Source organism: Pecten maximus, chromosome 12 (assembly GCF_902652985.1).
Source record: "Pecten maximus chromosome 12, xPecMax1.1, whole genome shotgun sequence".
NCBI classification, from domain to species: domain Eukaryota; kingdom Metazoa; phylum Mollusca; class Bivalvia; order Pectinida; family Pectinidae; genus Pecten; species Pecten maximus.
In genome coordinates, this window is record NC_047026.1 from 18,686,326 (window position 1) to 18,747,273 (window position 60,948).

At 34.8% G+C, this 60,948-nt stretch overlaps 5 protein-coding genes and 1 long non-coding RNA gene across 7 annotated transcripts in view; 3 read left to right on the plus strand and 3 right to left on the minus strand.

The window, feature by feature from the left end:
• LOC117339664 overlaps positions 1 to 361 on the plus strand; it is a 7,553-nt gene extending 7,192 nt beyond the window's left edge. Inside the window, exon 4 of the mRNA XM_033901378.1 lies at positions 1 to 361. This exon is cut by the window's left edge and continues 296 nt beyond it. The gene's annotated coding sequence lies outside the window, so the exon portion shown is untranslated.
• A 10,317-nt stretch (positions 362 to 10,678) lies between these two features.
• Positions 10,679 to 19,892, plus strand: LOC117339665. Its single transcript, XM_033901379.1, has 4 exons — positions 10,679 to 10,788; positions 16,887 to 17,163; positions 17,783 to 17,937; positions 18,510 to 19,892. Exons 1-4 carry the CDS (start codon positions 10,734 to 10,736, stop codon positions 18,602 to 18,604), a joined length of 582 nt encoding a protein of 193 aa, XP_033757270.1. The 5' UTR covers positions 10,679 to 10,733; the 3' UTR covers positions 18,605 to 19,892.
• Positions 19,893 to 21,216: 1,324 nt separating this feature from the next.
• LOC117339666 lies at positions 21,217 to 27,928 on the plus strand. Of its 2 annotated transcripts, none has more exons than XM_033901380.1 (4): positions 21,217 to 21,326; positions 24,727 to 24,982; positions 26,217 to 26,371; positions 26,917 to 27,928. In XM_033901380.1, the coding sequence occupies exons 1-4, from the start codon at positions 21,272 to 21,274 to the stop codon at positions 27,009 to 27,011; spliced, it is 561 nt and encodes a 186-aa protein (XP_033757271.1). In that variant the 5' UTR covers positions 21,217 to 21,271; the 3' UTR covers positions 27,012 to 27,928. The 2 variants fall into 2 exon arrangements, 1 of the variants encoding a protein (XP_033757271.1); XR_004535287.1 differs by lacking the exon at positions 21,217 to 21,326 and adding an exon at positions 21,832 to 22,146.
• Positions 27,929 to 36,384: 8,456 nt separating this feature from the next.
• On the minus strand, positions 36,385 to 45,137 carry LOC117339413 (cysteine and tyrosine-rich protein 1-like). The gene is made up of 4 exons (XM_033900984.1): positions 45,005 to 45,137; positions 41,652 to 41,781; positions 39,042 to 39,187; positions 36,385 to 38,392 (listed from the first exon to the last, which is right to left on the minus strand). The coding sequence occupies exons 1-4, from the start codon at positions 45,057 to 45,059 to the stop codon at positions 38,217 to 38,219; spliced, it is 507 nt and encodes a 168-aa protein (XP_033756875.1). The 5' UTR covers positions 45,060 to 45,137; the 3' UTR covers positions 36,385 to 38,216.
• Positions 45,138 to 50,184: 5,047 nt separating this feature from the next.
• LOC117339964 (TM2 domain-containing protein DDB_G0277895-like) lies at positions 50,185 to 55,259 on the minus strand. Its single transcript, XM_033901686.1, has 4 exons — positions 55,073 to 55,259; positions 52,068 to 52,179; positions 51,447 to 51,595; positions 50,185 to 51,081 (listed from the first exon to the last, which is right to left on the minus strand). The coding sequence occupies exons 1-4, from the start codon at positions 55,125 to 55,127 to the stop codon at positions 50,900 to 50,902; spliced, it is 498 nt and encodes a 165-aa protein (XP_033757577.1). The 5' UTR covers positions 55,128 to 55,259; the 3' UTR covers positions 50,185 to 50,899.
• Positions 55,260 to 56,892: 1,633 nt separating this feature from the next.
• LOC117339738 lies at positions 56,893 to 59,869 on the minus strand. Its single transcript, XR_004535305.1, has 3 exons — positions 59,747 to 59,869; positions 58,998 to 59,146; positions 56,893 to 57,494 (listed from the first exon to the last, which is right to left on the minus strand). It is a non-coding gene; the product is annotated as an uncharacterized LOC117339738 (long non-coding RNA).
• Positions 59,870 to 60,948: the final 1,079 nt, after the last annotated feature.

Genomic DNA, 60,948 nt, shown 5'->3' on the forward strand with positions numbered 1-60,948 from the left:
ATAATATAGTCATAGCTTCAGTAAGTCCTCGTTCTAATCTATGAGAGTTACTTCCCTTCATTTGGCTTTGTCCGTATAGTGGTAACATACATGTAACTGCCGACGTAGCCCGAGAAGGCTAGGTGCTGTACCCAACATATTTTATCAGACTGTGGTCATCATGACTAGACCTGGTATGACATACATTTGGATGGTATGCCCTAAGGCTGTTGATATCATTGTACATTTAAAAAAAACATTACTCTATGTGTACACTTTGAAATCTTTTTCGGCATAGCCGTCTAATTTTGTTTTGGCCCCGGATATGACGCGACAAGTGGCGTTACTGGTCAAGATGGAGTATGTGATTGGTCAATGTAGCGGTCAATGCAAAATGCAGATATGCAGTTAAAAACGGAACAAAGTTAAGATTGAATGCAAGCGAAATAAGTGGATGTATCTTTTCAAATGACATATTAATAAAATCATATTCCTGATTCAAATGCAGTCTTATTATTACCAAAAATGATTTAAACTGATCTAATTTTGTTATCCGTGCTGAAACGCATTTTTCACTTGCGGTATTATAACCACCAGCATTAAAACTATGCCGTTTATCTTTTTTTTTTAAAGATATTTCTTGTTACATAGTTATATGATCACCTTAATAAATTCAAATTAAAATCTTTCCCGTTTTCTTTCATTTCCATTTGAAAAATAATGTCCGAAGAAATGATATTCACAATATAATCTCTTCGAGGACACTTATAATTACCACCCATCAAAATGAAGAGAGGAGTGGAATTTAACGATAGCAACGACAGTACTAATATAGGCTACATTTTAAAATCGCTAAATGCCGCCATCTAAAAATTAAGAAAATATTTATTCGGTATATGTCAAAAACCTTTTGTAATAAGTATTCCGTTCTGATATTTTAATTCAACCTTTTTTATATGCATCTCCAAGTGTAAGTACTATTTTGAAGAACGAATGATGAATTACGTAACAGTGGGTGCCTTTGTCCTTAAATGTATGTATATTATTTATCCAATTTCAATTTCAAACAATTTTATTGACAAAAATACAATTGTCAAAGGGATTAGACATCAGGCATTGCCTATATAAGTCTTCTCCCTAAGAACAACACAGTGGTACAAAATACAGACATTCATTAACAGTACATACACAAAACATAACAAAACAAAAATAGTCATCTAAATTAAAATGTATTCAATTGAAGGGAGATAACTCCAATATGATTATCATACTTAAATGAAATTTAAATGGTGTAAGAAAATAAATATATAATTCAAATTTTTCATTAACATAATAACTTGAATAAATGATTCTATTTTTTAGTTGGTGATTATATTTTGCAAATATTTAGTGAAATTGTGGGCCCCTCCACATACAGATACAGGCCAAGGACTGTCCATTTCACATTAAGTAGGCCATCCACTGATGAGGAAGGAGACACAACTACACAAAACAGTTTGCTTTTTTAAAAGGAATCAGGGTTTATTTAGTATTTTCGTTTCAATGGGACGTTGTTTTAAAAATTCATATTGGAGTTTCACTTCATGAGAGTAAAAAAAAAGAAAAAAAGACAACATGTAAATAATAAGTTGAAATGAATAATTCATAACAATATGTATTATATTATTCAGTCTATTATAGAATTATGAAAATATTGAAATATTTAAATAATGAATAAATATACCCATTCGAAATCTCGAAATAGAATTCATGTACATGTGTATTGTTTAAATTTATAAATTTAATTGTATCAAAAAAGTGATTGTTTTTGATTAGATGAATCTTTTTGAGCTTGAGATAAAGTTAGAGACAGCAGATAGAATATTCATATTTTCATTAACAGTACACAATTCACATCCATTCAAAAGGATATTTAATGAGAAGTGGTTATGATTTTCATTTTCATACATTATATTACTTATAGTATTATGTAAAGTGACACGACAATTAGTGAAGTTAACACAATTAAAGAAGAAATGCGATGATGTTTCAGGACCATGACCACACGAGCATACAGCAGATTCAGCAAGGTGATCTTTATATAGATCATAGTTTAGATTACTACAACTATTCCTCAGTTGACAAAGAATAATATTAATATGACGGTTACCACTGTATTTGAAAACTTCAGTAGTTTTAGACTTAATCAGCTGTCTGGAAGAAATGAATTTTTTAAACTGAGAAAGAGATTGAATATTTTCAAGATTTGAAGCAATATTATTGAATTCATTAAGCATTGATGGGAAAAAAGAATTAAAGAAGTTAACTGTCCGACATAGTGGAGGATCAAATATTCTAGAACAACGTAAAGTATATCTGTCTAAAGAGGGGTCATGGATAAATGGTTCAATTATCTCTCGAAGATAATACGGAGTTTGATTGTTAAAAAATTTGTACATCATAATTAACTTGTGTTGTTTTCGTCTCTGTTCAAGTGGAACCCATTCTAATTCAGTATACAACAAATGATGTGAGGCACCTCTGCGCAGTCCAGATACTATTCATGCAGCTTCAAGCTGTACAGACTCGAGTAATTTTTTAAGTACATGTATAACGAACAATTGTCCCAAACAACATCGGCATATTCGAGAATTGGCCTAATGTAAGAAATATAAATTGTTGTTAATGTTTTTCTATCAAGTTTATTTCTCATTAATTTTAAAATATTAAGTCTTTGGTGAGCCTTTTGATAAATATTATGAATATGGTCATTCCATTTGGCTTCATCACTGAATGTTAGGCCAAGATGTTTATGTATTCTTTCAGTCTTCACAGGTTCATTATAAAAATAAATATTAGGATGATTGATATTATGTTTATTAGAGAAAATTACAGATTCTGTTTTATTTGGATTGAATTTTATATCCCATTTATTAGCCCATTTCTCAATATTATTCAAGTCTCCATTTAATTTTTGTGCCAATTCAACAGGATTATCATTATTTACTGCATACAAAGATGTATCATCAGCATATAATTTAATAAAATTGGTTACACAATCAACGATGTCATTTATATATAGTAAAAACATCATTGGACCGAGAACTGAGCCCGGTGGTACTCCTGCTTTCATAGATCTAAATGTTGAAACATATCCTTCTGTTAAAACTCTTTGCTTTCTACTTTCTAAGAAATTTTTAAACCAGTTGAAAATTCTCCCTTTAATACCATATAATTGTAATTTATGTAAAAGACCTATATGCCAAACTCTATCAAACGCCTTGCTTATATCACAAAATACAAATCGTAAATCTTTACACTGATCAAGGCATTGAACTATATTATGATAAATTGATAAAAGCTGATTGACCGTAGAATCATTCAAAGTGAAGCCTGACTGATGTTTGGAAATAATATTATTATCTAAAAGGTAATTGAAAACATATTTAAAAATTGTTTTTTCTATTAGCTTGCTAAAACATGATGTGATAGATATTGGTCTATAATTTGTTACGTCATTTATGAGGCGTTTCCCTTTGTAAATAGCACTTATATTAGCAGTTTTCCAAGAAAGGGGGATAACTCCAGTTTGAATTGTTTTATTAAAAAGTAAGGTCAGTGGGAGAGTGAGAGAAGATTCCAATTTTTTTTTTTTATTATTTTAGGTACTATGCCATCAAGTCCTGCTGTTTTTTTCCCATTTAAAAGAAAGATTTGATCTCTGATGTCTTGCTCTGTAATTAATATGTTTTCTATTGAATAAGGTGGTTCATTTATAATCTCAGGAGTTGGGTCCATATTGTCAGAAGAAGTAGCTATAAAGGTAAACTATTCATTTATACATTCAGCTTTATCAAAGGGATGTTGAATAAAAGAGTCTTCATGCTTGAGTTGAGGAATAGAGTTTGCTTTATTATTTATGTTTAGGATATCCTTAGCTATTTTTCACCATTTGCTAGAGGAAATATTTTTATCTGAGAGTGACTTTTCAATATATATATTTTTAGCTTGCCTTATTTTTGATATAGTTTCATTCCTAAGCTGCCTGTAGTTTTCCCAATGAGCTGGTAAATTACTCAATTTCGCTTTCCTATGTGCTCTATCCCTTCGTCTCATAAGTAATTTGATTTCAGATGACATCCATTTTTTATCGTTTGGTCTAACTGCAATATTTTTAAAAGGAATACATTTGTTGATTGATAATGTTACATACGCATTCGTTAAATTCATTAGTATTATGAGATTCAGCAATAGAAATCCAATCAATTTCATCTATATTCCTATTCATTAGATCATAATTTGCATCCTGATATAACAGTATTTTTTAATATGTTTTTTGCTTAAAAATAGAATATGACATACTAAAATGTATTTGACAGTGATCGCTACATTTTGGAGGAGATACAGCTACATTTTTAACAAGGTTAGTATTGTTACAAAGAATAACATCTAATGAGGTTGAAGTGGTAGATGTAACACGTGTAGGTTGATTGACATAATTGAGAAGGTTGTATTTTATCATAAGCCTACCAAGATGACTTTGAGGTTGTAAGTTCAACATATCCACATTTATATCACCAGTTATAATAATGTCAAGATTAGTATCTACAGCTCTTTCGATAATAAAATCAAGTGTTTCCCAGTAACGAACTGGCATTTCAGGTCTGTAAATACAACCTAGTAAAAATGTGATTCAATGTGAACCTCTAACCATAAAAGTTCAATACCTTCGTATTCTAAATCTAATCTTCTTTTAGTATAAATTGTATTTTTATGATAAATTAAAACTTCACCTCCAGGGCCTGTTCTTCGGTCCAAGCGATCATGAAGAAATGAATCAATTGAAATATCGGAATCAGCTATTTCTGGTGAAAGATGTGTTTCAGTAATACAAATAATATCATTTTCAATTAATTCAGTCTCAATAATTTCAAGCTTATTTCTCAAAGATCTAATATTAAGATGTGATATATCAAGACTGTGCAGAGGTCCAGGGTTAATTTCAATATCAGCTGCAACCCATAATAAAAGTTGTACAATAATGAGATGGTATATAAGATTCTTAAGACTAATAAAAGTAATATAATGACTGATTAAAGGAGAGTTAATAACTTCAAGCAGGGCATAATCGCTAAATCTTCGAGATTTCCATCGTGTCTCAATGCTATCCCATTTTACGAGTTTAACCATTATCATACAACAGATGACTCTTATATCGACACGGTAATGCATTGAGACATGGGGTACAAAAACTATAATCATATCTACAATATAGACTATTGATGACTAAAGGTACAAGAAAAACAACACTATATACATACAGGAAATACAAAAACACAACAATATTAAGGTACATATGACAATAACTGATAACAAATCACCAAAACACTATCAGATAACACAAGTTATTGTAAGCTTATATTTAATAAAAAGGATCGGCTTTTCACCTCAAACCGACACCTTTAAAATATTTATACCCAGGTTCGGTGATCTTGGGTCCGTCAGGGTCTTACTTTCTGAGCCATAATTTCAAAAATGCCCAAAACGGGTTGCCAAGATCCTGGTCAGTACGGCACCAATGTAAAAGGATCGGCTTTTCACCTCAAACCGACACCTTTAAAATATTTATACCCAGGTTCGGTGATCTTGGGTCCGTCAGGGTCTTACTTTCTGAGCCATAATTTGTACGTGAAGTCTGGCAAATAAACACAAACTCAAGATATATCAAGTTCAGGTAGTTTTATTATGCAACACTAGTAATGTGTAAAACACACTCTGTCATACACTCCAACACACATACTCTGACGTGACAGTAGTGTCTAGTGAACTCTCGGCCACATGGTCCTAGTTCTAGAAAATACTAACGGCTACACGGCCATACTCCTATATGATAGACGACGGTATAAAAACCTACAAACAATTCAGAGTCGAAATATACTGACGACTACATGACTGACGTGAAACCTACCCCTAATGACTGTGACTGGTAAGCTATTCTATTCCCTATACCCTAACATAATTAGATCTAGCAACACCCTACATGATCTACCTACAGCTATTCCTATCAGGGAAAGAGAGCCAAACCAGTCTTGTCAAGACTTTAATTCTGACTGCCGAACAATAGCGATGCACCGGCTTAAATAGGCAACCGCGGCGATCCGCACGTGCAATATTCGCGCCAAATTGTTCGGAACACTTCCGCTGCTAGAGTAAATCCACAGTTCCGAATGGTATAAACTTCCGGTATAGGAACACATGGATAAACCAGATTACGGTAAGCAGACGACAGCCAAAATCTACCTAACGATTTTCCTCAACTTCTACACTTATTAGGAAAAAAAGCACTGTTGCAATTTGTTGATTTAACCACAGGAGTTGGTTACAAATGATAAGATATAATAAGAAATAATAAGATGTATGAGATATGGGCCGCACACATGTATATCCCTACACATATGTGCGACCCACATCTCACCACATCATATCCTATCAATATTAATACCTTCGGTACCAGTCCTCGAGGTCATTGCAACGAACCACTGTGATTTAACTAGAATAAATATATATACTACATGTATACTGTAACCATATGTGATGCCTTATAAGAAAATACATGATCTTACCATTAGGGAAAAACAATTAAACGAACACCCTCGAGTTTGTAGGTACATTTGTACAATATAATATGCTTCCAACATTGTGCGTAGTTACATATATATAGGACTAAGACCACAATTAGCTTCGCTATATGTTTCATTGTAACATTAAAATTCATAATAAATTCCCAACATCTCATATGCAACTTTCCATCTCACCTGGCCAAGACCAACATCTGAGAAGCAAAATATAAAAGTTTCAACCCAGCATGTTGGGCATTTTCTGGAGATAGCTGTCAAAATGTGTCACCAACGTGGATTATATACATCCGGGTCAGGGGTAGAGGTCAAATCAGGACTCATCACACAGGGTCCTGGAGCACATAATAAATGATCAATATTATTATTTTACATCACAAAACATAGATTGACATCTCTGCTATAAATCCACATTAAATTCATCAACAGAAATCAAGTTCAAAGAGGCATTTGATTGGTTTTCCTGAGATACATACATTTTTGAGGGGACTTCATTCGTGGGGCCTGAACCCGGAAGTACTTAATTGTGGTCTTAGTCCTATTATAGTTTGTTTACTATTTGAGTACATCATGATCTTCTACAAGTTTACGTTATAGCATAAGTCAGCTCAAACCTCGCAAACGCTTAGATGACTACGATTAAAATGTGGTTTACCTACATTTGTAGTGAAGAAACGACTTGTTCAGATCGGAAACATTTATATGTGTATAATTAGGTAATTAGCAAAGTCGTTTGAGGTAAACAATACAATGTGGACTTAACATTTCTTTTTTGAGGATGATACGTTTTGAATAAAATCATAAATAAATCAAAACTGGCATAAAAAGTAATTAAAAACACGACAGGAAATACTATCTATGATGATTTGTTCATTATAAATGAAAGTTAGCCGTATAGAACACGACTTCACTATAATATTAGCTAGTGCTTCAAACATTTTACGTGCAATATTGAATGGGACGTAAACCAAAACTGAAGACCGTCTATGCTTATAACAAACTCAAGCTAGGCCTAGTCAGCGTAGCAGCCAGGAATGTCAAGGACGAGTTAAAAATTACACACTACGGTACGTGCACGTGAAGGCCTTGTATATATATATATATATCTAGTTCACTACGTTATTTCCTTTTGGAAAAAAAAAAAAGTTGGATAATCGATTTATATTTTGGTCATTAAAATATTCAATCACTACATACGTGTATCTTACGGTTCTGTTTTATTACAAAAGTCTTCACATTTATTGATATCATAGGCATTCGCATGGAACATACACTGTATTTACACTTTCAGAAGGGGAAAAAAACAACAACAACAACAAAAATAGGCAACACAGTATCTATATGTACATGTTAATTAGGAAGGTGCTTTAACGTTTCTGATGTCTAAGCACTTATAAAGTATATCTTTAATATAAAATCTAGATTATAAATTCTGTATTGGTTACAAACAGCTGATAACCATTTTAATCTTAAATAATGACATGATTTATCATAATGTAATGACATGTAACGCACTATGCCAATAGTGGCACGGTATGAATAGATTTATAACGAATACTGGGTTCAGGTATAATAGCACATGTTTTCCATTTATTACTTAGCTGGGGTTTTTTTGCTTAAGAGAGTTCTAACTCCAGGGGATTTGGAAGGGGGGTCGGGATACGCAGATAGTTCTTCAAGGGTAGTTACTTGTGCCTTCTGTCCAGTCAGGTTACGGATAACAATTCGCCCATCAAGTGTCCATGCGCTGGATATCAATTTCTTAGTTTTCAGATATCTTGCCTTGGAATACACACTAGCTCGGGACTTGGTGAGTGCCTCATTAACGTATAGTTTATAGTTGATTGGAGTCGGGCTAGGAGGGCAGTCACTTGTCGAACTGCGCATGTCAGGTTCAGTGGCTGAACTACTGTCTGTTTTATCCTTTTTACTAGTGAACAGGTCAAATCTAGCCCCATATACCGCTGCCCTGGTTCGATATGAAATGAATCTCACTATGATGTCCCTAGGGTACTTTTTGTTAGGGGGGCCTACGCGATGGCTACGACTAATATCGTCAGTAGACAACATTAATCCGCCTAGCTGGTGGTGACAGGCATCAATGACCAACTGGTCAGTATCTTCACCCACGGATTCAGGTATACCACGAAACTTTAAACAATTACGGCGTGAATATTGCTCCATGTCATCAAGCCTTTTCTCCAGTGATTGAATATGGTTATTCAAGGAAGTAATGCCCAAAGAATCAAGAAGTGCATCTTTGAAAACAGAATTTTGCATAAGTTTTGACACTACTTCTTTCACTGAGGCTGGGTCTTGTAGTTCGATGATGGCCTGAATTCCCTTTTTTACTTTGCCGGATAGTTCAGACATGATGTAATAGTGGTATGTAGGTATATAATATACCGATAATAAGTTCAATATAACACCAAGTTAAGATGTGGCGAGGAAATGTTTAAGTCGGACGTACGCGTACGCACAGTCACATTAGGAAAATGGCGGAAGGTGACATTTGTCCACTTCAGAATTTCAAAATGTAAAGTCTCGCTTAATTCATGGCAAAATCAACAGAAATAAATGTAACAGATCATATTACTTAACTTGCATCCTTTAACAATGTGCTCATTCCGAAATGAGTCCAGAATAATGTTTTCTGACAGTGTTTTAGCGGAGCTCTGTCTACGTGTCCATGATCTTGACCACCGGAAGTCTAATCCAATAAGTTGTAAAACTTAGGGAATAAAGATGAATTGAATTGAATTGAATTGAATTGTATGCTTTGAGTTTGTTTTTGGCTTGTTTACTGCGTTTATCATCTCATAAACAGCTAGGGTCATTTTGAGGCGGTGTCATTTTGTAGTATTTGGTGACTACCTCACTGAGCAACATAAGGAGGCACGTTGCAAGCCATCCAGGGCTTACAGCCATGACCGTACAAACCATTCCTTTACCAGCTTCATGAGAAACACAAACCACCAGCTAGCGCTGAATCACGCAACTCGGATCTTCACCTGAGGTCACGTGGCCGGCGGTCTCACCGGCTGGGCTATCGCGGCCCCTGTGATTAAAGTAGCAATTCTCCTTAACAGTAAATTTTACTCCATGCTTTAAAGTTTGGATTCAAACACAAAATGAAGTTACCTTATATTTGTTTTGATGAGATCATTGAGACGAACATTTTGGCTTAGAAGTTCTTTACAAAAATTATTTTAAGTGTCACAAATTTGGAATTACATAAAATATACATCATACAAAACCAAGCTCTTTAAAACATATCACGGCTCAAGAAGACTTATAGGACAATGAAATCTATTTTTCAGAATTAAAAAGAAAAGTATATATGTCAGATATAATGTAAAATGACCTCTTAGTAGGATATGCCGTTTATTGGTAAATATCAATATCAATGCACATATTATATAGTAACTAGGACTGTAGAGTCACAACTAATATCATTTCGTCCAAAACATACATGATATATATATAGTCATAAAAATATGTATACTACAAAAGGATTATCAACATCACTTTACAAATATACAGTATGTACGAAGAATTTGTCTGTAAATAAACAGTCAATCTATCCTAGGGCAAAGCGCTTACATCTACTTAAATCTTATAATCTATACATATTGTTAAAGTTTTATATGTGCATCTGTCGTTCTGAAGGTTGTCTACTGTTTTTGAAAATATGTCATTTAAGCATTCTTTTGTAAAGCTCACCGGTCAAGCTATGCTTGGGTGAATATAATTGTGTAACGAACTATTCGTCCTCGTCATTTATAAACAGCGTTAACTTAACGAAGTTAAATTTGTAATACAATATTGTTAAACACATCAAAGTTTTGTTGTTTTTGTTTTTTGTTTTTGTTGTTTTTTAAAATAATATTCTTACATAGACATTGCTTATAAATTCCATACCTCGTAGTTGTAAGTTTATATTTTTTACGAATATGTGTCAGATATCATTTTAAGCTAACCTGGCATTGTAAATTAGAACAGAGAGTTCAAATGGCAGTTATTTAATCGCTAAGTCTTTACAAACGTCAAACACTACTGGAACATTGTAAACTAGTGTTGTCAGAACTCACCGACACACACAGTTTACAATGCATATACCACTTCCTTGTTGATTCCACCATGATCAGTAAAGTCAAACTGTTCCTGCTTAACATTTTAGTTATATCGTGGTTAGGTAAGTATATATATAACTATTTGTATATTTTATATTCTAAAAGTGTACTATACAGTTATGTGTGTACTGAAATCAGTTTGTCAGTCTGTATCTGTCTGTTTGTAGAAAACAAAATGTTCTGGACAACCCCTAAAATCGAGGACAGACTTCAGTAAACTGCACAGGGATGGTAGATCAACTTCATTAAAATTAGTCGAATGGTGTTACATGTCAATGTCATATGATGTATTTTCAGACAAGTTGCTATGGAAACATAGTGGAGGTTGATATTAGTGGAAAGTGAATAAAAATGAATATTTGAAATGGTTCGTGTAGCATGGGTATAAGTTTGTCTTAGTGAATATTATACAAGGCCAACGGTTTTTTGAAGTTGTAATTATCCCTTTTCATTTATATTCTTATCGATATATATATATATATATATATATAATAAACATAATCTTTTGTAATTTTGGCAATGTCGTATGAAATGGATTTACTCGTTCAAAAATGATATGGTACTTGTCAAAAGGCCAATCAAATAATAATTATTGTTTAATTAATTCCATATAGCATAGCCACTCATATACGATCATCATCTATATGTAATGATCCTGGTGACAATTTTAAGCTCAACTGGACCGATGGTCCGGTGAGCTTATACTATGGTGCAGCGCCCGTCGTCCGTCCGTCCGTCCGTCCGTCCGTCGTTCGTCAACGTTGGCCAGAAACATCCTTGGGGGAGGAAAACAGATTTTGCGTTAATGACGATTCTGACTCCTAAGGGCCAGAGGGACGAGGTCAAATAGGAGAAATAGAGGTAATTTCTTTAAATCGCTACTAGTCATGAAATTATCAATAGATTTGAACTCAATTTGATTATCATTGGGGTAAGGGGAACGAATTTGCATGAACGGTGACTCTAACCCCAAGGGCCCAGAAGGGAAAGACCCAAAATAGAAAATAACGATAATTCCTTTAAATCGCTTCTTGTCAAAAAGTCCTGCATGGATTTGGTCACAAAGATCCATGATAGAATGGAAGCTGATTTTGCATAAATGGTGGCTGTGACACTCCTGGGGCCTGAGGGGCGGGGCCCAATTAAAAAAAGAGGTTATTTCTTTAAATCGCTACTTGTCATAAAGTTTCGAATGGATTTGACCCAAATTGTTCAGAGCAATTCTTGGGGAAGCGGAACAAATTTTGCAAAACTGGTGATTGTGACATTGTGACACAATCATATTGTAAAAACAATCCCGGGGTCTTTTCTCTCACCATTAAAGAGTCTGTACTTCATTTCTGGGTTATTTCTTTAAAGCAGTTGAGATCCCCACACTATAGCCATATATATAGCATTGTTCGAGATCGGCAAATAAAGTCATTGATGAAATGAACTTGAACATTATTTTGACGTTTGGTAAAATTCCAACCAGGTGAGCGATACAGGCCCCGTTGGCCTGTTGTAAATAAATTGTGATTTACATTACCCCCCCCCCCCCCCCCCAAAAAAAAACAAAACAAAAACAAAACAAAACAAAAAACAACCAACAAACAAAAACAAAACTAAAAATTGGAAAAAAATGGAAAATGTACATACGTTTTGTAATTAAAAACTTAAAATATTCAAAATATTGTAATATCAAACGCTTCTATATGTATGTATATGCTATATTTAGTCAACGTCCACGATATATTCATATAAAGTTAACATGATTGAATTTTAATGTATGATAATATAAGAGGAATGCACTATTTGCCAGGTTCTCCGTGATGAAAATCAGGTATATCGGAAGTGGGTTTTTTTTCAATGAAAACCACATGTTTTTTTGTTGTTTTTTTTTCAATTCAACAACTAGATCTGGAATTATTTTTCCACGTTTTCACGTTTTATTAAGAATAACGTCACTGTTTAAACAATGGTTTTACAGTAAACGTCTCAAATATTGACACAGTATGACGTTATGTAACAAAATTGCAATTATCATGTCTAATGAAGTGTCTATTTATTCTAGACATCAAAGTGGCAGTTTGCGCTATAGACATCAAAGTGGCAATTTGCGCTATAGACATCAAAGTGGCAATTTGCGCTATAGACATCAAAGTGGCAATTTGCGCTATAGACATCAAAGTGGCAATTTGCGCTATAGACATCAAAGTGGCAATTTGCTCTATAGATATCGAAGTGGCAATTTGCGCTATAGACATATGAAGTGTCCATTGTCTCTGTGAACATATGCAGTGTCCATTGTCTCTGTAGACATCTGAAGTGTCCATTGTCTCTATATACATCTGTAGTATCCATTGTCTCTGTAGACATCTAAAGTGTCCATTGTCTCTGTAGACATCTATAGTTTCCATTGTCTCTGTAGATATCTGTAGTGTCCATTGTCTCTGTAGATATCTGAAGTGTCCATTGTCTCTGTAGACATCTGAAGTGTCCATTGTCTCTGTAGACATCTGAAGAGTTCATTGTCTCTGTAGATATCTATAGTTTCCATTGTCTCTGTAGATATCTGTAGTGTCCATTGTCTCTGTAGACATCTAAACTGTCCATTGTCTCTGTAGACATCTGAAGTGTCCATTGTCTCTGTAGACATCTGAAGTGTCCATTGTCTCTGTAGACATCTGAAGTGTCCATTGTCTCTGTAGACATCTGAAGTGTCCATTTTCTCTGTAAACATCCGAAGAGTCCATTGTCTCTGTAAACATCTGAAATGTTCATTGTCTCTGTAAACATCTGAAGTGTCCATTGTCTCTGTAGTCATATGTAGTATCCATTGTCTCTGTAGATATCTGTAGCATCCATTGTCTCTGTAGACATATGTAGTGCTCATTGTCTCTGTAGACATCTGAAGTGTCCATTGTCTCTGTAGATATCTGAAGTGTCCATTGTCTCTGTAGACATCTGAAGTGTCCATTGTTTCTGTAGACATCTAAAGTGTCCATTGTCTCTGTAGACATCTGAAGTGTCCATTGTTTCTGTAGACATCTGAAGTGTCCATTGTCTCTGTAGACATCTGTAGTGTCTATTGTCTCTGTAGACATCTGAAGTGTCCATTGTCTCTGTAGACATCTGAAGTGTCCATTGTCTCTGTAGACATCTGTAGTGTTTATTGTCTCTGTAGACATCTGAAGTGTCCATTGTCTCTGTAGACATCTAAAGTGTCCATTGTCTCTGTAGACATCTGTAGTGTTCATTGTCTCTGTAGACATCTGAAGTGTCCATTGTCTCTATAGACATCTAAAGTGTCCATTGTCTCTATAGATATCTGAAGTGTCCATTGTCTCTATAGACATCTGAAGTGTCCATTGTCTCTGTAGACATCTAAAGTGTCCATTGTCTCTGTAGACATCTGAAGTGTCCATTGTCTCTGTAAACATCTGAAGTGTCCATTGTCTCTGTAGACATCTGTAGTGTTTATTGTCTCTGTAGACATCTGAAGTGTCCATTGTCTCTGTAGACATCTAAAGTGTCCATTGTCTCTGTAGACATCTGAAGTGTCCATTGTCTCTGTAAACATCTGAAGTGTCCATTGTCTCTGTAGACATCTGTAGTGTTTATTGTCTCTATAGATATCTGAAGTGTCCATTGTTTCTGTAGACATCTGAAGTGTTCATTGTCTCTGTAGACATCTGTAGTGTTTATTGTCTCTGTAGACATCTGAAGTGTCCATTGTCTCTGTAGATATCTATAGTTTCCATTGTCTCTGTAGACATCTGTAGTGTTCATTGTCTCTGTAGACATCTGAAGTGTCCATTGTCTCTGTAGACATCTGTAGTGTCCATTGTCTCTGTAGACATCTGTAGTGTTCATTGTCTCTGTAGTCATATGTAGTATCCATTGTCTCTGTAGACATCTGAAGTGTCCATTGTCTCTGTAGTCATATGTAGTGTCCATTGTCTCTGTAGACATCTGTAGTGTTTATTGTCTCTGTAGACATCTGAAGTGTCCATTGTCTCTGTAGACATCTGAAGTGTCCATTGTCTCTGTAAACATCTGTAGTGTTTATTGTCTCTGTAGACATCTGAAGTGTCCATTGTATCTGTAAATATCTGAAGTGTCCATTGTCTCTATAGACATCTGAAGTGTCCATTGTCTCTATATACATCTGAAGTGTCCATTGTGTCTGTAGACATCTGTAGTGTTCATTGTGTCTGTAGACATCTGTAGTGTTCATTGTCTCTGTAGACATCTGAAATGTCCATTGTGTCTGTAGACATCTGTAGTGTTCATTGTCTCTATAGACACCTGAAGTGTCCATTGTCTCTATAGACATCTGAAGTGTCAATTGTCTCTGTAGATATCTGAAGTGTCCATTGTCTCTGTAGACATCTGAAGTGTCCATTGTCTCTATAGACACCTGTAGTGTCCATTGTCTCTGTAGACACCTGTAGTGCCCATTGTCTCTATAGACACCTGTAGTGTCCATTGTCTCTATAGACACCTGTAGTGTTCATTGTCTCTGTAGACATCTGAAATGTCCATTGTGTCTGTAGACATCTGTAGTGTTCATTGTCTCTATAGACACCTGAAGTGTCCATTGTCTCTATAGACATCTGAAGTGTCAATTGTCTCTGTAGATATCTGAAGTGCCCATTGTCTCTGTAGACATCTGAAGTGTCCATTGTCTCTATAGACATCTGAAGTGTTCATTGTCTCTATAAACGTCTAGTGTCCATTGTCTCTGTAGATATCTGAAGTGTCCATTGTCTCTGTAGACATCTGAAATGTCCATTGTGTCTGTAGACATCTGAAGTGCCCATTGTCTCTGTAGACATCTGAAATGTCCATTGTGTCTGTAGACATCTGAAGTGTTCATTGTCTCTGTAGACATCTGTATTGTCCATTGTCTCTAAAGACATCTGAAGTGTCCATTGTCTCTATAGATATCTGTAGTGTCCATTGTCTCTATAGATATCTGAAGTGTCCATTGTCTCTATAGATATCTGTAGTGTCCATTGTCTCTATAGATATCTGAAGTGTCCATTGTCTCTTTAGATATCTGTAGTGTACATTGTCTCTATAGATATCTGTAGTGTCAATTGTCTCTATAGACATCTGAAGTGTCCATTGTGTCTGTAGACATCTGTAGTGTCCATTGTATCTATAGGCATCTGTAGTGTCCATTGTATCTGTAGATATCTGAAGTATCCATTGTCTCTGTAGACATCTGTAGTGTTCATTGTCTCTATAGACATCTGAAGTGTACATTGTCTCTATAGATATCTGAAGTGTCCATTGTCTCTGTAGACATCTGAAGTGTCCATTGTCTCTGTAGACATCTATAGTGTCCATTGTCTCTATAGATATCTGAAGTGTCCATTGTCTCTATAGATATCTGAAGTGTCCATTGTCTCTGTAGATATCTGAAGTATCCATTGTCTCTGTAGACATCTGTAGTGTCCATTGTCTCTGTAGACATCTGTAGTGTCAAATGTCTCTGTAGACATCTGTAGTGTTCATTGTCTCTGTAGATATCTAAAGTATCCATTGTCTCTGTAGACATCTGTAGTGTTCATTGTCTCTATAGACATCTGAAGTGTACATTGTCTCTATAGATATCTGAAGTGTCCATTGTCTCTGTAGACATCTGAAGTGTCCATTGTCTCTGTAGATATCTGAAGTATCCATTGTCTCTGTAGTCATCTGAAGTGTCCTTTGTCTCTGTAGACATCTGTAGTGTTCATTGTCTCTGTAGACATCTGTAGTGTCCATTGTCTCCGTAGACATCTGTAGTGTCAATTGTCTTTATAGACATCTGAAGTGTCGATTGTCTCTGTAGACATCTGAAGTGTCCATTGTCTCTGTAGACATCTGTAGTGTCAATTGTCTTTATAGACATCTGAAGTGTCCATTGTCTCTGTAGACATATGTAGTGTCAATTGTCTTTATAGACATCTGAAGTGTCCATTGTCTCTGTAGACATCTGTCGTGTCAATTGTCTCTATAGACATCTGAAGTGTCCATTGTCACTGTAGACATCTGAAGTGTCCACTGTCTCTCTCTCTATATATATATATATATCTTACTGAAGCGCCAAAGGCGCCATAGTTATCTGAACTATATAATTATTTTCAGTTGACCATATTTTTTCTATATGTTTTCTATATTCTTGTAGGTCAAAGTGCCGGTTCCGAGAGCTGTTTCGGACTGTTCTATCAAACTTACTTTGACAGCTACTATGGACTTTATGGTATAAGCACCAATTATCGCCATTTTTATAGTCCCTCTGCTAAGTTCTGCCCAGATCGTTGCTGTACGATAACTGACGGGGCTACTTACTACTACAACTACAACTTCTTCTACAATAGACTCTCATATTCCTATAGGACCTGCTGTTATAGTTACGTAGATGTCACACCTTCCTACAAATCATCTGAAAAATCAGCAAGCACGTAAGTATACTACTATTACGACAACCAATAATAACGGCTAAATGTATATATATAATAAGATATATTTATTTGTGAAAAAAAAAACTAGTCTAATATACAATGTACCTGTGGCAAGGCTGTGAAATATATATGCTTATACACACTATTATGACGTTAAATAATTAATGACATCACGGTTGAAAGTTGTTTGTGTTATATGGAAACTAATTTGACGGGTTTTGCCTACATTCTCATTAATTCATATCCTTTTGGTCACACATACAAATGAATAAAAGAGAAAAGGTGAAGTATGTGTAATTACACTGTGAAAAAGCATTTAGAAATGCTCTACCATAACCATTGACCGGAAGAGGTAGTTACAGCAACATCATTAATATTCTAGTTGGTATTGATATAACAACCATTTACTTGGATATGTTATATCTATATATCCTAACCTTTTATTTATAATTTATTCATTCATTCATTCATTCATTCATTCATTTATTGATTTATTTATTTATTCATTTATTTATCTATTTATTTATTTATTCATTTATTTATTTATTTAATCATTTATTCATTCATTAATTCATTCATTAAATTATTTATTTATTTATTTATCTATCTCATTTTACAGCACAGGACTGATCATTGGGTGCACTATAGGAGGGACGCTTTTTGCCGTGATGGTAATATTTTCATTGCTAGTGGCCCGTTGTATGTACCGGGAAAGGAAAAGAATTGGCTCGACATCAACATTAAAGGGATCAAATCCAACTGACGAATCTGTTGGTAAGAAATTTACATACTTAATTTTCTTGTTAGATTAGATATGTCAGAAGATTGTAGTACCTTTCAGTGCAAACTGACATTTAGATACAGTAGAGGCCACAGTTGCATGATACAGCTATTTAGTCTACATAAGAGTCGTCAGTGATTTCACTATAGGCCTAAGGTACTTTTTATGCCTACATGTAGGAGGCGACTATGGAAACTCAAAAGAGGCCAAGACATGAATTTATCAGAAAACTTAAACCTGCCGATTCACATACTTTATCGAAGACTCAATAAATAAAACTATTGTGAATCGTTATTTCTAGTGATTTATCTTAGAAACTAAAAATAATCGGTAACTTTGTGTGAATGAATCAAATCATGATGATAACTAAAGCAGTATTCCGAATAATTTTCATATTTAAGTGTATATTTCGTCCAAAAGTCTTTACTTATGGCAGTAATTTATAAATGAGGATCTGTCATGGAAGACACATCTTTTGGGGGAAACTGCTGATAAGAAAAAACAAGAAAAACATTCCCGTTCATTATTGAATTCAGCTATCGCAAAAATCGTTATGTTGTTTCAGTTACCATGGCGGACAGCCCAGAGGTCGGAACCAGTTTCACTATCACTACTTCATCCACGACGACAAAACCAGCAACCGAAATCATTATTACATAGTTAGACTACACCATTCCCTTCTTGTGAGGTCTGATAGCATCGCCGAGAGATGGCATAGTACTCGAGCCGGAGTACTTTTATCTAAAATTTCACAGCTGCTAATGGATTGTTCAGTGGTCGTATACAAATACGACATGCCATTTTACTATGTAACAAGTGTTTCTTACGATGCTTATGACATAAATGTGTTGCATTGTAGGAATAATATAGTCATAGCTTCAGTAAGTCCTCGTTCTAATCTATGAGAGTTTCTTCCCTTCATTTGGCTTTGTCCGTATAGTGGTAACATACATGTAACTGCCGACGTAGCCCGAGAAGGCTAGGTGCTGTACCCAACATATTTTATCAGACTGTGGTCATCATGACTAGACCTGGTATGACATACATTTGGATGATATGCCCTAAGGCTGTTGATATCATTGTACATTTAAAAAAAAACATTACTCTATGTGTACACTTTGAAATCTTTTTCGGCATAGCCGTCTAATTTTGTTTTGGCCCCGGATATGACGCGACAAGTGGCGTTACTGGTCAAGATGGAGTATGTGATTGGTCAATGTAGCGGTCAATGCAAAATGCAGATATGCAGTTAAAAACGAAACAAAGTTAAGATTGAATGCAAGCGAAATAAGTGGATGTATCTTTTCAAATGACATATTAATAAAATCATATTCCTGATTCAAATGCAGTCTTATTATTACCAAAAATGATTTAAACTGATCTAATTTTGTTATCCGTGCTGAAACGCATTAGCTCGTTGATTTATTTCACCTGCGGTATTATAACCACCAGCATTAAAACTATGCCGTTTATCTTTTTTTTAAAGATATTTCTTGTTACATAGTTATATGACCACCTTAATAAATTCAAATTAAAATCTTTCCCGTTTTCTTTCATTTCCATTTGAAAAATAATGTCCGAAGAAATGATATTCACAATATAATCTCTTCGAGGACACTTATAATTACCACCCATCAAAATGAAGAGAGGGGTGGAATTTAACGATAGCAACGGCAGTAATAATATAGGCTACATTTTAAAATCGCTAAATGCCGCCATCTAAAAATTAAGAAAATATTAATTCGGTATATGTCAAAAACCTTTTGTAATAAGTATTCCGTTCTGATATTTTAATTTAATTTTTTTTATATGCATCTCCAAGTGTAAGTACTATTTTGAAGAACGAATGATGAATTACGTAACAGTGGGTGCCTTTGTCCTTAAATGTATGTATATTATTTATCCAATAAGTTGTAAAACTTAGGGAATAAAGTTGAATTGAATTGAATTGTATGCTTTGAGTTTGTTTTTGGCTTGTTTACTGCGTTTATCATCTCATAATCAGCTAGGGTCATTTTGAGGCGGTGTCATTTTGTAGTATTTGGTGACTACCTCACTGAGCAACATAAGGAGGCACGTTGCAAGCCATCCAGGGCTTACAGCCACGACCGTACAAACCATTCCTTTACCAGCTTTTTGAGAAACACAAACCACCAGCTAGCGCTGAATCACGCAACTCGGATCTTCATCTGAGGTCACGTGGCCGGCGGTCTCATCGGCTGGGCTATCGCGGCCCCTGTGATTAAAGTAGCAATTCTCCTTAACAGTAAATTTTACTCCATGCTTTAAAGTTTGGATTCAAACACAAAATGAAGTTACCTTATATTTGTTTTGATGAGATCATTGAGACGAACATTTTGGCTTAGAAGTTGTTTACAAAAATTATTTTAAGTGTCACACATTTTGAATTACATAAAATATACATCATACAAACCCAAGCTCTTTAAACATCACGGCTCACGAAGACGTATAGGACAACGAAATCTATTTTTCAGAATTAAAAAGAAAAGTATATATGTCAGATATAATGTAAAATGACCTCTTAGTAGGATATGCCGTTTATTGGTAAATATCAATATCAATGCACATATTATATAGTAACTAGGACTGTAGAGTCACAACTAATATCATTTCGTCCAAAACATACATGATATATATATAGTCATAAAAATATGTATACTACAAAAGGATTATCAACATCACTTTACAAATATACAGTATGTACGAAGAATTTGTCGGTAAATAAACAGTCAATCTATCCTAGGACAAAGCGCTTACATCTACTTTAATCTTATAATCTATACACATTGTAGTCTATTATAATTATATGCATCTGTCGTTCGGAAGGTTGTCTACTGTTTTTGAAAATGTGTCATTTAAGCATTCTTTTGTAAAGCTCTCCGGTCAAGCTATGCTTGGGTGAATATAATTGTGTAACGAACTATTCGTCCTCGTCATTTATAAACAACGTTAACTTAACGAAGTTAAAATTGTAATACAATATTGTTAAACACATCAAAGTTTTGTTGTTTTTGTTTTTTGTTTTTTGTTTTTGTTGTTTTTTTAAATAATATTCTTACATAGACATTGCTTATAAATTCCATACCTCGTAGTTGTAAGTTTATATTTTTTTTACGAATATGTGTCAGATATCATTTTAAGCTAACCTGGCATTGTAAATTAGAACAGAGAGTTCAAATGGCAGTTATTTAATCGCTAAGTCTTTACAAACGTCAAACACTACTGGAACATTGTAAACTAGTGTTGTCAGAACTCACCGACACACACAGTTTACAATGCATATACCACTTCCTTGTTGATTCCACCATGATCAGTAAAGTCAAACTGTTCCTGCTTAACATTTTAGTTATATCGTGGTTAGGTAAGTATATATATAACTATTTGTATATTTTATATTCTAAAAGTGTACTATACAAGTTATTTCCCTCGAGACTAAATTATGTGTGTACTGAAATCAGTTTGTCAGTCTGTATCTGTCTGTTTGTAGAAAACAAAATGTTCTGGACAACCCCTAAAATCGAGGACAGACTTCAGTAAACTGCACAGGGATGGTAGATCAACTTCATTAAAATTAGTCGAATGGTGTTACATGTCAATGTCATATGATGTATTTTCAGAACAGTTGCTATGGAAACATAGTGGAGGTTGATATTAGTAAAAAGTGAATAAAATTAGTATTTGAAATGGTTCGTGTAGCATGGGTATAAGTTTGTCTTAGTGAATATTATACAAGGCCAACGGTTTTTTGAAGTTGTAATTATCCCTTTTCATTTATATTCTTATCGATATATATACAGTGTATATATATATATATATCTAATAAACATAATCTTTTGTAATTTTGGCAATGTCGTATGAAATGGATTTACTCGTTCAAAAATGATATGGTACTTGTCTAAAGGCCAATAAAATAATAATTATTGTTTAATTAATTCCATATAGCATAGCCACTCATATACGATCATCATCTATATGTAATGATCCTGGTGACAATTTTAAGCTCAACTGGACCGATGGTCCGGTGAGCTTATACCATGGTGCAGCGCCCGTCGTCCGTCCGTCCGTCCGTCGTTCGTCAACGTTGGCCAGAAACATCCTTGGGGGAGGAAAACAGATTTTGCGTTAATGACGATTCTGACTCCTAAGGGCCAGAGGGACGAGGTCAAATAGGAGAAATAGAGGTAATTTCTTTAAATCGCTACTAGTCATGAAAGTATCAATAGATTTGAACTCAATTTGATTATCATTGGGGTAAGGGGAACCGAATTTCCATAAACGGTGACTCTAACCCCAAGGGCCCAGAAGGGAAAGAACCCAAAATAGAAAATAACGATACTTCCTTTAAATCGCTTCTTGTCAAAAAGTCCTGCATGGATTTGGTCACAAAGATCCATGATGGAATGGAAGCTGATTTTGCATAAATGGTGGCTGTGACACTCCTGGGGCCTGAGGGGCGGGGCCCAATAAAAAAAGAGGTTATTTCTTTAAATCGCTACTTGTCATAAAGTTTCGAATGGATTTGACCCAAATTGTTCAGAGCAATTCTTGGGGAAGCGGAACAGCTTTTGCAAAACTGGTGATTGTGACACTATACTTACAGTTTACATGTTTTTTACATCCTGATGTAAAAGTATGCCCAAGGGTCTTTCCCCACCCCCATGGGACTTAGTTTCTTTAAACACAATCATGTTGTAAAAACAATCCCGGGATCTTTTCTCTCACCATTAAAGAGTCTGTACTTCATTTCTGTGTTACTTCTTTAAAGCAGTTGAGATCCCCACACTATAGCCATATACAATTGTATATAGCATTGTTCGAGATCGGCAAATAAAGTCATTGATGAAATGAACTTGAACATTATCTTGACGTTTGGTAAAATTCCAACCAGGTGAGCGATACAGGCCCCATTGGCCTGTTTTAAATAAATTGTGATTTACATTACCCCCCCCCCCCCAAAAAAAAAACAAAACAAAAAACAAAACAAAAAACAACCAACAAACAAAAACAAATCAACACAAAAAAATGGAAAAAAAATGGAAAATGTACATACGTTTTGTAATTAAAAACTTAAAATATTCAAGATGTTGTAATATCAAACGCTTCTACATTGTTTTGTATATGTATGTATATGCTATATTTAGTCAACGTCCTCGATATATTCATATAAAGTTAACATGATTGAATTTTAATGTATGATAATACAAGAGGAATGCACTATTTGCCTGGTTCTCCGTGATGAAAATCATGTATATCGGAAGTAGTTTTTTTTTAATGAAAACCACATGTTTTTTTTTTTTTTTTAATTCAACAACTTGATCTGGAATTATTTTTTCACGTTTTCACGTTTTATTAAGAATAACGTCACTGTTTAAACAATGGTTTTACAGTAAACGTCTCAAATATTGACACAGTGTGACGTTATGTAACAAAATTGCAGTTATCATGTCTAATGAAGTGTCTATTTATTCTATAGACATCAAAGTGGCAATTTGCGCTATAGACATCAAAGTGGCAATTTGCTCTATAGATATCAAAGTGGCAATTTGCGCTATAGACATCAAAGTAGCAATTTGCGCTATAGATATCAAAGTGGCAATTTGCGCTATAGACATCTGAATTGGCCATTTGCGCTATAGACATCAAAGTGGCAATTTGCTCTATAGATATCAAAGTGGCAATTTGCGCTATAGACATCAAAGTGGTAATTTGCCCTATAGACATCAAAGTGGCAATTTGCTCTATAGACATCAAAGTGACAATTTGCCCTATAGACATCAAAGTGGCAATTTGCGCTATAGACATCTGAAGTGGCCATTTGCGCTATAGACATCAAAGTGGCAATTTGCTCTATAGACATCAAAGTGAACATTTGCTCTATAGACATCTGAAGTGGCAATTTGCTCTAAAGACATCAAAGTGGCAATTCGCGCTATAGACATCTGAAGTGGCAATTTGCTCTATAGATATCTGAAGTGGCAATTTGCTCTATATACATCAAAGTGGCAATTTGCTCTATAGACAACAAAGTGGCAATTTGCGCTATAGACAACAAAGTGGAAATTTGCTCTATAGATATCTGAAGTGGCAATTTGCTCTATAGTCATCAAAATGGCAATTTGCGCTATAGACATCTGAAGTGGGAATTTGCCCTATAGACATAAAGTGGCAATTTGCGCTTTAGATATCTGAAGTGGCGATTTGCCCTATAGATATCAAAGTGGCAATTTGCTCTATAGACATCTGAAGTGGTAATTTGCGCTATAGACATCAAAGTGGCAATTTGCCCTATAGACATAAAGTGGCAATTTGCGCTTTAGATATCTGAAGTGGCAATTTGCTTTATATACATCTGAAGTGGCAATTTGCGATATAGACATCTAAAGTGGCAATTTGCTCTATAGACATCTGAAGTGGCAATTTGCGCTATAGACATCAAAGTGGCCATTTGCGCTATAGACATCTGAAGTGGCCATTTGCGCTATAGACTTCTGAAGTGGCAATTTGCGCTATAGACATCTGAAGTGGCCATTTGCGCTATAGACTTCTGAAGTGGCAATTTGCGCTATATACATCTGAAGTGGCAATTTGCTCTATAGATATCTGAAGTGGCAATTTGCGCTTCATACATCTGAAGTGGCAATTTGCTCTATAGTTGGTGAAGGACCAATTTGTTCTCAGCTGTTTTCAATTATTTCCAGTTGGCAATTCAACTTTTATTGGCGCAATATCTGTTGATATCAACACTAATCTTTTCATTGTAGGTCCAAGTTCTGGTTACGAGAGATGTGTGGGTCTGTTCTATAAAACTTCCCTGGACAGCTACTATGGCCGTTATCAGATATACACCGATTATAACCATTGGCGTTATCATTATTCCTATCGTTACTGCCCTGACCGATGTTGTACGATAAATAACGGATACACGTTCTTTAGCCGGGACTATTCCTATAGGACCTGCTGTTATAGTTACGTAGACGTCACACCTTCCTACACATCATCTGGAAAAACAGTAAGCACGTAAGTACAGCAGCTGTCACGTCATCAGGATTATATGTCATAAATATCGTCATATACATAAGTTTTTAATACAGCTATTATGACGTCATAAATAATCAAATGAGCTTGTTCTATAATGAAAATAATAAATACAATCTTACACTCACGACGATTTCATGTCAATTTATTAAACTCCATGGATAATTTTAATATGACATAGAAACTTATGTTAGATCTTTTATTTTTATAACCTCTAATATATCTTTATTTATCTATTTCTACAAAGTTTACCAAATGAAAGCACATTTAAGTCTGAGGATCTATAAAACTAGATCGCCAATATAAACAATATCAAAATCTTTTCATACACCTGCATTAGTTATTCGGTTGTAAAGAATTCAAAATCTTCTTAGGGCATCGACATAATCGGAGCAGCAAAAATTGACAACCAATTTAAAATTCCCGCCATGGGATTGCGTATTCATTGCGTTACATTTGTTATTGTACATATGTACAAACTAGCGGATCAGCTGCCTACCAGCTACTCTCGTCACCAAGGTAACACAAATATAGTTCTGAAAACGATTTGATAATTTTGATGTTGATATGAATATGGTATTTGAAGATAAAATACTAATAGAAAACATATTTCATGAATACGAATTTTATGCGTATTGTTGATAGTACTTCGCAATAGCGTTTTTTGGTGTAAATTCTGATAAAAGTAAATAGGGGAACATTAATTCGAAAACTGGCGGTATCCTAGACCTTTCAATAGTGTCACATATGATATCAGTCAAGGGAAAGCCTTACGATGGTGAATGCATTGAGGTTGCTTAGAAGCGGATTCTTACAAGTTTGCAAAAAAAAAATCTTTTCATACCCCGATGAAAATAAAAAAAGCAACCTCAATGTTTAAATGAAGTGATATTAGTTAACTACAAAATGTAGTTTGCAATGAGGCGAAACGAAAAGAACATATAAGTATTCACATTTGAAAAAAAAAATTAAAAATAGGCATGTATGGTTTTGGCCATCAATTGATACTGAGGAAAATAATAACAAAGATAATTGCATGCAACTTACATTTAAGTCTAAGTAAGTCTATAGGTTATATAGCAGTAAGAAACACTGAACCATAACGAGGAGAATACTATGGACCTGAAGTGGTTTAACAGTGGTATTACTAAGAGTTTTATTGGTATTGATACAACATTATTGTATTCACTCATTCATTCATGCATTTATTTTACAGCACAGGGCTGATCGTTGGGTGCACTTTTGGAGGGACACTTTTTGCCGTGCTGGTAATATTTTCCTTGCTGGTTGCCCGTTGTATGTATCGAGACAGGAAAAGAATCGACCCAACATCCATATCAAACGGATCAAGTCCACCTGACGAATCTATCGGTACAAAATTTACATAATTATTTTGCTTGTTAAGTTTCCAATACATGCTATTAACATTGATGACATTATACAGGTACATGTATGTTAAATGACTGTACAAATGACACAAAAGAGTATAGTACTTTTCTGATGTCACTAAGGGTCTGAAGTATAGTCGTTATTAGGAGGCGACGAGAAAGACTAAATATAGACCGAAAGATAAATATATCAGATGACTGAAACCTACGGATTTACAGCCAAAGACTTTTACGAAGTGAAATTATTCTGTGTATTTATTTCTGAGGCTATCACTTAATTAATAATACCCTTGTCCTAATTTAATCAAAATATGTTGTGAACTAAATCAGTATTCAAAATGATGTTCATATTTGAGTGTATATTTCGTAAACGGTAGCCCCAATCCGGTATATATGGCAGTACTTTAAAAATGAGATTGCGTCAAGGAAAATGCATCATTCGGGAAAACATTTGATAAGAAAAGTAAAGAATAAGGTTTCCGTATGCTATTGTATTCCGCTATATTAAAGATCATTATGCTGTTCCAGTTGCCATGGCGGACAACCCAGAGGACGGAACCAGTTTCACTAATACAACTTCATCCAAGGCGGCAAACCCAGCAACCGAAGTCACTATTACATAATACCTTATAGACCTCGTCAGTGACGCTAGGGACATCATACGGTTGTTCCCTCCTTCTAGGACACAATACCTCCATGCGAAATAGAAACTCATGTAATATCCTTTACTTATATATGTAATTATTCTCGTATTGCAAAGGTGACCCAACTTTAACATCTGATGATTTATGTTGGGAAAAATATTCTGTTATACTTAAATCACAGGATTTTGAATATGAAAATAAGTTTCGAATGAGATGATTTATAGGTTTACATTAACCGTCTCAACCGTGTAACCATTGAAATCAGATATCACAAGACATAACTTCAATATGTAGAAAACCCACATCCTATTTCCTGTAATTTTTCAGCCAACTGAAATGCCAATTTGCTTCCTTCCAAGACATATGAAGAACGTATTTGCTTCTTTAAACAAAAATACAAACACAATTCTCGAGATGAATTTAAGTTTAGCCATCAGCTTGTCACCTATCATTTATCGACGCAATTTCTTTCTATTTGAGCTATATATAAATGCTTACTAAAAGATCCTTGTGTATGCAAATGTCTATAGACAACAGCAACAACAATATTGAATCATGCGTCAGCGCCCAAAATACCCCAAAGTGTCTGACAAAGATAAGTGTCAATTCTGAAAATTAATTGTTTAACCGTTGTTAATTGTTTGTGGGATTGTGATGTTTTATTGACAGAACAGCTAATCAGTGGATGTGATACTGAAAAAAAACCGCAAAATGCAAGAGCGTTTCAATTATTTTTGTTCACATTCACTAATGTACATGTAGTACATCAATTTAACTTTTGATGATGTTTCCTGTCTTCACTTTTGCATCTATTGTTAATTTTGTATTTGTCCTTTGACACTTATATGCATTCACAATGACATCAATGTATTGATATTAAAATCGACCACATGTTTTTTCATGTTTTATTTCATTTCAAATGCAAAAAATTGTCAAATGAAAAATGTTCCCGATAGAAACTCAAAAAGGAAAATGTCGCCATTGAAACATTCTCTAAAACTATCTGTTAGGTATTATAATCAGTAAGTAAAAAAGTATACTTTTTGACGCTTTGATATGTTAACTATTTAACAAAAACTTCGAAACAACAATTTAAAGCAATCACACTTGTTGGCCCAGACTGAAGGGCTCGAGGTTTGTGACTGTTGTACCCGACGAAAACTCACGTGGTCGCGCAGGTGACTATACCTTTTCATGTTCCATCGGAGAATCGAACCCCGGTCGCCTAGTTATATAACTCGTGTGTTACCACTTTGCCTCCTGACCAACCTTGATGAATGATAACTTGCTATCATACTTTGTTCAGGAATGGATTTAGAATCATGTTACCAGATATCTTTTTTTAAATGATTATTACTTATATTTATTATATGACAAAAGACCTTACCATTATCAGTACAGATTAATGTCGATAGAAAATGAACTTAAACGGGCAATAAACCCACGAGATTGAGTGTGCTATGAAGTCGAAACAACAACAAGACATTGTTGACATGTCAACAAAACATTCTAATTCAAAACCATTAAAATAATGAAAATAGTAATGATACAAAAAAAGTACAAAGATAATTAGATAAGACATTCTAGAAGGATTCGTATATCGTGCTTTATCGACAACCACGACCATGACGTCAGTACAACACAGAAATCTCATATCTGAAATCATAAAAGTAAACAAACCAAAGACATTATTCAATGTATTTTTGTTAATATGATATCCGGCATTGAGACATATTGGCTTATAATGTCAGGTATTTTTTAAACTTCAGGGTTGGGGGATGGGGCGTCGCTTCCATTCTTAAATTTGAAAATCAATTTGTCTTGATATGATATGCCTTAAAATATGATATCCAGTACATGATATTATAGACTCTGTATAATAATATAATTTATATGTAAGAGATTTTCGTTTATCAACTGGAATGGAAATCGATATGCAACTCCAACTTTAAAATATGTTCAGAGTAACGAAACTCCTAAATAGGAGAGACAAATATAAAGAAATCGGCTTGAAAGGGATTGCAAATATGGGCGGTTTTCTATTAATTTCTTTATAAGAAAAGACGAAATATTTGATATTTTAATAATGTTTCGTTTATTGTAGATAATCTTAAACGTCCAGTCTTACTTACCTTACAAGACAATAAAAACTTCTCTCTTTTTTGGAATAAAAAGATATACAAATACATATTTATACACGCATGTGTCAGATATACTCAAGTCAAAGCTAGCAGATTACGACGGCTGTTTTCAAATATCAACATCAGTAATATATTATATAGTTATGTGTGAAGTCCACAATTAATATCAGGTCAATCATAACAATAAGAATATGACACAGCCATGCAAGAGGATTTATCTTATCAATTAATGCTGTTAACATCAGCATCACTTTACGCATAGAGCATACAAAGATCATACTGTATCTATTTATAAATTAAAACAACCATTAGACCTCGGGAGAGCGGGCTTTCATCCATTATAATATACATATGTAATACTTTCTTATATATATAAGCCATATATGTATTACCAGCAAATCACTTATGTGATTAGAATTGTGCAATGAATATTGGAATACCGTGATAAAATAAAACATACAAAACTACCAACCCATTGTCAAATATGCATACTATGTACATGTATTTTTTGTAGTTCTGGTGAAACTGGTAAACACAAAAGATTTTCTACTGTTACAGAATATGTGCTTTTCAAATAGGTTTTTTGTTCAGCCGTCCGGCCAAGCTCTGCTAGTATGAATATAATTATGTAACGGTCGTCCTAGTCATTTATTAGCACCGTTCACTTAATGGAATAAATATTCTAATACACTTCCATCATGATATACACATTATATAAATGATAAGAAGTGTTGTTGATTTTTTCCATATTTTGATACCGACATAAGAATATGTTTCAGATTTTATTTCAAGCTAACAGTGCTTTAAAGACAATAACAAGGATATTTGTTCAATAGTCCTATAATGACAAACGTCTAACACTACAGGAACAATATTTACCTGCGTTGTCAATATCCTTCGATACATAATTGTATCATTTCCTTGTTGATTCCACCATGATCAGAAAAGCCAATTGGTTCTGCTGCTAGTTATAGCATGAACATGTTTGTTTATCAAACTTGTACAAGGTATATAATCATGTATAGAGGATCTTACACTAGTCGATATAATACTTTATCCTGCAACTGCCACCGCATTGTCGGAATACACCCACCGTATATATTTTTGCTGTATACGGCAGTGACGGAAAACAGTTGTATTTTGGAATCAGTTCGACTGACCTACTTCAAAGTGAAACTACGTTTAAAAGGCGAACATATTTCTATCATTTTTGACACCGTTTCACTTCAAAATGATTATTTTTTATGAGTATTTTTATGACTGTTGCAGGATAAATAGAATACATGGCCAGTGTCTTAAAATATAAGCTGTATTTTTGGCTCGGGACAGAAAGACAAAAGTGGCTCGCCAAGGCTCGCCACTTTTGTCTTTCTTTACCCTCGCCAAAATACAGCTTATATTTTAAAACACTGACCATGTATTCTCTATATATATGAAATTGTTTATATCAAAGTATAATATATAATCTCCTAATCCAACCCCCAACCCCCAACCCCCTACATTACAGGGAACATTTTAAACTTTCCTTGATGTTTATATTTCACCTGACACTGACATATGACTATTTGAATAATGTTCTACTGAAATATTTATTCTCTGATAGTGTGGGAATGAATATGAAACTGTATGACCGGTCTTAATTGGCATGTTGCGGTGAGCAGGCATATTTTCATCAATTTCAAAACCTAAAAGAAAGAAATTAGATTTTTTTCCCATTTATTTCTCATCAATTCAGTGATATTGTCTTACAATTATGGTCATGTCTTATGAAATTCATAAAACCTTTTAAAACAATTAGTAACACATAAGTCACAAACTTTTTCACATTTAACTACTAGATCTCTTACTTTTAATAAAAGAACAAGTTCGGAAATCCCTGAAGTGGTCACTAGCATTATTTGGACTGTGAATTTTCATTGAGGCTTCGTTTCTGTGACTACTCATATGATATCCATAATCGCTTTCGATACGGTTTATTGGGAAAGTAATATGAAAGACAGGTCAAGGGACATAACTCGTATGTATTTGCTACCTTCAAGGTAGCATTATAGTTTGTCGCTGTACTAGCAATATTGGTTGGATTACACATGTATAATAGTGTGTCTACTAAGTATTAACCATAGTTTATTTCTTAAGTTTGTACAATATACTATCCAAGGAATTTAACATATAAAATAAGATCCAGAAACAACAAATCCGTTTCCATGGCAGAAATTATAGCGGATAACAGAGATTCATTAAGCAAAATTATAAGATTTACAGCGAAATCTAACAGCCTTATCTAATTACTTGAAATGGAGATTGGAAAAAAGAAGAAAAAAAAAAGAGAAAAGTGGAAAAGGAAGGAAAGGGACGAGCATTTACCCGAGTCTTAACTGGTACATGAGTTATTAAGTTGAAAAATTTAAAAATTATTTTGATGCTGTGACACTGCTGCTAGTTGGTATAAACTAATAGCACGTGACATAATAAGAGCGTAAAGAGTAATTCACAATGATGACATTCGCAGGCGAAGATTATTATATCAGTGAAATGGTTTAACGAAAACGTTTAGAGCTGATGATTACATTTCCTACACAAATAAATATATCTTTATTTTGACCAGATGAAATGTTTCTGTCACCAAACAGTAGGGTTTCCAATGATATCTGGTTTTAAACACGTCGAAGCATATTTGTCTAATATGTTCGTATTTCCGACAAGATAATAAATAATTTGTTTCATTTGCCGCACGGCAGGAACAGAATTGGCTTGTTATTAAATTCCTGTGAAAATGATGATCGTTTAAATAACTTCGTTTCATTCGGTAAAAAATCCTATAATTTCTATGGTACTAGAATAGGCCAAATATATCATGCCAATTCAAGTACCACGAGAATGGAACTTTATATCCTCCCAAAAACGGAGGTGACGAGAACGATTTCTATAAAGACAAAGTAAGATCTGATGTTGACTGATCTCCTTCCTCCCAATATAAACTATCAACTTGGTTTACGTCTTGTGAACGTATTTGTTGTGATGTGAACAAGCATTAATCATACAGCCTTACCATTCAATATTTCTGCATGGACCGTTGGTTGATAACGCAAAGAAAATCATAATTGGTTCCTGTCAATATATATAATCGTAACTTAAGTGACTATATTCAAAACTTCATGAAATCCCCCTTTAAATGCAAGGTATCAATGTTATGACATCAACGTTAACCCTGTCTTAGTTGTACAGAGAGATAATCCGCTCTCTACTACTAAGAGATAACAACTCAAAAGTACCCTTGCTGTCGCGACTTTGCGTGAGTTATTTCACAATGTTTTTAACCATGTACAAGTGTATATTTGTGTTGTTCATGATTGGGGTAACAACTGCCAATCGCGAACCACGAAAAAAAGGAGACCAGCCATCTCAAGGGAACTGTGTTTCGTTTCAATCTGGAGGGACTAGTCGTGTTCATTGGTATAGCTGCTGTAATAACTGTATCAACGGCCACCAGAGCAGGTGTCCGAGCACATACCAGTCGGCCTCCAAAAACCTGTACTGTGATAAATGCGGCCGAGATACCTGGGAAGGGCACGGTAAACCGCGACAGAGTGGTCGGGAGTTCAACTGTGGTGGGTGTGACGGCCAAGCACGTGTGGATAAGAAATGCAGGACATGGTGGAAAGAAGTTCCAGGATTTTGCTGGTCCTTTACCAAATGCTTTGAAAAGCAATGTGAACGCATGCACTTACGTGGTCGTGGTATACGTGATACCAACAACTGTGGGAAAATAAGGAAAGTTGTCCGGTAGATTGTTGTGACTTAACAAAGGACCCTTGCTGTGGTGAACCAGACTTGTTATTCCTCCTCGAGGGGAGAAATGGTTTTCTTCCTGACTTTAAACGTGTTTTCGCTGTGGTAGTATTGGCCTTCATCACCAACTAAAAATCTTGTAGAGAAACAAATACTTTATACTAATTCATGTTCTCAGAATAGGAGACAGTTATGGTTTTAACAAATTAACATCTGCTCTGTCTGCTGGTCTTGACAATTATATTTGCTTTGAAAGGACAATCTAGTTAAACTTACGACTGGGATGGGGCATGTCGGCTAAAATGTCACATCTGGACGATTCCAGCGTTAAAAAACTGACGACAAAAAAAGCGAGTTTGAACACATCTTACATAATTTCATGAAATACTGGATCTATACTGCTCTTGATTGGCCATAGTAATCGAGTATACACACGTGGCCATTTCAGATCAAAGTGCTGGACAACTGTAAAGTAACCATGTAACGTAAGGATTGCTTGATAATAAATCAGGCCAGAAAAACGGTCCTCGTTATCATATCGGCTGTTAATATGTAATATATGTGACTTTTTATATAAAAAACACTTCTCTAAATTGTGAGTACTTTTAATCATGTTTGTACACGCTTTCGTACTCAGAGGTATCCGATATATCTGTCAAGGCCAATCTCAGAGACAAAAGTCCAGTTCAATGATTATGTAAATAACATGACAATCAAGGTAAAATAAAAGACTAATAATGTATAGACGGTTTTTGTTAATATTTTATGGTTGTATAGATTTTTAGATTGCCGTTGTGACAAGTGTCGATAGCAGGTAGTACGAACGTTTGTTTGACCGGATTTAACTTTATAAAAGCATAAACATTCAATCTCTTTTGACCTTGAAATACAAATAGTGGCATACAAATATGGCATATTAACTAACTCTAACGTATGTGTAATTGGCTGTACTAACCGTAACATAAGTGTAATTGGCTGTATTGACTGAGTGTAATTGGCTGTATTGACTGTAATATAAGTGTAATTGGCTGTACTGAATGTAAGATAGGTGTAATTGGCTGTAATGAATGTAACAAAAGTGTAATTGGCTGAACTGACTGTAACATAAGTGTAATTGGCTGTACTGACTGTAACATAAGTGTAATTGGCGGTACTGACTGTAACATAGGTGTAATTGGTTGTACTGACTGTAATATAAGTGTAATTGGTTGTACTGTCTGTAACATAAGTGTAATTGGCTGTACTGACTGTAACATAAGTGTAATTGGCGGTACTGACTGTAACATAGGAGTAAGTGGTTGTATTGACTGTTACATAGGTGTAATTGGCTGTATTGACTTTAACACAAGTGTAATTGGCTGTATTGACTGTAACATAGGTGTAATTGGCTGTATTGACTTTAACACAAGTGTAATTGGCTGTATTGGCTGTAACATAAGTGTAATTGGCTGTGTTGACTGTATCATTGGAGAAACAATTAATGTATGTACAGATGGCAATGGGGACCATTACCGTTGTCCCCCGACCTCCCCCGCAGTTGTATCATTATGTTCAGCATCACTCACAGCTTATATCAAATTATAAAATTCATACTGATATATCGATAACTCTTATTGAATGAAACCTATACATACCTTCATGTAATTTGATGCAATAACCGCAATTTCTCGGTCACTTTAACGAAACCAAGCATAGTCTGGAAGCGCCTCTCTTGTTGATCAATATTTAATCATTTTTGGACAAATATGGGATAAACTGGACTGTCCCCTAATCGCAGTACTATTCAGGCCATGAAAAGCCCAGTTTAGTCAAATTAGGTGAAAATACCTTGAATTTAAATTATAATTGCACAGCATTTCGGGGATTAGTGTGGTTAGGCTTAGGAAAATATGTATCCGTTTGCTATCGTGTCTCAAAAAATAAAAACAAACAAAAATAGATAATTCTCCTTTCAAAGGATATCTAGTTTGAATTGAAAGTTACCGTGCCACCAACCTTAACACATTTTTAGCTTAAAACGATTTTATTTCATTGATATTAAGGTACTTTAACACATCCCAATGCAAATTATCTATATAGGATTGGAAAACAAGCTAAAAGCTAATTCCTTATACGATTTCCATTAAAAATCAGCTGCAAAATATATATATAAAAAAAAAAGATTTAAAATAACTAGACATTAACTCTTTTTTATTTATTTTTTTTTATCATGGAAGACGATGGTAGGATAGGTGCATTGTATAAAATTGCAACTGTGATAAATTATTTATTACCTCAAAATTAATTTAACCAATCAGGTATCATACTAACAAATCATAAACCATTACGAAAAAAACGTAATTAAGAAAAGGTGATATATATACTGGAACTCGTAATGATGTTTACTTTGCAGTTGGGTTTAAATAATTTTTAAATCACCGCCGACAAAGCTTATATATAACTTCTTCCTTGTGGCAAACTTAACTGAAATCTATTTGAGTTGTGCGCAATATAAAAAATCGCATGTTCATGTTTGATGTAACCATTGGCATCGATCAGTTAATTTTAGCAGATTGCGTAAACTGAAACTTTACTTCCTGATTGCGAAATCTCAAGTTAACAGATGTGTTCAGATACAAATATAAATATAGTGAAATCGTTTTCTTAATACAGCAATTAACACCTATGTGACGTCATTACATGTGTATCAGCAGGTAATTAGTGTTATTTTCACATCTTAAGACTTATATAAATATATTATATGAATATATATAATATAATCTGAAGTGGATTGTGGTCATACAGACTTCTTGGGGAAAAAACCAGTTAAATACTTTTATTTCGATTTGAGAGACATAACACAAAAAAAACAATTGTACTCCAAACAAACCGCGGGGCGATTTATGATGAGAGTACTCCGATTTCTGTGTTATAGTGATTTATTCAAGTTAGCCCTCATAATTAATTAACTTAACACAATCCCTGTGGTAATCAGTTTTTATTATAGAATAACTCATTTCATTTGAAATACTTACGACTGTGTATCAGTCAGTCAAAAGTGAGGTTACAAATGGCGACGTCATTGTTTTACGTTGTGGCTAGACAACAGCCAATGAAAATGCTTGTTACAAGCAAGGTTAACTGATTCGTGTATGCCAACACCCATTGCATGACTCTGCCCTAAATACATTAGATGAGGGCTGGGCTAGAGGAACGTTTTTAGTGATATCTATTTATAACCCGATGGTTTTAATTAATGGTGGAATAAGAAAGTTGTAAAGGACAACAATTTGCAAAGGTTAAAAGGAATCAACTTAAATTTGAACTTGAATAATATTAAGGGTATAACATTTAGAGTATAAACCCAGCAGTTTTACTGGTTTACCCTGAAACGTTATAAAGAATCTTTCCAACCTCACCAAACAGAAATGCCGAAGACCATGTACACTTTGAAAAATGTTTATTCTCACATTTGTCTCCATGAAGAAACAGAAAATCGTTGAATCATTATTTTGATTTATTTCAATCACAAACTTTAATATTAGCGTGTTTTCTTTGGTTTGGCTGTCACAGGGATAATTAGCTACTCGGAAAACCATATGCTTATTTACTTGCTATGAATTCTTTAAAATTAGAAACGCAAAATTTCGACAAAGATTGAATAAATGTATAAATATTTAGCATACGGCGATATTAGGGAGATAATAACACAATTATATCTCAGCAAACATACATGTAAACAATAGTGTAGACATTTTTCCAAAATGATCGGAATGATATATGTGTAAGAGCATTTTTGTTGATTGATTGTTTGTTGAGAATAAATGAAACCAAGTAACACGAAATAATCGATTATAGATTTAAGGAACCATAGTATATGATGGTTATATTTCTGTTTATCAGAACGAAAAATTATCGACATAATAAGTCACCAAAATGGCTGTAACAATGTGTTTGATAAGATAAGCAATAGATAAAATATCTGATATAAATTGATACTAAAAGATATCATATTTGTCAAAAATCAAAACATTTTGATTATTATCTGTCCATAATAAACTGTTTTGTTTATACATACCGTTATAAACGACATTAAAATCAGTAGATATTTTCATTACATTCCCTTATCTATTGGTTACAATCGGGCAATGCATGAACATAATATGACTATTCAGTTATACTGAATTAATTGAAGATACAACATGTAAATAAATATGCATGGTACACCAAGTTTTTTACATACTCTTTTTCATTAACGTCTTCAGAGCAAATATAGTTACAATTCAAATGCTTAATTAGTGGGAAATACCCCAGTTTTTTTGTACCTATATTAAATTTATAATTCAAGTGACAAATTGTCAAAGTTTAATTTCATTATGACTCTAAGTTATTCATTAGGTGGAAATTTATTCTCCCTATGAAAAATTAACGCTAGGATACTGACAAGATTTCTTTGTATTTTTCATTAGAGAAAACTACATTGTTTCACTAAGTGCCTGTGTATGGCCATTGTCCAGCTTCATCAGTAATACTTTTAAAGACATGTATTAACATAACATTACATAATTTAAGGAAGGGCCGTTAACTAAGATCCCCCATAATACCAATGCTTTACTACATTAAGTGATGTTGATGAAACCAGGGTCAGCTGTAACATGTTTTAAAGAAGATTCTTACTTCCCCAACGAATAAAACGTACAGTAATTTCGACAGCACATTATTAAAAATGATCACCTTAGAAAAAACACTATTTTTTAAACAAGAAATTTTTAATTTCATAAGTCGTTTGTCAACTTGTGAAGGCAGTCTTCCTCTTTGTTCAGACACAAATAACAAAACATTATATTATGCAATAGTGAAAGACAATAATCACATCTAATTATAGCACTTTTTCTAAACAGCAAATGTCAGAACGGAGGAATTTTATGGAATGTAAACATCCCACAGTCCATTCAACAACGACAACAACTTGGAAAGCATATAAACTGTAAATGTACAAACTGTAGCGGTGATTGTATAATTTCTTTATATTGTTCTCTATGGTATTTCGGTTGCGCTAATTCATCTCATCACTACGCTAATGGTGAAATTTGGTTATGCGCTAAAATAAGCACAGTACAGTATTGTACAATTCCATCGAATTCAATCAACGTGTTTGGGAGGGAAAAATTCAAGTTCCATGTCTACCACAGAGAGACATTGATATCAACATTTGTAGAAGATCACTCTGTGCAGACGATCACGTGGTTCTGTGATCTACATCAGATAGGTTTCTCTAATACGCGGGTGGAGGAGGGGGGTAAGCTGGATTTTGGCCCATAGGCTGTGGTGGGGGAGGGTACTGTTGGGGTGGAGGATATCCCATTCCAGGTTGTTGGTAAGGCGGAGGCTGTCCGTAGGGCTGCATGTACGGCTGCGGTTGTGGTGGTGGTGGCGGCTGTGAAACTGTAGCTGAAATAGAAATTAGATAATATATTGTTAGGAAACCATAAGCATAATATACATAAATATGTAGTCTGTTTCACGTTACTGGTATGTTGCCTTCGTTTTATCAAAAAGTCAGAGTCAAATACATACGACCGTTTGAATCTTAATTTTGACCCGGAAGCAAAAAATGTTATATCTTTTTTTGCAATGTTGAGTCAAGTCAATAATATTAAAACTTGAAGCAACAATATGATTGCAAGTGGCAAACGGGTTTCTATTCAAGCGTAACATCTAAAGATTCTTACAAAATCTTGTTTATCATTACGGATATCCAGTCAAGCTTCTCAAATAGTATTGTGTCATCATGAACCTTTCTGATCTCTTTACAAATAACAATAGATTCAAAATAAAATCAAAGTTACATGTTTTATGCAATGTGTTTCCCAAATCCGCCTTGATAATAAAAATAGCAAAATCAACCCAACGGAAGCTAAAGGTATTTCCCTTTTTTTCTCCTCTGCCTCTTTTGTAATTGTTTTTGTTGGTGTCCCTCAGGACATCACTTCTTATATGACTCTGGATGTTGAGAATGTTTCTTTATCCACATATCCCTCCCTTAGTCCCCCAATCCCTCTCTTTCTAAATTGGTCCTGCTATCTCAATTTCGACTTACTGATGGTTGTTCTATTCTGAGGTATGACGACACCAGTTCGTCTCGTTGTCATCTTTTGTTTACAACAGATGATAACAATGACGGCTACGACGGCAACGACGATGATACCTCCAATAACAGCTCCAGCGATAGTCCCAACATTCGCACTGGATAGAAAGAATGACCAATAACAAGTAAGTACATCCCAGCATACAAAATTATTTGAAGTGTTTTATGTTTTCAATTATTTGCACATATTAATAATGTTATAAAGGTATATCGACCACACAAACTGTTACATTATACATTATTTTAGCAGTGAATGAAATACTAAAAGGTGATATCGACATTTCTGCTTCTTTGGGAACGTTCTTTTGTTCTACAATGTCTAGATATATATCCATATATCTCATATCACTTTATTAAATTATATTTGCAATTAAGTTATATCGATAATGTATTAGATTTTAAAGTGCTCACCTGGCTCTACAGCAAATTTGCAGTTGATTGAGGTCATTTTTATAGATACTATGCTGATAACTACTTTATTCAAATATCAGAGTAAGCTAGATTTATTCATGTCAATATATTTTCTAATCCTTCATTCCAGCATACTATTGGCCTAAGATTGGGTCTTGGTGACTCTTGGCTCTTAGCATGCTACAGGCCCAATATCAAGTCCCTGAGCCTCTTGGTGTTTGAGAAGTTGTTTGAAGATAAAAGCCTATTTGACCCATGTGACCTTGAATGAAGGTCAAGGTCATTTATTTGAACAAACTTGGTAGCCCTTCACCCTAGCATGCTACAGGCCCAATATCAAGTCCATGGGCCTTTTGGTTATTGAGAAGAGTCGTTTGAAGATTAAAGCCTATTGACCCATGTGACCTTGAATGAAGATCAAGGTCATTTATTTGAACAAACTCGGTAGCTCTTCACCCCGAGCATGCTACAGGCCCAATATCAAGTCCCTGGGCCTCTTGGTTATTGAGAAGAAGTCGTTTGAAGATTATAGCCTATTTGAACCATGTGACCTTGAATGAAGGTCAAGGTCATTTATTTGAACAACTTGGTAGCCCTTCACCCCAGCATGCTACAGGCCCAATATCAAGTCCCTGTGCCTCTTGGTTATTGAGAAGAAGTCGTTTGAAGATTATAGCCTATTTGACCCATGTGACCTTGAATGAAGGTCAAGGTCTTTTATTTGAACAAACTTGGTAGCTCTTCACCCGGGCATGCTACAGGCCCAATATAAAGTCCCTGGGCCTCTTGGTTATTGAGAAGAAGTTATTTGAAGATTATAGCCTATTTGACCCATGTGACCTTGAATGAAGGTCAGGGTCATTTAATTGAACAAACTTGGTAGCCCTTCACCCCAGCATGCTACAGGTCCAATATCAAGTCCATGGGCCTCTTGGTTATTGAGGAGAAGTCGTTTGAAGATTATATCCTATTTGACCCATGTGACCTTGAATGAAGGTCAAGGTCATTTATTTGAAGAAACTTGGTAGCCCTTCACCCCAGCATGCTACAGGCCCAATATCACGTCCCTGGGCCTCTTGGTTATTGAGAAGAAGTCGTTTGAAGATTATAGCCTATTTGACCCATGTGACCTTGAATGAAAGTCAAGGTCTTTTATTTGAACAAACTTGGTAGCTCTTCACCCGAGCATGCTACAGGCCCAATATAAAGTCCCTGGGCCTCTTGGTTATTGAGAAGAAGTTATTTGAAGATTATAGCCTATTTGACCCATGTGACCTTGAATGAAGGTCAAGGTCATTCATTTGAACAAACTTGGTAGCTCTTTATCCTAGCATGCTACAGGCCCAATATCAAGTCCATGGGCCTTTTGGTTATTGAGAAGAAGTCGTTTGAAGATTAAAGCCTATTTGACCCATGTGACCTTGAATGAAGGTCAAGGTCATTTATTTGAACAAACTCGGTAGCCCTTCACCCCAGCATGCTACAGGCCCAATATCAAGTCCCTGGGCCTTTTGGTTATTGAGAAGAAGTCGTTTGAATATTATAGCCTATTTGACCCATGTGACCTTGAATGAAGGTCAAGGTCATTTATTTGAACAAACTGTGTAGCCCTTCACCCCAGCATGATACAGGCCTAATATCAGGTCCCTGGGCCTCTTGGTTATTGAGAAGAAGTTGTTTAAATGAAAAAGTTGACGCCGGACGGACGGACGGACGGACGGACGGACGCCGCACCACGGCGTAAGCTCACTTGCCCTTCGGACAGGTGAGCTAAAAACAGTCAAAATGTCTTCAGGTAAATTTGACCTGAAAAAATATTGACCTGAAATTGACCTTAAAATGACCTGAAAATGATGTCAATTTTATATGGAGAAATATTCATGTCAATTCAGGTCAATTTCAAGTCAATTTCTGCTCTTTTCAGGTCAATTTGGCCTGGAAAGATTGACCTGAATTTGACGTGAAATACACGCTAAATTATATATGTTTATTTACCGTAATATGCATGACATGTTTTATTTTAATTGAATAGTCAACATTTGTTCCGGGAAAGTAGACGACCCATGCCATGCACATTTAGATAAAACCCGGGTTAAGCCACATTTTCAAAATGACAAAGCATATCAACAGACATTCGTTGATAAATATTACCTGTCACAGCAGTATCGACTGTAGTAGTATCCACAACAGCCTCCATCACAGTAGTACGACCGGTAATAGTAATTACTGTAGTAGGAATAGTAGTAGGAGTAACCATAGTAACACAGACTTGACTTGGAAACTGAAAATAGAAAAGATGAGATGACATGATAAACAGTCCACATTTACAAACCCGTTAAACACAAGAAACGTAAACTCAAATTTTAGCATATTTTCTTCCATAAGCATATTCTGTGATATTGTTTATGATGAACAATTCGTTGGATAGAATTATTCTTACGAACATTAGACTCACAACAGACAGCTTAAAAGAACTTATTTCCCGGAAAGAATCACCGTACATTGGTCAGTTATGTCCATATCATTACACAAACGAGAACAGCACGCATTGTTATCGAATAGTAAAAACAGACCCAACAAACGAAATGACCTTACTTTTAAGTTAAACTGTAAATGAAAAAAGACAAATGTACAAAAAGGTTCATAACGCCAACAAATGGTATCGCGATGAAACAATTGGGATATATGATGTAGTATAAATATAAACTAAGTAAAAGTACATATTGATTGTCTTTAGTGTAGCACTAAATATCTTAACACGCCGCAAAACTTAGGTTAGATAGTAATTTTAAAAAGTTGCAAATGTCCAAAACTAGGTAATAAGAATTAATAATCCTGAATGTTTAACTATTTTGAACAATATATTGATAATTAATCATCTAGAACTAAATTATAATACACAGTTATTGATCATTTTAATAACATCCTCTAGTCCGTGGAATTTTTTATCGAAAAACTAATGTATTCATTTTATTGGCAGCTTTTGTTATATCTCATCTAAACACTCGGCATTGTTCTTTTATATCAAAAGAACCAGAACCCATTTAAATAGTTTATTGACGTTAATTGAATATTAAACTGCTAAAACGAAAATCAATAACGGTTACAAATCTAACCACGCTATAACGAAGAAATCAGGAAGTAGCACGAGCTACCTATAGAGCTATATATAGAGGATTAAAAGTGGACTCGTCTAGATCATGATGTTGGTATTAACACAGCTTATATGGTACACATACAATGCAGGTATATATCACATATGTTAAAGGTTTGTGGCCAAAGGGTTATAATGGCTGACCTGGAATTCTAATTTCACTAATTGTTATGTGATTAAGACTTAAAAATCACCCGTCTGTTCAGATATATACTAGTTGGTTTGTTTTATAGAATTATATACTACACATATATTATTATGGAAATGTACTGTGTTGGTCACTTCTAAAACCTGGCTATTATCGAAACCGGATAATACATAGTGCACAAATGTCAAACGCCTAGTGTTTATCGGGGATTTTTTTGCCATTGGTGAACATCGATGATATGTGTACATATGTAATATTGAATGACTTTCTATTGAATATGCCATTATATTTCACGAGTATGACAGAATATCGGAATAACCTGGCACATGAGTGAGATATACATGCATTCCATTTTCTAATTGATTCTTTTTTTAAAAGATAAGAAAACAAATGCATGCGTCAAAAAGCGCGGGGGGGGGGGGGGGGGGGGCAACACCTTGAATATAGTATCCTGATGCCGTTACGCTTGATAAGAGGACAGCACAAATACAAATTTAAATGGGTTGCCCAACAGTTTAAGCATGTTCTGCCATTTTATCAAGTTGATAATTTCAGATATATCATAAGTAAAATTGTGATTAATGTAGTATCAAATTGCTCTAGACCCCCTAAACAACACATTTGATGTAGTCCTGTAAAGTAAATATTTGTTTCAATTTCTAAAATCCCGTTATCCCGATTGGAGATTCAGTTCTTTATATTTAATTAATATTTCTTAATATTGACATTTTTATGTTGGGATTCGCTGGCAGCGGATTCGTTATTTGAATCTCCAGTAAGGAATAACGAATCCGCTGCTAACTTCAGCCCGCTTATGCCTTTGCAGTGGTGTTCAATGTACATGCTTTTCCGCTACATATCTCTTATCGCCGTTCCAGATTTGAATTACTGGTCCGTGGTTGAGTTTTCAATAATTGTACAGTTTGAATGAAATCACATTGTACGATGTCGAGCCGTTTACTTAAGCGTTCAGAGAGAAATCAAACCTTCACCCAGTTGATGATAGATTGTGTTTTAAACCCCATGTATATAATGACCTGTGTGGCCTACCCTTTGATAACCGTCGTATATATATAACATACAAGTATTTACTTTCCATGGAATAGAACTTGATTTAAACTTACACTGTTAAAGTAAAAATACGAATGACAAAGGACGTCAGTAAAAAAGTTCATTAACGAAGAGAAAAGGAAAATAGCAAGTCTATGAATAGGGGCAGGTGATAAGTTGGATCTCTGTAACACAGAAGATAGATATGAAAGACATCCGTCCGATTCTCCATTGAAAGCCATGTTATATTGTAGATGATTTTTAGGATAACATACCTTGGGGCACAACAGGTCATTATTTACCCAAACGAAGTATCCATTGTTCTTTGGTATATTACAACATTGAATGGTATTGTTTTCAAACGCGGAAGGATATATATAATTACATGACATCTTAATACAGCAGATTTCTAATAAAGCTGCGGTAGATCCTTTGTTTTATTCCATTAATAGATAATTATTGTTTTATAAAAATGAATACTTATTAATTAGATGATTGACCAACTTAAGTATTATATTCATTGCAACGTACAATTGTAGTTACACTGTATTTGCACTGACACTGTGGTGTGACAATGAGAACATTTTAATACATCAATTCAGCGAAACTCACTCTATAGATCGCCAAAAATAAATATTTAATAAATATATAAATGGTCAATTTTCTCCGGTGAAGTTATCATTGTATCATTAACCATTAGTAAGTACGAAATGAAGTCGGTAAATAATTTTCATTTCCAATAGTTTATATTTAGATCAATTCATCATAGCCGTACTATTTTTTTCTGAAGAAATTTATTAAAGGGAAAACTGACATAGATGAATGAACTTTGATAGTGTCACAAACATGAGTTTTCGATGACGTAGGAACAAACTCATTGACCAAAAAATGAATTATTTCTTCACAATTTCAATCACCTAGACTTCATAAGAAAATACTTTCATACTACAAATCATACGAAACGTTAATTTCTAATACGTAAATGAATTGATTTAGATTCATAGACAGAAGAGTTACACTTACTTGTTTTACAATTATATGTAAAGTTAATAAACTATAGTTTAAAGTCAATCCATTATTTAAATGATTCGAGCCTAAAATTGTTATAGAATCTTCAGTGAGAAGAACTTGTAGAAATATACTCAAACTTACGTGAAATAAGCTGGAAGAGAGTTGCGATCACGAGCCATACAGACTGGGCCGCCATTTTGACTGTTTGTCAAACGACCAAGCAACAGTTGTCAATAATGGTGAGGAGTGTAAGCCAAAATCCCTATAGTAAATACACGTCACTCGGCTCAAACTTTCATAATGACAAGGTATCTTAATAGCTATAGTCCATAGGTACACACACACACACATATATATATATATATATATACAGGTAATCTGAGAGTTCATGAATAGCGTTAATATCTACATCACACACATAATGCTAAGACTAGTTTTGTGGTAGCCTTTGTCGTATTAGGTTGATATTTCTAAGTAAAATACTTTGAAATTAATGTTTATGGAAATATTAGCATATTTATGAGTATTAATTGGGTGTGCTTCATTTCATGTTCATCGCAAAAATTGTTTATTAATGAAGATTCGTGTCAGAACAGGATAATACGTTGTACATATATGTAAAGAGTTTTTAAATCTTACTAATACATGTATGCCATGTAATACATTTTAATTGGAATTTAAAAGTTGACTTTGATAAGTTTGATTCACGTCGCACAACAATTTGTTTCATATTGCTGATAATGACGGTTCAGGCTAACACAAGACAATATATATTTTTTTTATAATGAGCTTTTAAAACTTGATATATCTACATAGTACAAATGTTGATTTATAGGATATATATAATTTTACAACTTTGCTGACACGGACAGTGTCCGTCTTCTTTTGATTGAAACAATCACATTACAAAAACATAATTAAAATATGTATATAATAACTATGCATAATCATGGTTTCTCGAATAAATTTTCATGGAGCTAAAAGACGTACATGTATATTGTACAATGATAACTTTGTATCTTCGTCGTGATTATATCATCAATATACTGTAGAGAGAGAGAGAGAGAGAGAGAGAGAGAGATCTTTATTAGCACTCAGGCACACTATTATGTGCGACAAGAGGTCAAAAAAATTACAACAGCATAATACAATGTATAATATTCTGTACAGAATAGTGAAACATATACATTGAGACAATGTTTGATGTATACACTGCATAAAACGTTCGCTCAATACAGGATGGTATATTTAACCATACAATAGTACTTTTATAACATGTATGTTTTAAAACATATCATTTCAATATTTTTACACTATACATTATATATATTTTACAATTCGATGTTTGGAATTCACATATTATTTTTTAGATGTCTTTCTAGTAATTGGATGAACATAGATAGATTTGATAATACTCTAATATTGCATAATGATAATAATCCTTTCATTTTATGAATAGATGGGTTACATGTATAATAACTAGGTATATACTTTCTGCGAATTTGATTTACATATATATTTGAAGATAAAAATAATAATGATACTCGCATCCAACCCCAGTAAAACATAGCGGACAAATCCTATTTTCACGAGACGTTCCGGTCCATCGCCCTGTCTCTACCGGAAGAAAGGTATTACTAGTTCTGAATTAACATATTGTTATTCTATCTTTTTGTTTAAGCATAGTTAAATATTTTTCAATCAGTATAGACAAATGAAATGCATGCACTCATTACATACCAGCGGAAAGCTGTTCACGGCTGGCTGAACGCCAGGTAGGTTTGACCTAAAGGTGACTGGTCGCAATCATGGGGTCATTCAACGTTAACGTGACTGTCACTAGGGGTCGTAATACGTAATAGCGGGGAGGTCGTATTACTGAAGCGACCAATACAATGACATATAGAAAAATCACGGGACAGAAAACAGTTGGATGGTCGTAATTTTGAGGTGGTCTTTAAGTGAGATTCCACTGTACTCATTACATACTTTGGTATATACAGGTACAGTCACTGGTGTTTGTGACTTGTGGAATTTTTAAGGTTTTACTGACATATATAGAGCTTGTGGAACATGAGGACCTACAATCTTTATCATCACGTGGATAAAACGGTAACTTCAGATGTATTGAACTTTCTGTGTAAACATGTAATGTATGAAAACTTGAGTTTATTTGATGTTCAGGAATCGCCGTTCCTGAGAAGACCAGTTTCTCGTTGATGTGATTTGATTTTGAAATTTACAATTTATTAGATTTAATTTGATTTGATTTGAAATACAAATATGTTGTTAACTTTATCAAATGTTTTACGATGGCCTTTAATGTGACGCAATGGTTGAGGAATATGAAATGGTTCTACCGATTTCTAAATTGAAAAGCAAATATACTTAAAGGATTTTCGACACAAAAAGGTACTTGTTGTCTATAGATTGGTGGTCAAATATACAAGCCTAAATACAGGTCACGGCACGGGATGGATTAGCCTCCAACGTCAGTGTTTGAACACACTGAGAAAGATAAACTGAAAGTTTAACAAACGTTGCGGACACCAAGGTGCGTCACATGAAAACACTATTTACACACTATCTAGAATTGCAACCATTTTGTAATCCATCATGGTGCATTGTGCTATTGTTTTTGTATCTGATATAGAATAATATTCATAAAATATTAAATGTCTAAAAGAAAATTCCAATAAACCATTCAGATAACAGGGTGTCAGTTCATTGATAGGTGAACGTTACCAATTGAACTACGTTACATCACTTTGCACAATTCATCCCCTGAAGTATGTCATGTCACAATAGAAGAAACTAAAAAGGCTGGTTTTATTCTTTCAGGCATATCAAATGAATTTCAGTTCGCCTTGCCGTTAAGTTAACCGGCTTTGAGCTTCGATGATCTTCATAAAAATGCATCCGCCTAGGGATTGTAAGATTGTTCAGTTTTTTCCCCTGACACTAAGCAAATGACAAGCTATGCCCTTCCATTTTGCAATGACTTATCCAGGTGTGCAGAGAACGAAATAGAACGTAATCCCTGGAGTGTGAAGGAAGGCAACGTTGATGTGCCAAATCAATCCAAATTGAGGCAGTAACAATAAGAGTAACATTCCTGATAGAGTTTACCTATCCCGAGATGTTGGGAAGGTATCATTGTACTGAAAGACACACAAGAGAATGGTGGCTTTAAATATGAATTCAGTAATTGATAGAACATGTACCAAAGTGGTGTACATCAAACAGTATCCTACAGCTGTTTCGTCCTTCTAGAACTGGTCAGTGATGTTAGGGACACCATATCAGCTGTTTTCGTCCTTCTAGGACTGGTCAGTGATGCTGAAGGCTAGAATGTGAACAGAAAGAAGAGAATTCGGTAAATCGAAATGGGTCTAAATGTTAAATGTTTCGCTAATATAGAAAGAAGGGTCAGTGACCCCATAATTAAATAGTTTCGGTTAATTTCTGAATACTTTTAACGTACAAACTTTAGCGGTAATCTTATTTCAGCGTTTTTCGCGGATTCTGCTAATTATGTCCCCAAACAAAACATACTGTTTTTGCTCCGATTCTTATTATTCTTACATCCTCACTTTCTTCCTGCGGCAAGGTTTCTGAAATGCTTCTCGAAAACTGTTGGGCGGGATTCAACGAAACTTTACATGAGTGTTCGTTTATGACCAGCGGAGAGCATGAGTATTTTCGGTTTTTGATCGTTCATCCGACCGGTCAGCTGAACCGAGACCTCTAATTGTTCGAAATTTAGATATTGTCTGATTTTGATGAAATTAAGCATAAAGGTGAAGTATGGCACTACCAAGGCTACTTTATCTACGATTGAGGGGGTCGTTTAGGGGACATACGTAACAGTGCCCATTACAATGGGTGCCTGTTCATGTTTGCGGCTATTTGTACTTAAATGACGACTTTCTAGAAGTATACAATATCCATAAGATACATCGATCTACTATAAAAATCCCTAACTGTTCAGTCTGTGCAAATATCGGCAACCCGAGATCAGTCAAACATGTTTTTTTTTAATGTATAAAAAATGTCATTTGATAGGAAAGCCACTGCCAACGAAAAACAAATTGGAATTAACAACCTGATTAATTAGTCTCACCACTTCCCGTGATCTATTTCAAAGTTAAACATTGCAAGGATGATTTATTTTTGAAGCATCCTTCATATGGCTTATTAATAGCTGTCCATTCTCCTTCTATGTGTGGGGCCGCGGTGGCCGAGTGGTTAAGGTGTCCCGACACTTTAACACTAGCCCTCCACCTCTGGGTTGCGAGTTCAAAACCTACGTGGGGTAGTTGCCAGGTACTGACCGTAGGCCGGTGATTTTTCTCCGGGTACTCCGGCTTTCCTCCACCTCCTAAACCTGGCACGTCCTTAAATTACCCTGGCTGTTACAGGACGTTAAACAAAAACAAACCAAACCAAATCCTTCTATGTATCGAAGTGGAAGCGCATTATGTTAAGACACTACTGTGAATTATCCTCATCAAGCTACTTTTAACGTGCTCGTTTTAGCAAATCCAATGTATAAGACTTTCATCATCTTCATGATGAATTGGAACTACAACAATTCTTGCGAGGAAAGCCAGTGTACAGATAATACAAAAAACGCAATAAAAATTTATCAGAATGCTTCAAAGGCGAAAATTGCTAAAATAATATTACCGATGAAATAGGTATGTTAACAGCATAATGAAAAATAACGAAATGTGTTAACACATTTGTAATGATACAACACCATTTGGAACACGTATATAACCAAATTAGTTCAGGACCGTCAAAAATACATGCATCTGAAAAAGTAATTACATATCTCCACCACAAGAAGGCGGCAAATATATGCAAAGTATATTTTCTATGTCGCCTCTGCTTAGAACTAACTTTTGGCTACTAGCATTGTTAGAGTGTCAGTAATATATATATATATATACCATCAGCAGGAGTCCAATTCCAGGTAAGAGCTGTAAGTACGGAATGAATGTCATTGATGCAAACTGGGAAAAGATGGAGACCACAGAGTCGAGCCATGTGATACAGCGGCAGCCAAAACGGAATCTTATTTATAATCTGTATGTTGTAAAAATTATTGAAAAGGCTGAGCTATCTTTTTTTTTCTTTAAATTATTCTTAACCTGTAAAAATAGAGCCCGTGTCTGTCAATGACTGAAGGAACGTATGACGACTTTCCACTAGTTCTGTGCTGCGTTTTACTTTCACAATTAGAAAATTGAGTTATCTTCATTTGATCGAGATTTGCACCCCTTTGTTTTCAATACGAAATAAACAGAACAAAGAAATAAAATAAAAATATTTATTGACAAGGAAAATATGATAACACTGTTTGTCATTTGTACAAAGTTAACAAAAGTATAACAAATTTCATTATAAAATGAAAAAAAAAGTTTGTACCAAACGGCCCGAATGGAGATTCTTGATGATATCCTGTCTCACACAACTACAATAAAAAATAGCCACATATTCATATTGGATCAGGAAAATAGAAACAAATCCTTCGGGCTTTTGGTACATTTTCTGCATATTATTCTTTTAGTAAATACTTTAAGCGAAATTTATTTTTGGATAGCAACATAAATATCCATGAAACAAATAAGAATACTTAACGTAGAATTAAGTAATGCATCTCCTTGCTTTCATAAAGTGCATGGGTATTGTAAAATAATTAGTTGAAATTCATAAGGTGTTCTTTCCGTTCCCTCATCCATTTTGTGATCCGGTAGAAGGATAGAGGGACGGCGAGTTGAAAGCTGGTTGTAGTAGGCCATCTTCGCTAGCCAAGGCCTCTGATTACGTTACACTACACGAACGTCGTGGAGAGAAACGTAATCAGAAATCTACGCTAGCGAATATAGTACAATGTAGTAGGCAAGCTGGAGGCACTCCGGGCCGGAATGTCCGTACGGCGGAGGGAGAGGAATTCTGCGAATACTTTATTTAGTTTGTGATCCCGGCGTCTCTTTCCGAGGATGTCCCGTGTGTTTCTGGCACTGTCTTCTAGTAAGCAGGCGGTGGGTGGGATGGCGCGGTGTAGGCTGGTGGGGGCGGAAGAGCACTTTGTGGAGGGTAGGCTGGTTGACTTTGTGGGTGTCCATAAGGATGTGGCTGTCCATAGGGCTGTGGTTGTCCATAGGGCTGTGGCTGTCCATAGGGTGGAGGCTGAATCTGATTAACCGTTGCTGGAAACATATACAGGGCATATAGATTTACCATACATGTACTTCGAAAAAATCATGATTTGATAATAGTTTCAAAATAGGAGGAATTAATCTAGTACAATTGTATTAGAGTTCAGCTGGGAAAGTCTTTAACAAAATCTTTTGGGATGGTAACCATAGCTGCGATGGACGTTTTAAGTAGTCAGTCTGATGATAAACACTTTCATACATAATCATAAAGAAAGGAAAGTGTATACGCAAATTATTTACAATGTGGAGGGTAGTAGAGTGGTGTAACCCGGGGGTCGGGAGGATTTTTTTTTTTTTTTCTTCTTTTTTTTTTTGTTATCAGATATTACATGACGTTGGACTTGTCCGATACTTACCGACAGTGACTGTGTTTGTATTACTAGGCCGTATTATAGCCCCATGACTCCGGTTCTTTTTGATAAGACACAAAAATACTACAACTCCGATAAAACCAATAACTAGCATCGCTCCGAACACATATCCCACGATTTGTCCTGTATTCGTACTGAAATAAAAAGAAGAAATTATTAAAGAATGATATATTTCTATCATATTATTGAAATTTTTAACATACTATACTACTATGATGTCAGTTAAAAAAATGTTCTAAGGGCGATAACTCCAACAGGTATTTGCCTTTTGTATGATTCAAGCATACAGGTCCATAACTTTTTTCAGTTGCAATAAAATTGAATATTTTTCATATCCCCTGATCATGCATTTTTTATGTGTGATGATTTGTGGACAGTAGGGCTTCAATTTTATTATTTTTACGTTTATGTATTTGTCAAATGGGTGGTCACCCGAAAACATGTTAATATCCCCAAAAGCAACAAAGGAATACTAACACGTGCAGGTATAAATAGCATCAACCATAATTGTGGATGAAATTGAAATAGAGTTCAAACTTCTTTCAATAATTTTGGATCTTTTTTGCTAAAATTTCAAAACGCGTTTTTTTCGTATGATTTACTCACTAATCGCAACAGATTCGGCTGTAATAATATCCACAGCATCCCGAGTCACAGTAATAATGGGAGGCAGAGTAACTGTAATAGTAACCATAGTAACACACGTCCGCCTTGGTTACTGTAACCAAAACAAAGAGAAATTGTTATTGTTGTCATAGTAACACACGTCAGCATTGGTTACTGTAAACAAAACAAAGATAAAATGTTATTGTTGTCTTAGTTACACACGTCAGCCTTGGTTACTGTAAACAAAACAAAGAGAAATTGTTATTGTTGTCTTAGTTACACACGTCAGCCTTGGTTACTGTAAACAAAACAAAGAGAAATTGTTATTGTTGTCTTATTTACACACGTCAGCCTTGGTTACTGTAAACAAAACAAAGATAAATTGTTATTGTTGTCATAGTTACACACGTCAGTCTTTGTTACTGTAAACAAAGAAGGAACTATTGTTATAGTTGTCATAGTAACAAACGTCCACCTTGGTTACTGTAAACAAAACAAAGAGAAATTGTTATTGTTGTCTTAGTTACACACGTCAGCCTTGGTTACTGTAAACAAAACAAAGAGAAATTGTTATTGTTGTCTTAGTTACACACGTCAGCCTTGGTTACTGTAAACAAAACAAAGAGAAATTGTTATTGTTGTCTTATTTACACACGTCAGCCTTGGTTACTGTAAACAAAACAAAGATAAATTGTTATTGTTGTCTTAGTTACACACGTCAGCCTTGGTTACTGTAAACAAAACAAAGAGAAATTGTTATTGTTGTCTTATTTACACACGTCAGCCTTGGTTACTGTAAACAAAACAAAGATAAATTGTTATTGTTGTCATAGTTACACACGTCAGTCTTTGTTACTGTAAACAAAGAAGGAACTATTGTTATAGTTGTCATAGTAACAAACGTCCACCTTGGTTACTGTAAACAAAACAAAGAGAAATTGTTATTGTTGTCTTAGTTACACACGTCAGCCTTGGTTACTGTAAACAAAACAAAGAGAAATTGTTATTGTTGTCATAGTAACACACGTCAGTCTTTGTTTCTGTAAACAAAGAAAGAAATATTGTTATAGTTTTCATAGTAACAAACGTCCACCTTGGTTACTGTAAATAAAATAGACGACAACATAGTGTTCTTGTGGCCATAGCAACACACTTATTTTATTAATTTATATTAAAAAGATTCATTTCACTGAAATTAAGGCTTTCATTTACCAAGATCAGTAACCGATTTTCGATATCATCACAAATTCTAATCAATCATATCCTTTAAATAACTTAATCTAATGATACCATAGAATTATTTCATGTAATAACTACTATCAATAAACTCACCAGGCAAAATCATCAATGTACGTTGGCACTATGACGCGAAAGCAATTTTGTTCCGTAACACATATACTAAATAAATCGTCAAAATTGTTCAAAAAACGTTCATAAAAAAACCTAGTAAAGAGAATTCCTTGAGATCTGTCATACAGCCAGTAATTTATTTGGAAACATATATTGGTTTATTTACAGACACAAAAACCATCAATAATCGGGGTGATACAAACAATTACATGATGCACAGGCGCCTGCTTCTGTTTAGAGTTTATAGAAAACAAATATTAGCCCCTACTCTTACTATAAGTGTAGGGGCTAATATCTTTTTCTATAAATACTCACCAGAAGCAGACGCCTGTGCGTAATTATACAACCCCTTTGTAGTGTTACATTTCAACAGTTCCAATGGTTACGGAGGCAATGGTAAAACTCATATATACACACATGTCCATTCTCGCTTGTTTCACACTATTTTCGTGTGTTTGAGCATTGTGTATACCTAGGTACAAACTACGAATAAATTCATATACAACACCAACAAATACCTTATAAATGAAATCAAACAATGTTTGCCTTAGAGAATGCTTATTATTGTAAACAGATTTAAGTTACCAAACTGTGATAATGATGCTTAATTATAGATAATTTATACTGCCAACCTGTTTGAATTGCTTCATTATACCAAATACATAATAACTTGATAATATCAAATACATAATTACCTGATATACCAAATACATAATTACCTGATAATATCAAATACATAATAACATGATTTTACCAAATACATAATTACCTAATTATACCAAATACATAATTACCTAATTATACCAAGTACATTAATATTACAATATACCAAATACATTAATATTACAATGTACCAAGTACATTAATATTACAATGTACCAAATATATTAGTATTACAATATACCAAATACATTAATATTACAATGTACCAAGTACATTAATATTACAATGTACCAAATATATTAGTATTACAATTGACCAAATACATTAATATTACAATGTACCAAATACATTAGTATTACAATTGACCAAATACAATTAAAAATGTACATTAGTATCACAATATACCAAATGCATTGATATTACAATATACCAAATACATTTATATGACAATATACCAAAAACATTAATATTACAATATACCATATACATCACAGGGACTTGAGAATCAGTTACAGTCTACATGTATTTGGACCTCCCCTAGTGTGTATAGCACATTTTCAGACGGTTTTGGGGGGCTAGATTAAAAATCGATAAAAATGACATCCCCGGTGTTCAATATAATATTATAATGTGTATTTTGAAAGTTGTCCAGAATAAAAGAGACGTCAATACTTAAGCATATCTATATATATGTCTCGTGGAAATACTAATCATATTTGGATATATTCCTGGACAGGTCACATGACGTGCCACATATACATGTACCAAGCCAGTACGCATCCTTGAATATGTTGAACTTTATTTCGATTTAAAATTCAGTGACGATGTACATGTACATGTATGTTTGTAAACAAAAGAAGTGTCGATGTTTAGTATATATCTGTATATAACATTGTTACGTTAGAGAGCTCAGACAGAAACTACATGTACATCCAGTAACAGAGCTTTATAGATTAATAAAAGGTTATGGTATATAAGTAAAACATACTTACCAACAATAAGTTCTAACATAACGGCCAGTAAAACCCAGGACGTCTGGTACGCCATCTTGTTTGTTTGGACAATGTCCAAACAGTTCTTACATGACCACTTGTGCGTCAATTAGGCCAAGTTAGATTTAAAAGGCTCTACCTGTATTTTCACTTGTGTCCGTGCATGCACCAGGCTATTACTTATACCTGGACACTGCTACGTCACGTCTAGTTTTACACCTGGTCAACAAAAGCTATTTACGGTTTTAGACTAGTCGTAAGCTGATTAACCATGGCGTGATCTAAACGAGCATTTTATTGGAAGATAAACATTTTCCCCTAGCGGGAATTTTAACTGACTTTAAACATATAAAATAAGTCATTATATTATAAATTTTATTGAATTTATCTCATTAGTGTCTTCGTCAGTTCAAATAATATTAAATGCCTATAATTATAATAACCAGGGCCATGTAAACCATCAACGTAAACGTCATACCCTACATATCTGAAATTACGTAATATTGAACCAAGTGGTTCGGCAGACAGTTGGACTAATAAATCAATATATAAAATATCATGTTTTAAAATGGACTGAACAATAAATAAAAAAGAAAAGGCTGTTTTTTTCCCCAAACAAATCACCTAAAATTATACAATTTATAATATTACATTATTGTACCTTCCTCTAAAGTTTTGAGCTTCTAATTTTATCTAAATGTTCGAGAATAAAGCCCTGGCGTATTGGACATGTAATGTTAAACCTCTGCTTTAGAACCGAGGCTTCACGATGGTTTGATAATGTAACAGGAGAGGAAAATGCAAAGACCAGACCGGGAATCGAACCCGGGACCTCCGAACTCAGGACGGACACTCTAACCATTTGAGCTACCTCAAGTTCAAGTTCTTTATTTCCTTGAGCCTTACGGCTCATCGGTTCAACAAATATATACATGTACAGAAATGATACAATACAAAAACCACACACTCGCATACACACACTCACACACAACCGGACTAACACATACATTGTACAACAGGTAGAGTGTAGAAGGACACCTGGACACCTGGTCACCGGCGTTCAGCCAATTCCAGTTCCTCTAAAATCATAATCTGGGATTGTTAGCGTTTATCAGGGAGCTAAGATCACAGAGCTGTTGTTGTTGTGTTCTTGTATCGTTAGGCAAGGCATTTTTCTCATTGCCCTGGATGTCATGCAGCGGACTTATGTCCATGTAACTTGTGGATGATTCTTTTGCTGTATGTTTAAACTGAATGTATATATTATTCTACAGGCGACACCTACAAAATCTATTTTTCCTTTTCCTTTGTTTTAAATCCTACACAAATGGATTTCATACCGAATGATTATTTGCACAGGGACATGTAACAATGATTCTGGAGGTGGAAGAGGAGGTCTTGTGTATAGTATACTTTAATGAGTATACTTGTCCCCTCCCTCAATGAATTGATACATGTCCATGTGGGAATTTTCTACGTGTATGGTATCATATTCCATTTTAATAAAAAAAAATAGCTTTGAACTACATCATGTATGTGCTCACATAGTTCTCAAGCGATTTCATTTTGATTGTATGCTATATGCAATTAATAAAAAAAGGTATATCCGCCGACATATTTCAACGGCACTCGTCACATCTCGGCAGATTCCGAACATTCATTAGATTGATGAAAGATAGCGGGATCGGCCGAAGTTAGCCGAATGAATTCACCGGTTGTTTCCGTAGCTTCATCAGGAATAAGTACAATAAATTGTATTCTTATGCTAGTTTGATAAATCGTTCGCCTGAAATTGTATAAAGAACAAAAAAGACACGTGGTATTGATAAATCAGTATAATTTAATTAAATACATGGAAATACAATCACAGAACAATACAGAAGAATATTCTTATATTCATATCTTATTTTGGCAAAAAAAATATTATCTACTCTAAAGATGAACACATATACCTCGTAAAGCGAAAAGAATGGAATCTCTTTGTTGAAGTGGTCGGATTAATGACAGTCAATGTTTGATTGTGGACGCTTAACTGGGAAAGTTCAAATGCATATTGTACACGTAGGGATGTGTTGAAAATGTTTATTATATTTTGAATGGGTGTTGATCAAAATACAAATGTACATGCTGTGATAGTTTCTGTATATTGCTGCAGTTTTGATGAGAAAGTTACAAGCCATGTGCATCTTGACGAAAGAGAGATGACCAATGTCATTACATGTATCATGTTGTTGTTTTTTCTTTCTTTTCTCTCTCTTTCACTGCACAGATCCCTCGTGTTCCTTGTCTTCATGAAGAGTATATGGCGGTGGGTCGTAGCTAGGAATACTCTCGCCGTCGTCCTGTATTGGGGGTAGATACTCGTTGGTGTGGGGATGTCCCGCTGGTGGAGAAGGATATCTTCTCTCCGTCCTTGAAACACCTGTTAAAAACATATATTTTCTAGCTGGGTGACGTCATAATGTTTAGAATTTTACACATGACATGGACGGTCAAACAGCATAAAGTGATGGATTGTGTTCTATGACATGGCAGTAGAATAGTGAATACAACATATGAAATCTACAAACGTCTTGAGAAAATCTACCACATTATCAGAGTTACTTCCCTTCGTTTGACTCTCAGTTTTGCGATAAGCTGGACAGCCGCTTTGGGTCGAGAATAAATCTACCTTAAGATGACGTCTATTTGTCAACAAGTTTCAATACCAAATCATTATTCTTATGAAGTTCAATATATATATCAAATTACCATTAAACATTGAACTGTTTCAAGATTCGATATGAATACAATTTGGTGACAGTTAAAATTAAACATGTAAACTTAATTATTTTAAAACAATTGTGAAACAATTTATATCAACTTATATTAATCACGCTTGTTGGCCCGAGTGGAAGCGCGCGACTAGCCGACTACATTCAAAGCTTTCTACAAAGGACAAGCCAGACCCCACCTACAGAACGCCAAGTAGATGTGAAGCTCTCATCTGTATAAACATATAGAATCATAGGAAAACGTAAAAAAAAAAACTAAGCTAATACACTGTACCAGGCTAATCTATCTTACCCATAGAGACTACAACGCCAGAATTTACAAACTTTGCGCGCTATAGAAGAGCCAGGCGAGACATGGTCGATGGTTATGAGAGGGCAATATAAAATATGTGTGTCAACTTTTATAGCTAGTAACATGAACATCACCACCACAAGACCTGAAGCTGTATAGACTAAAAAAACAACCACTAAATATCAATAAACTTTTGTTTCCCTCACAGAACCATGGCTATATGGAACAAACCGGAAGATGTAACAGCAATATCTTAAGAGTATTGGAGTCCAGCCTTGACTACCACAGGAATAACTAACTCCTTCTATATAACTACAGAAAAACTTAAAACAAAAACCAACTTTAAAAATACGCCGAAACCTACAAGTAACCCGTGTTTCTTTTCATTCTCTGTAGATCATTAATTATATATCATTAATCAATCTAACTTATACGTAGGTAGGGCTATGCTTTATCACTAGCTAACTTGCTAAATATTCATTTTAAGATCATGTTATTGCTTTACCAAAGTTTATATGTATAACTGAGCTGACAGAAAATATCATTCCTGGAGTCAGAAATTAATCTGGGTATCTGTGAATGTCGCTCGTAAAAAGCAGTCAGTGGTCATGTTTGTTGTTCCAGTCGGAACTCCTTGGAGTTCTGAGTGACCGCCAATCGGAACACTCTGCCAACGTAGCAATCGGAACCCCTCGTCATTTTTTCCGAAACGTTCGCAGACGGAGGCGAGGTGTTCCGATTGCCAACGTAGAATACCGCTAGATGTACATGTATCCCTACACTAACCGAATTACTGAAATAGTACTAAGGTCGACAAATGTCACATGGATATTGTATGTATGGCAGTATTACAACTTACAATCTAGACTTGTATTAAACTCGGGCGGGACGCTGATCCGCTCTATCGTAGTTTTCGTTGCTTTGTAACAACAACATGTGACAATAATGACGATTGATACCAGTAATATCGTGCTGCATACCACTATACCGATCACGGTCGCTGTAATTCTGAAATAAAACAGGATCTTTAAGTATGAACACTTATATTGCAAATTATCAACAGGTCCTAACTTGGTCCTGGTTTCACCAACAATCCTAACTTAATGAATTCCCAAACTTTAACTGTTCGATAGGGAAGCATTATTGGATTTGAGGGGAAATGTTAGTTAAGGAACTTTTCATAAATTACGTAATTCTTTCCAGTGAAAAACGACAATTAAGGAGCTTCCTTATGGTATATGGAACGTTGATGAGATCTAGTCCGTTTTTCCTTTAGCCCAACATAAAGCATACTCACACCTATGTATTCGGCCCGACCTGGGCTTTTATTTGAAATGGCCAACTTTTGCTCTCCGGATGTAGTCTAAAAGGACATTCCCGATTGCCTTAGCTTGTAAGGTGATCATATAGTGCCCATAGCGCCCACGGTTTTCCTTTCTACCACCATTCACCGAAAGCCATAAGGAAATGGGGTGGGGCGGGGAGCATTCACAAAGACAGACGGACCAGACAGACAGACAGACAAGCAGGCGGACGATATGATGCCGATGAACACCGTCAGCCGTTTAGTCAGGGGTAAATGAGCTATAGATAACGTCTGGTACGTACGAGGAACAGCACGTTCTATCCTGTATTGTCCCGCAGCACGTTGTCGAACAGAACAGGGTTCCTTCCTGCTGTGTACTGGCATGGTCAGTATAGCTGTAGTAACAGTACTGCTGCGCTCGTATCTCTGGTCAAATAAAGGGAGAATAATCGACATTAATACGAAACTGTAATTCCAAATCCAAATCAATAAAATGATGACAAAGTACAAGGAGAAAAGGACCAGGCGTCCTGAAGGACAAACGTCTTCTGCTTCATTGACGACCCCCACTATATACAATGTAGGTAGAATTGGGGTTAAGTCACATTTCCAAATTGAGAACTAGGTTGGTGACAAGGGAACCACTTGGTATACATCATTATACTGTAGCAGTAAACATCAAGCACGCCAAAGGTGTACAATGACTAGATTCCTTTCCTTAATTAGTGCTCGGCGTTTTATGCAATCCGCAATATATGGTTCGGTATGTACCTGTCCACAAGTGTTGTAATTGACATGTCGGGGACACATGCGCTTGCATAGAAAACTTTGAAATCATAATGTGCTTTCCACAATACACATAGCACTGCTATATGATATATTTTTTAAATTCACGTTTTCTATGCAAGCGCCTGTGGTCGTGGATATAGATGTTAAAATTGCAGGAGGGACTCGGGATTATGATTTTACGTTCAGCTGGGAAGAAATTCACACAAACAGTTGTAAGAGTCTGTACATGTAATAAACAATAAACAAATAAGAATTAAGGGAAATGGGGAAATGACGTCAAGGATCTGGAGACGTCTTCATGTAGCCTGTGGATATAATGGTACCACTATTCGGTAACCAATTGTGGTTTACATACACAACAATGCACCTGTGTGTTTGCTTGTCACCATTGAATGAACCATGTTAGGTATCCATTGTCTAATGTTTGGTCAACTTAATATCACATTAGAAATGAATATAGGTGTAATTATTGTTAAAGATTATTTTCTCATGTCATATTTCTAAATCAGATCAGTGATGAACTAAATACTAGATATTAGAAAATAGTATTATGTTTAATTCATTAAAATCTTGATAAATCGGTAATTTGGACGCCTCGGAAATGTCTTTTTAATTATCTATGAGCTATATACTTTCAGAATTAAGGTAATTACTTAAACATATAGAAAAGAAAATCTCAACAAAACTTATAGATATACACTTAATAACCATGTAA

Excerpts from the sequence above, each read along its gene's own strand:
- LOC117339665 (XM_033901379.1), top strand. The coding sequence starts at position 10,734 with ATGATCAGTAAAGTCAAACTGTTCCTGCTTAACATTTTAGTTATATCG. Across the intron at positions 17,164-17,782 it reads TCTGAAAAATCAGCAAGCAC|CACAGGACTGATCATTGGGT; the intron begins GTAAGTATACTA and ends CTCATTTTACAG. Across the intron at positions 17,938-18,509 it reads TCCAACTGACGAATCTGTTG|TTACCATGGCGGACAGCCCA; the intron begins GTAAGAAATTTA and ends ATGTTGTTTCAG.
- LOC117339666 (XM_033901380.1), top strand. The coding sequence starts at position 21,272 with ATGATCAGTAAAGTCAAACTGTTCCTGCTTAACATTTTAGTTATATCG. Across the intron at positions 24,983-26,216 it reads TCTGGAAAAACAGTAAGCAC|CACAGGGCTGATCGTTGGGT; the intron begins GTAAGTACAGCA and ends TTTATTTTACAG. Across the intron at positions 26,372-26,916 it reads TCCACCTGACGAATCTATCG|TTGCCATGGCGGACAACCCA; the intron begins GTACAAAATTTA and ends ATGCTGTTCCAG.
- LOC117339413 (XM_033900984.1), bottom strand. The coding sequence starts at position 45,059 with ATGGCGGCCCAGTCTGTATGGCTCGTGATCGCAACTCTCTTCCAGCTT. Across the intron at positions 41,782-45,004 it reads TCTCTTCCAGCTTATTTCAC|TTTCCAAGTCAAGTCTGTGT; the intron begins GTAAGTTTGAGT and ends TTCTATTTTCAG. Across the intron at positions 38,393-39,041 it reads TCAGAATAGAACAACCATCA|CTACAGTTTCACAGCCGCCA; the intron begins GTAAGTCGAAAT and ends TTTCTATTTCAG.
- LOC117339964 (XM_033901686.1), bottom strand. The coding sequence starts at position 55,127 with ATGGCGTACCAGACGTCCTGGGTTTTACTGGCCGTTATGTTAGAACTT. Across the intron at positions 52,180-55,072 it reads TATGTTAGAACTTATTGTTG|TAACCAAGGCGGACGTGTGT; the intron begins GTAAGTATGTTT and ends TTTTGGTTACAG. Across the intron at positions 51,082-51,446 it reads TACAAACACAGTCACTGTCG|CAACGGTTAATCAGATTCAG; the intron begins GTAAGTATCGGA and ends ATATGTTTCCAG.